This window comes from Solanum lycopersicum, chromosome 5 (genome assembly GCF_036512215.1).
Source record: "Solanum lycopersicum chromosome 5, SLM_r2.1".
NCBI lineage: Eukaryota > Viridiplantae > Streptophyta > Magnoliopsida > Solanales > Solanaceae > Solanum > Solanum lycopersicum.
Genome location: NC_090804.1, coordinates 28,432,150 through 28,504,238, shown reverse-complemented (window position 1 = coordinate 28,504,238; position 72,089 = coordinate 28,432,150).

Genomic DNA, 72,089 nt, shown 5'->3' with positions numbered 1-72,089 from the left:
GATATTGTTGACTTTATTGCCAAGTGTCCGAACTGTCAACAAGTAAAGTGTGAACACCAAAGGCCCGGAGGAACACTTCAGAGAATGCCCATTCCGGAATGGAAGTGGGAAAGAATTGCAATGGATTTTGTGGTTGGTCTTCCGAAGACAATGGGTAAGTATGACTCCATTTGGGTGATTGTTGATAGGTTAACTAAATGTGCTCATTTCATTCCGGTCAAGGTGACTTACAATGCAGAAAAGTTAGCCAAACTTTACATCTCGGAAGTGGTGCGATTGCATGGGGTTCCACTATCCATCATATCAGATAGAGGTACCCAGTTTACTTCTATGTTTTGGAAAACATTGCATGTAGAATTGGGTACTAGGTTGGACCTTAGTACTGCGTTCCATCCCCAGACCGATGGTCAGTCTGAGCGAACGATTCAAGTGTTGGAGGATATGCTTCGTGCATGTGTGATAGAGTTTGGTGGTCATTGGGATAGCTTCTTACCCTTAGCGGAGTTTTCATACAATAATAGCGATCACTCAAGCATTGATATGGCTCCATTTGAAGCATTGTATGGTAGAAGATGTAGGTCTCCCATTGGTTGGTTTGATGCATTTGAGGTTAGACCTTGGGGCACTAATCTCTTGAGGGATTCGATGGAAAAAGTGAAGTCTATTCAAGAAAAGCTTCTAGCGGCGCAAAGTAGACAAAAAGAATATGCAGATCGAAAGGTTAGAGACTTAGAGTTCATGGAGGGTGAACAAGTCTTGTTGAAAGTTTCACCAATGAAAGGGGTGATGCGGTTTGGTAAAAGGGGTAAACTTAGCCCAAGGTATATTGGTCCATTCGAAGTACTTAAGCGAGTAGGGGAGGTGGCTTATGAGTTAGCCTTGCCTCCAGGGCTGTCCGGAGTACACCTGGTATTCCATGTGTCGATGTTGAAAAGATACCATGGGGATGGGAACTACATTATCCGTTGGGATTCAGTTTTGCTTGATGAGAACTTGTCTTATGAGGAGGAGCCTGTTGCTATTTTAGATAGAGAAGTTCGCAAGTTGAGGTCAAGAGAGATTGCATCCATCAAGGTGCAATGGAAGAATCGACCCGTTGAAGAAGCCACTTGGGAGAAGGAGGCGGATATGCGAGAAAAATACCAACATCTGTTTACAGATTCAGGTACTCCTTTTCGCCCTTTTTTTCCTTCTTTTGATCGTTTGGGGACGAACGATGAATAAATTGGTATCTATTGTAACGACCTGTTTAGTCGTTTTAAGCAACAAACTTCAATTCTGGAAAAACAGGCTGAGGCGACTGACCAAACGACGATCCGTCATGGGCACGACGGACCGTCGCAGGGTCTCGTTTCAAAACACTTAGAAAATCTGAAATTGGGTACTGAAAATCGACTCTCTGAACTTCGTGACATAATGGCAGGACGGACCGTCACAGGCGTGACGGACCGCCATAGATTGTTTCAGTGGAAATTGACTCTCTGACTCTTGCGACGACCTGCAGGACGGACCGTCGCAGGCACGACGGCCCGTCACAGGTTGCGCAAATCCCAGGCAGAGTCGGATTTCTGATGATTTTTTAAGGGACGTTTTTGGACTATTCTTTCCTTAATTATAGATTTCGTGGGGTTATATTAATAACTAAAATTCTTGAGGGGTTAAAAGAGGTAACCCTAAGTTAATTAGTGGGGTATTATTGCCATCTTTTATTCTTAATTATATACGAATTAGGGTAAAAGAAAGAGGGTTTGAATAAAGAAAATAGAAAGAACAAGAGAGAGAGAGAGAATCGAACGAGAAGGGGGAAACAAAGCTTTGGGAAAATTCTTGCTTGATTCAACTCTTCGGTGGAGGTAGGTTATGGTTTTCATGCTTCATAAGTAAAACTCTTAATAGTGTATGATATGTATTTGGTAGTATTGTAAACCCTACTATATGCTTAATGGTATGTTTGCATGAATATGATTATGTGATTGTGATAAGATAAGCATGATGAAAATATTGAATCCCAAATCTTGAAAAGAAACTTTAATATACATTATTAATGATGATGCCTTGGTATAGAAGAAGGCTTGATGAATTAAAGTAATGGGATTGATGATGCCTTGGAATAGAGAAGGCTTGATGATTTACAGAATGATATTAGTGGATCGGAGTGTCACGTTCCGACACATAGTATTAGTGGATCGGAGTGTCACGTTCCGACACATAGTATTAGTGGATCGGAGTGTCACGTACCGACACATGTAGGGGACCGGAGTGTCACGTTCCGACACATGTAGGGGATCGGAGTGCCACGTACCGAGACATGTAGGGGATCGGAGTGTCACGTTCCGACACATGTAGGGGATCGGAGTGTCACGTCCCGACACATAGAATTAGGGGATCAGAGTGTCACGTACCGACACATAGTAGTAGGGGATCGGAGTTTCACGTACCGACACAAGAGGAGGAAAGATAATGAATCTTGAAAGATGATAATATACTCAACTTAATATACTTAATTCCCAAATGAGTATGGTGTTGAGGCTTGAGCCCTCATGGATGAACTTGATGGTACCTATTGATGATTATAATACTTGTGGTTGCTACATGTGAGTTTTATAGTTGATTTACGATAATATTGATATATACTGTTCCCTATTTTGAGTTGGCCGATCATATCTACTCAGTACCCGTGTTTTGTACTGACCCCTACTTTTATGTTTTTCTTCTTGTTATTTGTGGAGTGCAGCAAACGTGCCGTCATCTTCGACTCAACAGTAACTCAAGCCAGTCTTCGTCACACCGGATCTTCAGGGTGAGCTAACGCTTCTAGCTTGGACTGGATCTTCTCCTTCATGTCTTGATGCCTTGAACCTCCGGCATGGACTAGCTTCTTATGTATTTTTAGCTTCTTAGAAACTCTTAGAATTAGTAGTTTAAAGTAGATGTTCTTGTGATGATGACTTCCAGGTTTTGGGAATAATAGATGTTGAATATTGATAGTTATTGAATTGGTTTTTATTAATGAGTTTAAGTCTTCCGCATTACTTTCTGTTTATATTATATTGAACTGTTAAGGTTTAGATTGGTTGGTTCGCTCACATAGGAGGGTAAGTGTGGGTGCCAGTCGCGGCCCGGATTTGGGTCGTGACAGTTTTGGACTGGTGAACATTATTTTTTTGAACTGGCTTGGTTAGAACTTATTAGAGTGACACACATTTATACTAGTAATAGATTGTTCTAGATACTAAAACAAATTTATAAAATTCACCATATTCTTTAAACATTCACTTTAACTATTAAGTTTTGATATAATATAAATATTTATTTAATAAAAAAATATTAAAAGATATTTTACTGAACATTCTAGAAGCTCCATGAAGTATCTGAATTTATTATTATTCTGAAAATAAATTTAATAATTAGCAAAAAATATAAATAGAAAGTACATGAATACTTCTTAGTACGCTGAAAAATAAATAAATAATGATAGAAAGTAGTATGTTTTATTATCAAATATAATGTGTGCTGACGATTTAGAGATACAAAAGCATGATATTTTTATTTTTATAAAGAATCATTATTATAATTCACTGAAAAAATGCAAGAAAGGCATGTGTACTTTAATATAAGGAAAAAAGCATAAATATATCAAGAAATATGTTTATTATTAGATATAATGTTTACGAACAAATTCGAGATACAATGCTAACATATTGAATATACAAAAGCATGACATTTTTGTAGTTCCGAGAATCATCTTTATCATTCAATAAAAAATGATGCAAGAAATACACGAATGAATAGTAATTTAGACTACGAAATACAAAATACGATAATAATTAGTATACTTATTATCATATATATTTCGTGCTATCAAATAAAATATATAAAGCATGACATATGTACATATTCGATTATAAATTTTATTTTCAAAAGACGACCAGAAACATAATAACTTGTTTCAAAATTAGAATATAAAGAATTAAGCACATGAAAAATAATATATAAAAAAACTTAATCTATAATATATATATATTATCTAATCTTTAGTATAAATTTTCTATAAAGAGTGTAATTTTTTTTATTGCCTTTAAGGGTTCAACAATTTGAAATACTCAAGCAAGGAAATGTCGGTACTATTCATTTTACCTATGTAACCTAAGGAATCGAAAAATTTCAAGCAATAAGTCATATTGATGTTTCACTAAACTTCGATATGTATTCAAAAGTTTTAAAAATTCTTATAATTTCTTGGACTCATATGTTTGATTCTTTTTCTTATTCCAAAAACATGAAATTATAATATAGGGTGAGAGTACCCAAGCATATTATTTTTGACTGCTCTGGTGTTGAAAATGTAACTACATATGTCATCTAAAAATATTATGATTTAGAGAAGATACACGTTTAATTACATAATTATAAGTTGTGATACTGTGTAGTTCGAGAAAAGAAAAGATATAAATACATTCAACAATTATCTGTTGAATTAATTTCATTTGGAAAAATACTTTAATAAATAACATGAAAACAATCCTGTTAACAATAACCATTTCTAGTAAAATCACAAAGTCCAATAACTTTGAATAATCAATATAATTTTCCTTGCATCATTTAAAATATATTTCCCGTTGTTCATAATAATTAAAATTTCACCTCTTCACGCTCATAACAAAATTTTCATCCATCAAACTTATTCTTGAACATAGACATACTTATGAAATGCAATGTAGCGTAGTTATAACGTATTTTCATAATAAGTTTTGGCATATTAATAGGCGAAATACTCATGTTCTCCATTCCTCCAACCACCGCATCTCTCCACATAAATCTTACAACTTAACCTTATAACCTTTCGTCATACCCCATTATTTTCTTTTTTTTCTTTACTATTCCATTCTATATACATACACTCTCTCATGTTCTTCCACTCTCTAATTCTTTGAGTTTGTTGTTTCTAATTGCAAGTTAGACATACCATCAACGTTTCTTGGTTATTGAAGATTGGATTATTTTGATTTTATGGTTATGATTCATGCATATTAGTGTTTTGGTTAAGGTATGAGGTGAAAAAGAATAACACTCTACAATGTGTTAATGCTAGGGCTTCAAAAATAATTTTTATTTGCTTGAATTCCATTGAGTTTGATAAATTGGGTTTTGAAACTCTAATTTTTTCATCTACTTCATCTTTGTTTTGTCTGAATATAATCATGAATTTGGTGTTGATAGTTAGCTGATTTAAAAAGCATATACATCTGTCACGCCCCGAGCCTACACTCTGGGCGAGACTGGCTCTTGAGAACCATTGCTAGCCCCAAGCGAATCTTTGGCCTGGCAAAAATCTTAGCGGAAACTTAGAGCATTAATAAGAGAATTAAAATTCAATTTAAACTAAAATATATCAAACTAAAATTATATTGTTTTATAAAGATAACATTCTACTTAGCGAAAGTGACAGTTCAAGTCTTAACATAAACAACTAAAAATGGAAAGTCTAAAGAACAAATAACTAAGTGTCTATGAAGCCACTATACTATGAGGGATGTCGGGAAAGGACCACCGACCATACTAACAACTAAAAATTCTAAACACAATGTAAAAGGGGATCCTCCAGAAAGCAAGGAGGCTAATCAACTTACTTTAAGTCTGAGAGCTTGACTCGATCAACGAGGCGGTGGATCGTGATTATGTTACGTGTTTCTGCATCATAAAATGATTCAGGAAAATGACATTAGTACAATGGATGTAAGAGCATGCGAGGAGAAAACTAACCTTAACATAAGATTGAACTTCATTCTAAGGAAACACTTATCTCGACTATACTCAACTCATGGATAATCAACTCAATGCATACATAAACAACAATAAATATCCAGTTTATATAAAGAATTAAAGAATAGGTAGAAAATCAATGTGTTTGTGTGTGTGTGTGTCTATATATATATACACACACACACAACACCATCGCTATGAGCTCTATGATGGTAAAAAGTCTTGCCCACGTATTAGAACTATTCTATAACTTGACAGAATGTAGAACACCTCAACCAAGTGGATTCATTAGTCAATTCTAATAAGCATTGAGGAATCATCTAAAAAGTATGATCGTATCCATCCACAATGTCTACATGGTTATGGAGACTTGAGTAATTATGAACTCGTCCCCATATCAGCGCTCAATAATACTTCCAAATTATATTAAAGTCATCTATATTACCTTAAAAGAATGAAATCCTAACATGAATGTTAAATTACTATAATATCCCTAACTTAGGTTGTGCCTTTTTCTATGAGTTGTGACTTTTCCGATAAATCGTGACTTTTTTCAAAGAATTTTGATTTTTTGATTAATTGTGACTTTTTCATAGAGTTGTGACTTTTTTCAATAAGTTGTGACTTTTCCAAAGGGTTATGACTTCTCTGGAAGGTAATAACTTTCCAGATAAGACACAAAAAATACATGTTCAAACTACTCTTAGTTTACTATAAATAGAGAGGCTTCCTCTATTTTTTCTTTCATCTTCTTCTGTCACATTATTATCTTCCTCTTCAATCTATCATTATTCATATATTTTCCACATTTAAATAGTCACATTGAAGATTCTTCATGTGTTTCTATATATGATTTTTTTCCATTTTGCATGACTTTGAATTTAAAATGTCATGATTTGATAAAAATTTTAAGCTAATTAGCATATCATTTCTCAATTTTAGGTTTTGATATACTTTCATGATGAAACTTTCTTTTAATTTAAGTTTTTAATTTGCATGTGTCTTCAAAAAGAATTGAAAGCATTGTATTTCTCTCTTCAACATGTGTCTTAAAAATCATTCAGAAGCATAGTATTTCTCTCTTCAATTATTTCTCTTTTACTTTTAAAATTTAAAAGTTTATTAATCATGATGTGCAAAAAGAGACAAATTCATCATGACGTCCCAAACACTGTACAACTCATAGACGTAAACTAACGCTATTCCTACGCAAAAGAAGTGATAATTGGTATTTTTTCTTATGTATTTGCACGTTAAGAAGTTTCTTATGTATTTGCACGTTAAGAAGTTTTTGTTGCAGGGGTGTTTTGCATTTAAATAAGATTTTATAAGAATGACAAGTGCATATAATTTCCAGCGTCGGATTAGTGAAGATTATGATACTTCATACTTAAGTCCAATTTGATTTATTTGATTTTTCATTCTTAGTCAATATTTCTTCTCCAAAACTCCAATGTTGTAACGACCCTCTTAGTCGTTTTAAAAATTCCAACTATTATTTTTATATTAACCTTTTTAGTAGATTTTATAAATAATTTATATGACTTGTAACAATGAGTGACATGATTTTAGATTTAATAAAGATTATTTTATTGCTAAAAAAAATAAAAAAATAGAAAAATATAGAAAAGAAATTAATTAAATAAATGAATAAAATAAAAAACGCGGCAAAGTTCCCTAAACAGTTAAAAGTCGCACGACTTATGTGAAAGAATAAAAAGAACGATTTGAAAAAGAAAAAATGCAGAGAAGAAAAGAAAAGAAAGGGAGAAAAGAAAAGGGAAAAGGAGGAGAAAATTCAATATTTTCATCTCAAGGCGTCAAGGTAATTATTTTCATCCTTACTATTAAGTTTTTTATGTAATTAGAAGTAGATTTTTAGATTAAAACGTGTATAATTTACACAATATGTGAAACTAATTTTAATTATCTGTACATGTATGCATATGTTATTGAGCATAAATTTCACCTTAGTCATTAAGTAATTATGACTAATTGTTTATGATCATGAATTAATTATTGGGAAGGGAGGTTAAGACTTGAAAGAAGCCTTCTTTATAAAAGTATTTCATGAAATATCTTTATTTTGGTGTTCAAATATGGGTGATATAAATTGGGATCAATTTGAGATCCTTTTAATAATTTTCATATTATCATTTATGTTTTGATATATTAATATATATAATTAAGTATAAGGTATATGGTATTAAGTGAATGTCCTAAGATTTATGATATTGAAAAGAAATTAAAATTTAATCCTAATCTTGAAACTTAAGAACTTAATTATAAATTTGCGTGAATTTTTTATGGTTTAGTCTAGACACGTGCAATATGTGTGTTGTTAACTTCGAAACCTTATAGTATTTAATTATTTGAATAGACTGTATTTTATTTGGAAGTGCAACAAATGAGGAATGCTAAAGTACCGAAGTGATTGTTCGGTAAATTGAGGCAAGTGGATTTCTAAACTCTTTTTAAGTATATGAAATGCGCGTATGTCCTTGTGGTATATTTTTGGAAGTAACGGGATTGGTGATGGGTTGACTTGCCCACATTGATTAATTCTAATGATGAAAAGAATGGGAATAACAAAAGGCAATGTGATTAATTGTTTATGTGTGTTGTGTTGAGAAAGGGTTGAAGTCTTGTTGAATCATTGTTGATGTAACTTTATGTTTGTGTGGTTGTGAACTGTGCGATGTTATGAAATTGGTCATCTCCTCATTATTTGTGTGAACTTGTCATTTGCATTATTGTGAGGCATTTGTTGTCACAAGTGTTATGTGCATTGAGAAAGAATGGCTACTTAAGAGGATGTACCATTTCGAGGGAGGTATCGCGCGCCGCGATGGATACTATAGTTCGAGGGACGTATCACGCGCCGCGATGGTTATTATTATCGATGGTCGTGTCGTACGTCGCGACAGATGCATGGACAGATATGTCCCACATGGGTCCGGGACTGAGAGACAGCGGGTGTGTATCATTAGGTCAGTCATGCATCATTATACTTGACATTGAATTCCATTGCATTGCACATACTTATTAATAATGAACTTGATATCGTGTTTTACTGATCTTCTGATTGCCTCCTGTGGAACTTGTGATTGATCAATATTGAGCTTGTTATTGCGGATATGTAATTTGTTGAAATATTGTTGTTGAGGATATGTAATTTGTTAATGCGTTAATGTTGAGGATATGTAATTTGTCTAAGTGTTATTGTTGAGCTACGTGCTATGTAAACTTTGAGCTGTTATGTTGGGTAGATTTTAATGCAGGTTGTAGTTGTGGAGGTTCGGTTGGGGTGGTAGGAGTACTCGTATTCATCCCCTTAGCTTGTGTTTAGAGGTTTACTTGCTGAGTACCGTGTGGTTTGGTACTTACCCCTTGCTTCTACAATTTTTTTTGTAGGTTATGAGCCTGGATTTTTGTTGTACTTGTCATTCTCTTCTTTTGTCGGACTTCTTGGAGATTGTGAGGTAGCTTTTTCCATCTCAGCAGACTTTCTTCTCCTTAATTATGATCTTGTTCTATTCTAGAAACAAGTTCATTTGAGACTTGTGTTTTTATTTGAATCAATTGTTATATTTTAGAGGCTTGTAAACGTGACTACCAGGTTTTGTTTTTTTTATTAAGTTACTTATATTTTATTTCCGCACTTATTGTAATGATTGAGTTTTAGGCTGACTTGTCTTTGTGAGATAAGACGAGTGCCGTCACGTCCATTTTTGGGTCATGACAAAATGATATCAGAGCCCCAGGTTCATAGGTCTCACAAGTGTACAAGTTGAGTCTAAATAGAGTCTCGATTATAGGTACAAAGATGTCTGTACCTATCCTCGAGAGGCTGTAGTGACTTTTAGGAAATATCTTCACTTCTTGGATCTCTATTGTGCGTACTTGGTCCCGTTTTGATTCTTATCGCTTCACTCCATTAGCTCTCATTTATGTGATGACTCGTGCGTAGTTCCTTTTGTGAATCATTGGCATGTCGTGTATTGGTTTGATGTTAGATCTGGTATTAAGGTGAAAATGATATACTTATGAAACGAATGCGTGATCATATTTGAAAGAGTTGAGTAAGGTAAGTTATCATTGTAAAATAATAATAATAAATATAGTACTTATCTTGTATAAGCAAAATATGGAGTGGTTCGAGAATTAAAAGTTAAATGTTTGAAGAATTGACTAGATAATAAATAGTGTAATACAATTGATATAGTTGTCATACCATTAATGGGTTGCTTAGCAAATGATATTGAACCAATTCAGGTCAGAATCCCTTCTGTGGTTTCAGAGATTAAGTGTATACCAAAGAAGGTCATGATACGACTACTACAATGGTACTGATGGGTACTTGGTTAGAATTATGGAGTGTGTTACTTTTGATATTCACCTTGCTTATGAAAGAATACATATAGCTTGGGTTAGATACAAAACTAATCTGGTAATATTTTAAAGCTATTTGATGGATAAAGTGTGTGACCTATTTGGAAATGATCTTCTCAATAGATATGATATGTTCTAGTGGTGGATGTAATGAATTTTCACGATGTATTACTAGTGGTACATGAAAATGGACATGTTGATTGTTAAGTGCAAATATTAAATACTTAAGGAGTTATCTATGGTATACATGCTCATATGATAAGATTTGGTGTTGAACTCATATTTGAGAACCCAACTAGCTTGTTTATACGGGTGGATGTTTTAAACATTATTTATAAGGAAGCTTTTAGTAGTGGATCTTTGGTATGAAATTGATATGTTCAGATTGTGAAATGTATTTTATGAATTTTTAAATGAGTGGTGATTTCATCGTAATGTCCAAGAAATTGGATCAATATTGAATGACAAGCATATGGGTAAAGGAAGTCCTAAAGAGTATACTTATGTGAAGACAATTAAGAGTTTTAGTAAGGAAGTGCGGATAAAAGTGGGTTAGTTCTTTGGATAAGATTGGTATAACTGGGTTTAAGGATTCATATTGATGAAATAGTTGACTTCGTGGTGATAACAAGAGCTAACTAAGCATGATGATAATAGGAGTTTGTGATGGATTGCGATTGCGACTAAATCATAAAATAAGAATTGAGGGTTAAACGAGTTTTTATGATAATAACGACTTGCGAGCATCTAAGGTTGTGGTTTTCCAATATTTTATGAACAATGTGGTTGTATGAAAAGTTGTATAATGTGTTGAAAATTTCGCTTGAATAGAATTGAAAGAAGATAGAGTCATAAATTAAACAGAATTAGTGGGAAGTGTTTTAGTCATTGGAAAGAGATAATCGAGAAAATAGATATTTACTATAATTATAAAGGACAAAGATGAGAATTTAGTTCAAAGATACGTGATTTCATATGTTTCATTTTGGTTATGGTAATAGTGTCACACATTCATTAGATTGAAAAAAAATGTATAAATATATATCTTGGGTATGAATTGAAAAAGAAACCTACACAGTTCGACTCGATTGTGGTGATAAGTTCTTTTATAGTTTCGAATTTGGTAACGGGTACCATTGGATTTTAAAGAAAGGGTATGACAAGGTCGATGGATAGGCGATCAATAATAAGCTAAGATTCCAAATTTGTAAATATTTTCTATGTATGAGCTAATTTCAATAGATAAAAGGATTGAGTTACATAATTGAATTCAAAATTCAAGTTTTTCATTGTGAGTTTAGATTTGTGGTAGTGTGTTTTGTCAAGGTATGGATTGGTAAGGGGTAAGAAATGATTGATCACATTGAGTATGAAGCATTTGAAGGAGTTAAAAATAATTTGAGTAGTAAATTTGGTTACTTTTTATTGTTATACCTAAATGGGATTTGATGTAATGTTTTTATTTCAAGGATAAGATAAAAATACCATAGGTTGTTTGTCAAAGGATAAGATTGATAAGCAAGTCAGCGAAGTGAAAAAGAGTTTGGTGTATTGAAGAGTTCAAGGTATTTAAAATTTGTGTCATAGAAAGAATTTAGAAGATGTGAAGGAATAAGAATACTCTTGGTTCTGAGTTAAAGGGTCTATGAATGAATATATATAGTTCTAATACGACTATGATTGTGAATCAATTCGGTATAGACTTACTAGGAATTTATCAGCAATTTTTATGAAGATTGAGTGTTGATTTGGGCAAAACCCGTGAGATGTGTAAGAGTATGTGTTGTTATGTGGAGCTAAACGGTTCAGATTTTGTTAGGTGACTTATGGATGCGTAATAGTATGGACATACAATTATGCATGGTCATTGATGAAATTTTTTTTGAATCACTTGTTGTGATGTGTTACATAGATACGTGATGGTAAATAGTGATTATGTGCCCATAGTATATAGAATAATTGGGGAGATCTAATATTTCTCTAAGTATTGGCATGAGGTATGTGATGATTAGGAATGACAATTGAAGCATGGTATGTGAAAGTTGTGTGGAGTTGATTTCGGGTGTGATTTAATAGTTTGATATCAATGGAAAGGTACTATCATATTTGAAACTAGTGTTATCAAATTTTTTTGTAGGACTCGTACTTGCCATGGAATGCTTAAAAAGAAAGAGAGGTAGCCATAGTTTGAAAATTTTGGAGGAAATAATGTGTTTGTTATGAAGATTTTAATACTAGTGACGATTTGAGAATAAGATAAATGGTTGGTGCGACTATGAAGTTCTTTTAAAAATAAAAGTGTTGACCTTAGTGAAGTATTGTAAAGAGCAGTTGTGGTTTGATAAAACAAGTATGTGGGAAATTATAATCGAGACTAAATTGGTGATTGTGGGTAACTAGAAAATTAAAGAGATAGAGTCAAATAAATGCAAATGTTTGATATGGGCACTATGAAAAGAAGTATCTAGTCTTATTCAAATCTGATTTTATAAATTCTTATATGACCATCTACTTCGTATTGGATATGGTTTAGAGTGTGATTTTTTTTACCTATACACATACATGTTTTCATATTTACGGGTGAATTTCTAGTGGTGGATCGGGTGTACCGATCTTGTGACTGTTCTCATGGTAGAGTGACATCCTTGGGCAGACTTGATCATTTCAGTCATGGCATATTTGGTGTTGTTTGAGAAAGTAGAAGTACACTATTGGTTCTACATGCACGCCATTGCGTATGAAATTTTTTTTGTAGAAGAGCTTACATGAATAGTTACAGTTATCTGACAGTGTTGTTAATGGTTTTGCATCCTAGAGTGTACCACTTGTTGGGTGCTTACTTTATCTTGTTCTTATTTGGATTATGTATGTTTTGATTCTCCCTTGATGGATACCCGAAGTCTAAAGATCAGATTTTTAAAACATAAACTTGTAAAAAGATTGTGTTCTGAAAAGGAAATCGTTATAAGATGTGTGTTGGTTTGTGCACTATGAGTATGTGATGATTGGTTCAGGTTCACTTCTGGTTGTAGCTAGTATCAATAGAACGTTATCTTTGCTATGTGAGAAAGGATTTGTCATGATTATTGTGTTATGGTCCAAGAGGTTTCAGTTTAGATTCGGTTCATGGGTTAGTACGTAGCTTGACAATCACTTCTGATATGTAGATCTGTCAAATTCTCTATAGTTCAGTTCTTGGTAGTTGGTCTTGATAGAATGGTGTTAAAGATAAGCTTTCATGGAGAGATGAACAACGACTCTAGAAGATCATGCATTAGATTTTTGATAACGTCAATAATTCTTCCTTCTCCTATTTTATGTTCGAGGAGGAACATGATTTTTAGTGGTGGATAATGTAACGACCCTCTTAGTCGTTTGAGAAATTAAAACTATTATTTTTATATTAACCTTTTTAGTAGATTTTATAAATAACTTATATGACTTGTAACAATGAGTGACATGATTTTAGATTTAATAAAAGATTATTTTATTGCTAAAAAATAAAAAAAAATTAGAAAAAAATTAATTAAATAAATGAATAAAATAAAAAAAGGGGGCAAAGTGCCCTAAACTGTTAAAGCCGCACGACTTATGAGAACGAAAAAAAAAGAACGATTTGAAAAAGAAAAAAATGCAAAGAAGAAAAGAAAAGAAAGCGAGAAAAGAAAAGGGAAAAGGAGGAGAAAAATCAATATTTTCATCTCAAGGCGTCAAGGTAATTATTTTCATCCTTTCTATTATGTTTTGATGTAATTAAAAGTAGATTTTTAGTTTAAAACGTGTATAGTTTACACTAATATGTGAAACTAATTTTTAACTTTGTGTACATGTATGCATATGTTATTTAGCATAAACTTTACCTTAGACAGTAAGTAATTATGACTAATTGTTGATGATCATGAAACAATTATTGGGAAGGGAGGTAAATAGACATGCAAGAAGCCGTCCGTATAAAAGTATTTCATGAAATATCTTTATTTTGGTGTTCAAATATGGGTGATATAAATTGGGATCAATTTGAGATCCTTTTAATAAATTTACATATTATCATTAAAGTTTTGATATATTAATATATATAATTAAGTATTAGGTATATGATATTAAGTGAATTTCCTAAGATTTATGATGTTGAAAACAAATTAAAACTTAATCCTTATCTTGAAACTTAAGAACTTAATTATAAATTTGCGTGAGTTTTTTTATGTTTAGTCTAGACATGTGCAATATGTGTGTTGTTAACTTCGAAACCTTATAGTGTTTAATTATTTGAATAGACTGGATTTTATTTGGAAGTGCATCAAAGGAGGAAGGCTAAAGTCCCGAAGTGACTGTTCGATAAATTGAGGCAAGTGGATTTCTAAACTCTTTTTCAGTGTATGAAATGTGTGTATATCCTTGTGGTATATGTTTAGAAGTAACGGAATTGGTGATGGGTTGACTTGCCCACAATTATTAATTCTAATGATGAAAAGAATGGGAATAACAAAAGGCAATGTGATTAATTATTTATGTGTGTTGTGTTGAGAAATGGTTGAAGTCTTGTTGAATCATTGTTGATGTAACTTCATGTTTGTGTGGTTGTGAACTGTGCGACGTTATGAAAATGGTCATCTCCTCATTTTTTGTGTGAACTTGTCATCTGCATTATCCTGAGGCATTGGTTATGACAAGTTTTATGTGCATTGAGAAAGAATGGGTTCTTAAGAGGATGTACTATTTCGAGGGACGTATCGCGCGCCGCGATGGATACTATATTTCGAGGGACAAATCCCGCGCCGCGATGGTTACTATTATCGAGGGTCGTGTCATGCGCCGTGATAGATGCATGGACAGATATGTCCCTCATGGGTCCTGGACTGAGAGACACCTGGTGTGTATCATTAGGTCATAACTGCATCATTATACTTGACATTTCATTCCATTGCATTGCACATACTTATTATAAGTGAACTTGATATCGTGTTTTGCTGATTTTCTGATTGCCTCTTGTGGAACTTGTGATAGATCAATATTGAGCTTGTTATTGCGGATATGTAATTTGTTGAAGTATTGTTGTTGAGGATATGTAATTTGTTAAAGTGTTGTTGTTGAGGATATGTAATCTGTCTAAGTGTTGTTGTTGAGCTACGTGCTATGTAAACTCTGAGCTGTTATGTTGGGTAGATTTATTGTAGGTTGTATATGTGGAGGTTCGGTTGGGGGTGGTAGGTGTACTCGTATTTCATCCCCTAAGCTTGTGTTTAGAGGTTTACTTGCTGAGTACCGTGTGGTTTGGTACTCACCCCTTGCTTCTACAAATTTTTTTGTAGGTTACGAGCCTAGATTTTTGTTGTACTTGTCATTCTCTTCTTTTTCCAGGCTTCTTGGAGATTTGTGAGGTAGCTGTTTCCATCTCAGCAAACTTTCTTCTCCTTAATTATGATCTTGTTCTATTCTATAAACAAGTTCATTTGAGACTTGAGTTTTCATTTGAATCAATTGTAATATTTTAGAGGCTTGTACACGTGACTACCAGGTTTTGTTTTTTTATTAAGTTACTTATATTTTATTTCTGCATTTATTGTAATGGTTGAGTTTTAGGCTGACTTGTCTTTGTGGGATAAGACGAGTGCCGTCACGTCCATTTTTGGGTCGTGACAATTGCCCCTTTCTTCTCCTTCAGTTTTTTATGTTTTTTCCTTTGTTCTATTAAAATTTATACTTTTGAATACCTGCAGATAAGCATTTTTAATTTTTTAAAATCATTTCTTGTCGAACTTTTTATATGTGCATATACATGATAGGTTGAATATCGCGTATGAAATTTAGGATATTTGAGGAACGCAATTTTTTTTTGAGTAATAAACTTGAATACAAATTCCTCTTCAATTATTAAATTGCATCAAATGAATTTCGGACATGGACTATCTTTTTACTTATTTTGGTTTCTTAAATACTCTTAGACTTGGTAATTTGAGGATAGATATTCTTGATGTGATGACTTCCAGATTTTGGGGATAATAAGTGTTAAACTTTAGAAGCTTATTTACTTGGTTACATTAATAAGTTTTGGGTCTTCCGCATTATTTTTGTTAATTATAGTTGAACTTATGGTAAATGTTGGTGTTTAAATTTGTTGGTTCGCTGACCTAGTAAGAAAAGTGTGGGTTCCACTCACGAATCGTTTGGGTCGTGACAAACTTTGTATCAGAGCCTTAGATTCGTTGGTCTCATCACACAAGAACAAGTCTAGTAGAGTTTTGAGGAACGGTATGGGGACGCCTTTACTTTTCTTCTAGAGGCTATAGGACTTTAGGAAAACTCCATTCTTTCTTTCTCTCGTGCTATTACTTGGATCCAATTAGTATCTGGGTGATACAAATTTGTATTTGACATCCTCACTCTATTTCGCAGATGGTTAGAACTAGAGCAATAACTATGCCAACACCAACACCGGCAAGACATGGTGCGTCTGAGCCAACCATTGGGGCTGTAACTCGAAGAGGAGCAGTGGCAAGAGGCCGTGGTAGAGGTCACAGGAGGACGCCCACTAGAGGTAGAGGACAAAAACCTGGTCCAGCGAGGAATAGAGTAGTGACTCCCCCACCGACTGATAAGGTAGTAAGAGAGGTTGAGGTAGAGGAAAATGAGCAGGTTCAAGATGAGGAATTACCACCCCAGCCTACCCCAGAGATGATTATTCAGGTTCTTACTTATCTTAGCGGGTTGTCTGATCAGGACCAGAAACCTCCAGTGTTTTCTGCACCAGCACCTCAGGTTCCAGGAGTACAACATGCAGCTGTTGTGGCTACCCGCATGGATGAATCATTGGAAGTAGGCACATTTCCTCGATTGACTACAGGGTCTATAATGACTGGTGATCAACATGAACTTTTCATTATGTTCTTAAAATTGAAACCTTCAGTCTTCAAGGGTGCTGAATCTGATGATGCCTATTATTTTTTGGTTGATTGTCATGAGCTGCTACATAAGATGGACATAGTAGAACGATTCGTGTTGAGTTTGTGACCTATCAGTTTCAGGGGGATGCCAAAATGTGGTGGCTGTCGTATGTTGAGTGTCAACCACCACAGGCACCACCCATGACTTCGGCATCATTTTCTAGCTTATTTATGGAGAAGTATATACCCCGGACTTTGAGGAATAGAAGAAGAGATGAGTTCCTGAGCCTAGAGCAAGGAAGGATGTCCGTTGCTGCTTATGAGGCCAAATTTCGTGCACTATCCAGGTATGCCACTCAGCTTTGTTTCAGTCCACAAGAGCGGATTCGCCGCTTTGTGAAAGGATTGAGGTCAGATTTGCAGATCCCAGCCTTACAGGTAGCTGCTGCAGCAAAATCTTTTCAGAAAGTGGTTGATTTTGTGATAGAGGTAGAGGCGGTTAAGCCAGACGACTTCACCATGGCATCGACATTTAAGAAGTTTCGTAAGGGAGTTGAGTTTAGTGGTTCTTACTCCAGAGGGCAGAGTTCAGGAGGTTACCCATCTCGTCCTATTCAGTCTTCCTTGCAGGCTTTAGCTGGGGGTCCATCGCAGACCAATCAGCCTTCTTCTGAGTTTGGAGGTTATCTCCAGACTTCGTCATTCTCACAGAGACCTATGCTTGACTCCAGAAATTGTTATGGATGTGGAGAGTCTGGACATATTAGGAAATATTGTCCAAAAAGGAGTTACAGACCCCCAATAGTTAGAGGTAGAGGTGGTCATGGTAGAGGCCGCCATTCTTGAGGACGTGGTGGCCAAGGTAATGGTGGTCACCAAATCAGTTAGGGTGGCGGGCAAGTTGGAAGTACTGCAGTGCAACTTGGTAGGGGCAATGGACAGACAGGTGATAAGGCCCATTTTTATGCTTTCCCCGGGAGGTCTGAAGCAGAGACATCTGATGTTGTTATCACAGGTAGTCTTTTGGTCTGTGATTGCATGGCTTTAGTATTATTTGATCCTGGATCCACATTTTCATATGTATCTTCCTCATTTGCTACTGGTCTTGATTTATATTGTGGTTTGCTTTACATGCCTATTCGTGTCTCTACTCTTGTGGGTGAGTCTGTGATAGTTGAGAAGGTGTAAAGGTCTTGCCTTGTGACTTTTGTGGGGAAAAATACTTATGTAGATTTGATTATTCTAGAGATGGTTGATTTTGATGTAATTCTGGGTATGACTTGGCTTTCTCCAAATTTTGCAATCTTAGATTGTAATGCTAAAACTGTGACATTGGCCAAGCCTGGGACAGATCCGCTAGTGTGGGCGGGTGACTATATTTCCACTCCAGTTCGTACTATCTCTTTTCTTCGTGCTAGGAGGATGGTGAGTAAGGGTTGTTTAGCTTTCTTGGCACATCTCAGGAATGATACTTCCAAAGTACCTTCGATCAAGTCTGTTTCGATAGTCCATGAGTTTCTGGATGTGTTTCTTGCAGACCTTCCTAGTATGCCACCGGATAGGGATATTGATTTTTGTATTGATCTGGAGCCGGGTACTCGCCCCATTTCCATTCCCCTTTATAGAATGGCTCTTGCTTAGTTAAGGCAGTTGAAGGCCCAACTTCAAGAATTGTTAGGTAAGGGTTTTTTTAGACCGAGTGCATCCCCTTGGGGTGCTCCTGTTGTATTTTTGAAGAAGAAGGATGGAAGTTTTCGAATGTGCATAGACTACAGGCAGCTGAATAATGTAACTATTAAGAACAAGTATCCTATTCCTCGCATTGATGATTTGTTCGATCAGTTACAAGGTGCTTGTGTCTTCTCTAAAATTGATTTGAGGTCCAGTTATCACCAATTGAAAATACGGGTAGCAGATGTGCCAAAGACTGCTTTTTGAACCAGGTATGGGCATTATGAATTCTTAGTAATGTCTTTTGGGCTTACGAATGCCCCTGCTGCTTTCATGAGCCTGATGAACAGGATTTTTAAGCCATATCTAGATCTCTTTGTTATTGTATTTATTGATGATATACTGATATACTCAAAGAGCAGAAAAGAACATGAAAAGCATTTGAGAGTAGTATTGGAGTTGTTGAGGGAGAAAAGGCTTTATGCCAAATTCTCCAAGTATGAGTTTTGGATAGATTCAGTGTCCTTCTTGGGGCACGTAGTTTCTAAGGATGGAGTGATGGTGGATCCTTCTAAGATTGAAGCAGTGAAGAGGTTGGTAAGACCTACTAATGTTACAGAGGTAAGGAGCTTTGTCGGTTTAGCTAGCTACTACCGTCGATTTGTCAAGGGATTTTCTTCTATTGCTTCCCAATTGACAAATTTGACTAAGCAGAATGTTCCATTTGTATGGTCGGACGAATGTGAAGAGAGCTTCCAGAACCTCAAGACCTTGTTGACTACTGCACCAATTCTTACCTTGCCAATGTAAGCAGTTCATTATTTATTGTTATGCATCTTATTCGGGTTTGGGTGCAGTGCTAATGCAGGAGAGGAATGTAATTGCTTATGCTTCGAGGCAACTAAAGGTGCATGAACGTAACTATCCGACCCATGATTTGGAGTTGGCTTCAGTTGTGTTTGCATTAAAACAATGGAGACATTATCTATAGGGGGTCAAGAGTGAAGTTTATACAGATCATCGTAGTTTACAGTATGTCTTTACTCAGAAAGATTTGAATTTGAGGCAGAGGAGGTGGATGGAACTATTGAAGGACTATGATATTACTATTTTGTATCACCCAAGAAGAGCTAATGTTGTGGCAGATACTTTAAGTTGAAAAGTAGGGAGCATGGGTTTAGCCCATTTACAGGTTTCTAGATGCCCATTGGCTAGAGAGGTTCATACTTTGACTAATGACTTTATGAGGCTGGAAGTACTAGAGAAAGGAGAATTTTTGGCCTGTGTGGAGGCAAGATCTTCTTTTCTTGACAAGATTAAGGGAAAGCAGTTTGCTGATGAGAAGCTGAGCCGAATTTGAGATATGGTATTGAGAGGAGAGGCTAAAGAGGCTATAATTGATGAGGAAGGCGTTTTGAGAATTAAGGGAAGGGTATGTGTGCCCCTTGTTGATGATTTTATTCACCCTATTCTTACAGAGGCTCATAGTTCAAGGTATTCTTTACATCCTGGTGCAACCAAGATGTATCGTGACCTAAAGACACATTTTTGGTGGAGTAGAATGAAGCGCGACATTGTTGTTTTTGTTGCCTAATGCCCGAATTGTCAGCAGGTAAAATATGAACAGCAGAGGCCCGGAAGGGACACTTCAGAGAATGCCCATTCCTGAATGGAAGTGGGAAAGAATTGCAATGGATTTCGTGGTTGGTCTTCCAAAGACATTGGGTAAGTTTGATTCTATTTGGGTAATTGCTGACAGGTTAACTAAGTCTGCTCACTTCATTCCGGTCAAGATGACTTCCAATGCAGAGAAGTTAGACAAACTCTATATCTCAAAAATTGTTCGATTGCATGGAGTTCTTCTCTCCATCATATCAGATAGAGGTACACAATTTACTTCTAAGTTTTGAAGAACATTACATGCTGAACTAGTTACTAGGTTGGATCTTAGTACTGCATTTCACCCTCAGACCGATGGTCAGTTTGGGAGAACGATTCAGGTGTTGGAGGATATGCTTCGTGCATGTGTGATAGAATTTGGTGGTCATTGGGATAAATTCTTACCCTTAGCAGAGTTTTCATACAATAATAGCTATCAATCAACTATTGATATGTTCCCATTTAAGGCACTGTATGGGAGGAGATGTAGGTCTCCCATTGGTTGGTTTGATGCATTTGAGGTGAGACTTTGGGGTACCGATCTTTTGAGGGAATCGTTGGATAAAGTAAAATTCATTCAGGAAAAGCTTCTAGCAGCTCAGAGTAGGCAGAAAGGATATGCAGATCAAAAGTTTGGGGACTTGGATTTTATGGAGGGTGAACAAGTCTTGCTGAAGGTTTTGTTAGGTAGTGGAGCCTGATTAATTTTTGGTTTTCCTATTTATTCTCTATTTTAGGCTTTCGTATTTGTTCTCTATTTTAGGTTTTTCTATTTATTCTCTGTAACCAAAAATAATCAGATTTATTAATATAAATATACCTCACCGCCGTGGAAGTTTACTCACGGGGTTTTACCACAAAAAATAGGGTTTTCTCTCTCTCTCTCTAGATTTCTCATCTCTTTCTCTTGAAAGTCCTTGTGTTCTTCGTTCATCTAGTGTGTGTGCGTGAATTCGATCCTAACAAGTGGTATCAGAGCTAGGGAGATTCAACACGACCACTGAAGATGGATAGTTCAAAGCTTGGAATTGAGAAGTTTGATGGATCCGATTTCAGTTTCTGGAAGATGCAGATCGAAGATTATCTGTACCAGAAAGATCTTCACGAACCGTTGACCGGGGTGAAGCCGGAATCCATGATGGCGGAGATGTGGAAACTCAAGGATCGTCAGGCTCTAGGGTTGATCCGATTGACTTTGTCAAGAAACGTGGAATTCAATATCGTGAAGGAAAAGACTACATCCAGTATGGAAGGCAATGTCAAACATGTATGAAAAACCATCGGCTATGAACAAGGTATATTTGATGCGTAGATTGTTCAATTTATAGATGTCTGAAAGTGGATCCGTTTCTGATCATATAAATGAGTTCAATATGATTGTGAGTCAACTCAATTCTGTGGATATTAATTTCGAAGATGAAATTAAGGCATTGATTTTGATGTCATCTCTGCTCAAATCTTGGGATATTGGTTTTACTGCGTTTAGCAGTTCCCGTGGATCTGAGAAACTGAAGTTTGATGAAATCCGTGATTTTGTTCTTAGCGAAAGTATTCGCAACCGAGAAGTGGGAGATTCATCGGGTAGTGCTCTCAGCGTTGATCGAAGGGGGAGAAGTAAGACAAAAGGCCAAAATCAACATGGTCGATGAAAATCAAAAAATCGAGGAAAATCACTGAACAGATCAAACGTGACTTGTTGGAACTTTGGAGAAAAAGGGAACTTTCGAACGAACTGTACAAATCCAAAGAAGAAATAGAATCAGAAATTTGGAGATTACAATGATTTTGTAAATTCAGCAGAGGACATTGGGGATGATCTAATCCTTAGTGCGAACAGCCCGGTTGAATCATGGATTTTGGATTCTGGTGCATCTTTCCATTCGTCTCCAAGCAAGGAGTTGTTCCAAAACATCAAATCTGGAAATTTTGGAAAAGTATATCTTGCTGACAATAAAGCCTTAGAGATTGAAGGAAAGGGGGATGTTTGTATAAAGACCACTTCCGGAAACCAATGGACATTGGAGGATGTAACATATTTTTCTGGGATCAAGAAAAATCTGATCTTTGTTGGTCAGTTGGATAGCACGGGATATGCAGCAGTGTTTGGGAAAGGTTCATGGAAGATCGTTAAAGGTGCTATGGTAGTAGCTCGTGGCACCAAATCTGGAACCTTGTACACCACTGCAGGGTGTATAAACATGGCCGTTGTTGCTAAAGGTGCTTCCGGTTCATGTCTATGGCACAACAGACTTGGACACATGAGTACTAAAGGAATGAAGATGATGGTTGCAAAAGAAGCATTAGAGGGTCTGAAGTCTGTTGATATGGGTCTTTGCGATTGCTGTGTTATGGGAAAACAGAAAAGAGTAAGCTTCACAAAGACTCCTAGAGAGCCAAAGAAAGTGCGGTTGAAAATGGTCTATACAGATGTTTGGGGACCATCTACAGTATCATCACTTGGAGGATCCAGATTCTATGTCACCTTCATATATGATTCCAGCAGGAAGGTATGGGTTTACTTCTTGAAACATAAATCAGATGTGTTTGCAACTTTTCTGAAGTGGAAAGCTGAAGTTGAGAATCAGACTGGTTTGAAAGTCAAATGCTTAAGGTCATACAATGGAGAAGTGTATGACAAATCAGAATTCAAGGCATTCTGTGCAGCTGAGGGAATCAGATTGATGAGAACAGTTCCTTGTAAGGCAAGGCAGAATGGAATTGCTAAGAGGATGAACAGAACATTGAATGAGCGTGCAAGGAGTATGAGGATACACTATTGGCTGCCCAAAACACATTGGGTGGATGCTATGAGCACAGCTGCATACTTGATCAACAGGGGACCATCAGTTCCTTTAGGGTTCAAGATTCCAGAGGAGGTGTGGAAAGGAAAAGAAGTCAAGTACTCACACTTGAGGACTTTTGGTTGCACTGCTTATGTTCATGTTGATCCAGAAAAGAGAGACAAGCTTGATGCCAAGGCTGTGAAGTGTTATTTCATAGGATATGGTACTAATTTGTTTGGTTACAGGTTTTGGGATGACAAGAACAGAAAGATCCTGAGACATTGTGACGTGACATTTGATGAGTCTGTCCTGTACAAGGACAGCGAGCAGAAGGTTCTAGAGATTACAAATTAAGTTGGAGTTGAGGTTGAGTTGGAGAAGAGTAACCCCAAAGATGTCGAAGCAGATACTCAACCAACTCCTACAGAAGAATCTGAAGTGGAGCAAGTTACACCTAAGCAGGACTTAAGGAGATCATCCAGATCCATCAGGGCACAAGATAGGTATTCACCTTCATGACACTATCTATTGCTGACTGATGAGGGGGAGCCGGAGTCTTTTGATGAGGCCCTATAGATGGAGGATCCGATCAAGTGGGATCAAGCCATAAATGATGAGATGAGGTCACTTGAGAAAAATGACACATGGGTGTTGACTGAGTTACCTGCAGGGAAGAGAGCTTTGCTGAACAAGTAGGTGTTCAGAATCAAGACTGAACCAGATGGCAAAAGAAGGTTCAAGGATCGTTTAGTGGTTAAAGGATATTCACAAAGGAAAGGTATTAATTATGCTGAAATATTCTCTCATGTTGTGAAGTTAACCTCTAATTCGAATTTTGTTGAGTATTGTTGCATCAGAAAATTTGCATCTAGAGCAAATGGATGTAAAAACAGCATTTTTTCATGGAAATCTAGAAAAAGAGATCTATATGCAGCAACCGGAAGGATTTGTGGTTCCAGGCAAGGAACACAGGCTGTGCAAGCTCACCAAGAGCTTGTATATACTAAAGAACGCACAAAGGCAGGGGTACAAGAAGTTTGACTCCTTCATGACCAAGAGTGGATTCTGCAAAGCTGAAAAGGATCCTTGTAGTTACTTGAAGAAATACACTGATTCATATGTCTTTCTACTCTTGTATGTAACTGATATGTTGATTGCAAAATCTAGTATGAGGGAGATTAACAATCTGAAGACAAGGTTGTCTGCAGTGTTTGAGATGAAAGATTTGGGTCCAGCAAAGCAGATTTTGGGGATGAAGATTTCTCGGGATAGATTTGCTGGCACTTTAAATCTATCTCACGAGTTGTACATTGAGAAGGTGCTGAACAGATTCAGGGTTAATGATGCTAAACCCAGGACTACTCCATTGGCAAATCACTTTAAATTGTCAAATGAGTAGTCACCCAAGACTGCCGAGGAGCATGATCACATGACACTTGTTCCATATGCTTCAGCAGTTGGTAGTTTGATGTATGCTATGGTCTACACTAGACCTGATATAGCACATGCGGTGGGAGTTGTTAGCAGGTACATGGCGAACCATGGGAAAGAGCATTGTGAAGCTGTGAAGTGGCTTCTGAGATATCTGAGAGGTACATCCAGTACTCTACTTTGTTTTAGCAAAGGCAATGTGACTCTACAGGGTTTTGTGGATGCTGATCATGGTGGGGATGTTGACTCGAGAAAGAGTACATCCAGGTACATTTACACCATAGGTGGAACAGCAGTGAGTTGGATGTCCCGACTTCAGAAGTGTGTTTCTCTTTCATCTACTGAAGCTGAGTATGTGGCAATAGCTGAAGCTGGAAAAGAGATGATATGGCTGGCAGATTATCTTGAGGAATTGGGCTAGAAGAAGAGCGAGAAGATTCTTTACTCAGATAGCCAGAGTGCCATACAGTTGGTGAAAAATCAAGTCTATCATTCGAAGACAAAGCACATCAGAAGGCGATAACATTTCACTAGCAGGGCAGTGGAGGATGGTGATATGTGCGTGGAGAAGATAGAGGGTGCAAAGAACCCGGCAGACATGTTGACAAAATGTGTTGATGTTGGGAAACTAAGGTTATGTAAAACTTCGGTTGGCCTTCTGTAGTTGTTGCTACAGATGTTGCGGTGCGGTAAAGATGTTGATGATGAAGAGATTTTTTTTTGAGAATGTATTTTTTGGATAACTGAGTCAGTCTCCAAGGGGGAGAATTGTTAGGTAGTGCAGCCTGATTAATTTTAGGTTTTCCTATTTTTTCTCTATTTTAGGCTTTCCTATTTTTTCTGTATTTTAGGTTTTGCTATTTATTCTCTGTAACCAAAAATACTCTGATTTATTAATATAAACATACCTCACTGCCATGGAAGTTTACTCACGGGGTTTTACCACGAAAAAAGGGTTTTTTCTCTCTCTCTCTCTCTAGATTTCTCATCTCTTTCTCTTAAAATTCCGTGTGTTCTTAGTTCATCTAGTGTAAGTGCATGAACTCGATCCTAACAGGTTTCACCCATGAAAGGTGTGATGCGGTTTGGTAAGCGAGGTAAGCTTAGTCTGAGGTATATTGGTCCATTTGAAGTTCTGAAGCGCGTGGGGGATGTGGCCTATGAATTGGCATTGCCTCCAGGGTTGTCAGGAGTGCAACCGGTGTTTCATGTGTCTATGCTGAAAAAATACCATGGTGATGGATATTACATTATTCTATGGTATTCAATTCTTCTTGATGAGAATTTGTCTTATGAGGAAGAGCCTATTGCTATTCTAGATAGGGAGGTCCGCAAGTTGAGATCAAAGGAGATTGCATCTATCAAGGTTCAGTGGAAGGATCTGCCAGTTGAAGAGTCCACATGGAAGAGTGAGATCGATATGAAAGAAAGATATCCACGTCTTTTTACAAATTCAGGTACTCTTTCACGCCCTCCCCTTTTCTTCTTGTGATCGTTCGAGGACGAACGATTGGTAAATTGATATTTATTGTAACAACCCATTTAGTCGGTTTGAGTAGAAGAATTATTTTTGATGAATACTTACTGGGTCGATGGACCACGCGACGGATCGTCATGGTCATGACGGACCGTCATGGACTCCGTCGTCCCATACTTGTGCAATTTCTTCTACTTCTCTCTTCACTACCCTCGACGGCAAGTATGACGAACCGTCATAGGCACAACGGTCCGTCAAGCGTCTTCATTCTAAAACACTTCAACTCTTGGAATCTGGGTACTGGGATTACTTATCTGAACTTCGTGACGAACTTGCAGGACGGACCGTCGTAGATACGACGGACCATCACGAGCTGCGTAACCCCACACGTGGTCAGACATCCGCAAAATTTTTAAATGGGTGTTTTGGACTATTTGTAAGTATAATTATGAAATTAGTGGGGTAGTGTTAATAATTGAGTTAATTAGGGGGATAATTATTTCATCTTGATGGTCAAGAATTATGTTAGTGGATCGGAAATTGTGATTTGAGACGAAAGAATTTTACCGTAATTAGATAACATTAGTTAGTTTAATTTGGTTAATGTTAAGGTATAGTATATTATATAAGTTACATTAAAGTGATGTAAATGGAAGGAATTAAGATCTATCCTTAGGTTTGAATTTTGAAAAATTGATTATATAATTAGGTGAGTTTTTTGTTCTAGGCTTAACATAGACTAATCGGAGTGTTTATAGTCTCGTTAACTTACAAATTGTGCACATATATATACTTGATAGATTGGAAAGGTTCGGAGGCATTAAGGAAAGGAAAGGCATTGGAGAAGTAGTTACTCGACTTCAATTCCTCGGTGAAGGTAGGTTATGTTTCATTTCTATGTGATAGATAAACTCTAAATAGCGATCGATATGTATTGAGTGATATTGTAAAGTCTCCTATGCACTTGATTGTGTGGTTTGTGATTGGCCTGAGATTATGAGACTGTTGAATTTCTAATCTTGAACTCTCTCTATTAAAATGACGCCTTGAATAAAGAAGGCTTGATGAAATAAATAATGAGATAATTGGATCGGAGTGTCACGTTCTGACACGGTATTATGGGATCAGAGTGTCACGTTCCGATACGGTATTATGGGATCGGAGTGTCACGTTCCGACACGGTATATGGGATCGGAGTGTCACGTTCCAACACAACAACATTGAAGGAAAGGAATCTTGAATTATCTTAATATACTCAAATTCAAAGAACCTATTTCCCAAATGAGTATGGTGTGGAGGCATGAGTCCTCATAGGTGTGCTTGATGTTGTGATTGATGGTGTACCTATTATGGTATCGTTGTCAATGGTTCATGTGTTTGTTGCGTGCCACCTGTTAAGTATTGTAGTTGATTTTATATTATTATTCAATACATATTGTTTTCTATTTTGAGTTGGCCGATGATACCTACTCATACGTGTTCCTTGTACTGACCCTACTCGTATTTTCTTCTTTGTTATTTTGTGGAGTGCAGCAAGTGTGCCATCGACTTCGGCTCGCCCTCAGCTCTAGCCAGTCTTCAACACATCATAGTTCGGGGTGAGCTATTATTCCTAGCTCGTGCTGGATTCTCTCCTTCACGTCTTGATGTCTTTGAATTTCGGACATGGACTGTCTTTTTACCTATTTTGGTTTCTTAAATACTCATAGACTTGGTAATTTGAGGATATATGTTCTTGATGTGATGACTTCAAGATTTTGGGGATAATAAGTGTTAAACTTTAGAAGCTTATTTACTTGGTTACATTAATAAGTTTTGGGTCTTCCGCATTATTTTTGTTAATTATAGTTGAACTAACGGAAAATGTTGGGGTTAAGATTTGTTGGTTCGCTCACCTAGTAGGCAAAGTGTGGGTGCCACTCACGACTCATTTTGGGTCGTGACATAAAACTTCTTTATGCACAATGTTCTTTGTGTATATTCCATTATGGCATTTTGGTTGCTTTGTTAGGACAAGAACTTTTGTTATGAACAAGATACCCCTCTTGGGAGTGCAATACACAACTGACCATGTGATAAAATATGTTGGGGAAAATAGAAAATAATGTTCAGTATTATTTGACCGTGCGCTTTATTTATAGTCATTGCAAAGCAAAGAGGTACTGGAAAATGCATTTGAATAATTTTAAATGGACAACCTTAATTTTTTTGTTGTAAAAGTTAAGTATATAGATAAACACATGCTTCGTTGCACAATGACCACTAGATATTTTTTCATGCAATACATTCTAGGAAAATCCTTTTCATATCATTCGGGTGCCATTGAATAAGACATTTGTAGCATCTAAATTCCTTAGTAGCATGATATGTGCATTTTACTTTATTATCACCTTCATTTATCAAGATATGTCAATATATATATATATATATATATATATATTTATTTATTTATTTTTGTTACCTACTCTTCCTGATTGTAATTCCTGATGTATTTTCTGCAATACCTATGTGGCGGCAGTCCATTTGTTGTGAAAGTATTTTGATATACTTCTTTTTAATAGTTGATGGTGTCATCTTCTGTAGAGTCAAAGCAATTGAATGTCTTTCCATCACCTAGGAACATAGGTATCAACCTGTCATTAAGATTTTCCGCCTGGTTATTTCTTTTTGCAAAGATTTCTCGTTCGGTAATATATTTTGCCCTAGTAGCATTTTCTTGTATGTTTGGAAATAGCTCTTTTATAAGGCATTCTTCTAGAATTACATCCCTGCAATGCTTGACAGCTAATTTTTTTGGAAGAAGGATTAATTTTTTCTTGTTATTGTTTCATCTCCATTAGCCACGTGAAGTAGGAACCCGTTGAATGTTGGATCCATTCTTACGCTAATATTTCTTGTAAATTGAATTTTCTCCATTAAAGGTTAGAGATATGATTTTATCAAGCTTGCATTTATAATCGCTATCTTGTTTTTTGTGGAACTATTGGTAAAAGTTGACGAAATTCTCCATCAAAAATCATAACTTTTCCACAAGATGATTTATCGATTTCCATTAGGCCTCTAAATCTTATGTCGTATTTTTTTTATTTTTGTCAATTGCACATTGGGGATTCATACCATATAATCACCTTTGCTTTTCTAATAAATTTGGCAGCACCAGTTTTCTTTGACATTTTTATCATAGTTGAATCATTTGTTTTCGGGGAGATCTCAAACCCCCAGTGTTTTGTATGTCCTCTCGGTAATATTGAAGCTTCTATGCCAATAATTGTTTTTGTCAAATCTATAATACCTCTTGATATAACATTGAAAAGCAATGCATGCTATAGTTATAAGTATGTTTTCCAAATTCCTAGGTCCATCCACGATGAATATTCTAGTTGTTATAGTATAGATTATTTGCACTTCTTTTGTAAAAGCCTACTCTTGTTTTGGATTTCATTTTGATTGTGCATCGGACTCTTCTAAAGGTTAAGGCATGGAATGTTGTTAATTTATTTCTCTACATTCCATCCTGATGGACAACCTTCGATTAATTCATGATCTAGTTAAGGAATTTCATCTATGTCTATTCTTTTGCCCATACATTCCAAATAATGACTTATACTATTCAGGGTACACTGTAGTATAGTATTGTATGAGTTGCCATATATCTTGCTAAAGTCCTTAGACAGATCCTCATAAGAAGTATCCATATTTTTCAAATAAGAGTTGGGTTATAATAAACAAAATTGCAGCAAAAAAAGTTCGAAGAGCTAATGGAATTTTAAGGATAACAACCTTTTCTAAACATTTTATTATACTGTTATTCTACTCTAGTAACCCGGTTTCTTTGGTTGACTCTTTGAAGGTATCACATTGTCCGTCGTTGACAGTGACAAAGTCATTGAATGACAATTGTCCTCTTATATGGTATAGCAATAATCTCTTATAATAGCTTTCCCCTTCTCAAGTATTATTTGTAAAATTAAATGAATGTTTTCTAATAAGTTTAACAATTATCGATGTGTATGAAGATATAGTTTACTACATTTTCCTTACAAATTGCAATGCGACTAATTATGGATCTTATTTTCCTTTTTGTTCAACTCTTTACCTTGGGATTTCAAAAATAATACTTATTACGAAATTCTCTATGAAGGTATGCTCATGGTTCAATTTCAATTGTGCAAATCATGAAATACTCGGTCAACATTGTTTGCTTGACACCATTCCAGGTGATGATATTTTTAAATTTTTTTTCTAGTAAAAATACCAGTAGAATAGTGTGATCTCCTTTAGAGTTAGTATTTGTTGTGTGACTATTATATTTATTATATTAAAGAAATTGTGTTTTTATGCATTAATATGTGTACCTAAATGTTTCTTGGAAGATGCAGCTGAAAATTGATCACTGGAGGTTGCATTTCACTCAAGTTGCTTTCATATAAGTACTCCGGGTGGTAAAAAAGAACGTGCATCTTGTTAAATTTGAATCTCGTCAATAAGTTTTACACCATCATTAGACTAAATATAAACAGCACAATGATCATGACTGTTATATATATATATATATATATATATATATACTTCATTGCTCGACTCCTTAGCAGATCTCAAGAGTCATGTGAATATTGTATCTTGTGAGCAGGTAAGAGATATGGTACCACCCATGGATTAGTCATGTTTATTCTACGAACACTATCCTTTAATCTCTTCTTCTCTTATAAATTGGATATTCACCCATTGCTTGAATTAATTTCTTTTGTATGGCGTAGGATAATGATATTTACATTTTCCATTTTGCGTGCACGTGTTTGTCTTCTGTTTGTTTCCACATTGACTATGTATCATATATCTAAGTACTATTTCAAGAAATATGGGATACTATCATTTGTCAAGAATCTCGACTGAGTAAACTTGTCATACTGATCTCCCGATTTTATGTTGTGCCATTCCTTAACGATGACAAAGAGATGTATATGTGGTAGTCCTCGTTTATTGGAATTCTACCACGAATACATGAAAATATACAATTCTAAATATTTATTTCTTAAAACTTTTATCTTTTAGATCCTTATATTTTTCTCGGAATTGTCACGCTCCGAGACCCTGGACATGGTCGACACTCAATGACCATTGTTGTCCTGGAGAAGACCCTTGGCCTAACTTACTTAAATTAGTGGAAGACTAAAAATAATGCAAGAAACATTCTCATAAAATAACTTAATAAATAAGTTGTCTAAAATGACACTAAAGTCTTTATAACAAAATGTCAACAATAAAAAGATGAGACTCAATCTATATTATTTGACTATGAAACTGTCTATGAAGCCTCTACCTTACTAAGATGGATGTTGGGATAGACCTCACAACATTCTATAAGAAAAGATTGGAAAGAAATAAAAGAGTCCTCCTGAATGCAATGAGTCTCCCAATTGACTCTGAGTGCTCAAACTGCATCAACGAGGTGCAGGATGATGTTGATCTTTATTACCTGCGTCGGCATCATGATACGATGCAATCCAACTAGAAGCACAACATTGAATGTGCGACTATGAGTGCTTTAGTGTTTGAATGCGTTAAAAAAGTAAGGAGAAACACTTACCTTGGATCTACTCAACTCATGAATAACTCGATTAAATATAATGTAATAAGACATGTGCAATATATAAAAGCTTGAAAAATAATGTAAACTATTAGTTTTTAAAGAAAATGTAAAAAAAATTTTTTTACTTATATATGAAGTAATATAATATATGTGGGAGATTCTATAACCAACACCCACCAGTATGAGTATAAGTTAGATACAATGTCTTGCCCATGATGCCAGAATGGTCCTATAGTTTCCCATCGCATAGAATCCTTAACTTGGTTGATCCAGTAGATTAACTTAGTTGATCATCTAAAAAATATGAACCCTTAATACCGATTATGGATATATTGTTTTCAATGAGACTTGTGTTAATATGAACTCTAATCCCAACATCGATACTCAATACTACTCTAAAGAAAGGTACTTCAGGTCATGTTTTTAAAAATAATTTCCTTTGTTTGGGTTGATAGAATTGCTCAACACTTAGCTTTAAAAAGCTCTGTTGGAATCAATGCTCCGTTTTATTGTTCAAAAATCTTTTGGAAAATCTTAGTTTTCTCTTAACTTAAATGTGAAAACTTTTATAAACTCTCTTTTTGGTATCACCTATAATCCAATCATCCAAAACTATGTGGCCCAACAAAATCTTTATATAAGTTGGAGACATGGGTCTAGGAAAACTATGAACCGCTTCTATCATTTTGGTATCACCTCTAATCCCATCATCGAATACTATGTGGCCCAAGAATACCATAGACTTAAGTCAAAACTCACACTTGGAGAACTTGTCATACAACTCCTTATCTTTCAATGACTGAAAGACTATCATGACATAACTAGCATGATATTCTTCATTCCTTGAATATATTAGTATTTCATCAATGATGAAAATAACAAACATATATAAATAAAGCTTGAAGACTCTATTCATAAGATTCAGGAATGTTGCTGGCGTATTGGTCAACCCAAACGACATGATCAAAAACTCATAATTCTAATTCCTGGTTCGAAAATTGTGTTTGGAATGTCACATTCCTAACCATTTATTAATGGTAGCCAGATTTGAGATCAATTTTCAAGAAACGTGTGGAACCCTTAAGTTGATAAAAAATATCATCTATCATTTGAAAAGGATACTTATTCTTGATGGTAACCTTATTCAGTTGGCGGTAGTCTATACACATTCAAAGGGAACAATCTTTCTTTCTAACAAACAAAACTGATGTTCCCCAAGGTGAGAAACTTGGTCGAATGAAACCTGTATTTAACAGTTCTTTGAATTGGTCTTTCAGCTCTTTACCTCTGTTGGTTCCATTATATATGGCGGAATAGAAATAGGACGAGTATATGGAATAATGAATATGTCGAAGTCTATTTCTCTCTAATGAGAGAATCCAGGTAGATAATTACGAAAAACATCTTAAAACCTCTTTAGTACATAAGCTAACTAAAGGGAATATATCTCAGCACTTGAGTCATTAACTCTTACAAAGTTATAGATACATCCCTTTGAGACTACATTTCGCGCCTTAAGGTACGAAACGAAATGACCCTTAATCACTGCTAAACAACTACTCCTCTCCATAACTATCTCATTATGAATATTAAACTTGACAACTCGAGTTCTACATTCTATTGATACATAGCAGGCATGAAGCCAATCCACACCTAGAATGATATCAAAATCTACTATTTTAATTCTACAAAATCAGCCATGATTTTTTTTTGGATTAACGGAAACAGGAAAATCACAATAGTCTCTTTCCACTAGAATAGACTCCCCAACAGGTGTAGAAACACAAAAGGCTTCTCAAAGTTTCTCACAAAGAATTTCAAAATTATTTGCAACGTTAGGAATGACAAAATACAAACTTGCTCATGGGTCTACCAAACTATAAACATAAAGAGTAATGAATTTGATCATTCTAGTGACAACAGCTTGAGAGTTATCTTGCTCTTGGCGTCTAGCGATTGCATAGAGGCGTTTTGCCACTCCTTCTGTACTTGAAGTGGATCCTCTAGGTGCAATCCTTTCATGTGGAGCAGCCGGCAGCGCGCCAGCCAGCGCACCATAACTTGGGCTTTGATGTTTTGGACATGGTGCCCCATGCCTATCAAAGCACAAAGGACGCCAGTTCACTCCATTCATCCCCATCTTGTCATAATAGTTCCTTAGTGATGTACCCATGTTTTGTAGTCGATTCCAACACTCTAAGGTATATCTGAACATCATAAAATTAACTATAAACATGAGATCATGAAACTTGAATCCATAATCAAATTCAACAAAAGTTAAAATCATGCTCAAAGAAGTTATGAGTCAAGTCTAGAAGTTAAGAAGCAAGTTAAAGTAATGTTCTTAATAGCTCTCTGAGGTCTTTAAAAACGTCTTAACTTTGTTTCAAGGCTCAAGTTTCAAGATAGGTAAAGATTAAAGAGTAAAGTTGAAGTTTTTTCTTCACAAGTATATGCGGACTATGTATCCCAAAAAAGATTTAAATTTTTTTCACATTTAAACAAGTAAGGAAGCTTAGAAGTCCAAAGAGCCTTCAGGTTAGTTTTTTCAGAAAGAAGTAATAGCTTTATAAAATGAAGCAAGTAGTGAAACTATGATTTCTAAGATAGTCTTTGAGCTATTTTTTTAGCACTAGTCTCAAACCATAGAAGACTTATGTTTTTAAAAAACAAGGGTCAACTTATTTTTGGAGTAGTATTGAGCACATAATAATGGAGGAGTATGAGTTCAGATAACTAACATCTCCATAAAACCATGTAGAAACCATGGATAGATAAGGATCATACTTTTTGGATGAACCCTTTTCAAAGTAGACTATAGGATCAATTAGGGAGTTCAGGTCTTATAACATTTGCCGGGTATAGGATGCACTGGCAGCGTGAGTTAATCGTTGTGTCATCACTAGCTCTTAAGTGATGGTTTTTGGATTGAGAAACTTTCATAGAAGTTATTGTATTTTTATCTACATTAGTTTATTTGTATTTTAACAAACATCTCAGAGTTAATTGTATCCATGTATACTTTAAGAGTTTACAACGTGTTTTCATATAGCTTTTTATAGGTTTTCAACAAGAGAATAACAACAAATGTTTACTAAGGAAGAAAATATAAGAAACAAGGTTAAGTTTCATTATTTATTGAAATAATACTTGCAATATAAATACATGAACTCATAACTTAAAAATCTAAAGAGAAGGAGTAAAATGAGATAACATTATCTCCAATAATTAAAGCCAAATATATAGCAACTAATTAATTAAATTATGCAATTTACTGCAACCTAATTTATCTGAACTTAACTTTACTTTAAGTTGTATATTGATACAACAAAAAGTGGAACTAATCTCCTGGTTTTGAGGCACCACTTTCAATACTCCTCCTTGACTCAAGAGTAGAAATCCCAAGTCTTTTTATGAGAAATTCAAATTTTGCTCTAGGGAGGACCTTAATTGAAATATCAGCATTCTCAAAACAGTTTTGCACTGCACCAAGATTATGTCCCCATACTTTTGCACCTCTCTCATGAAATAAATCTTAACATTGAATTTTTTTTCTTTCTGGGTTAAACAGGATTATTTGCAATTGAAATTACGGTTTGATTATCCATAAATATTTTAGTGCTCTTCTTTTGATACATATACAAGTCTGTCAGTAGCTTTCGAATCCGAAGGGCTTGATTCACAGTTGATAAAGCTTCAATGTACTCTGCTCCAGCTGTAGATTAAGCCACACTATCTTGCATCTTTTAATAACAGTAGAGCACTCCAGAAACAAAAGTAAAACAGTAAGCTGAGGTGCTTCTCATATCATTTGAGCTACCAACCCAATCACTATAAGAAAATCCAAGAAACTGAAAGTATGATGCACATTTAAACATTATAACAAAACTCACAGACCTTTAACATATCTAATCACACAGTTAGCTGCTTGAAGTTGAATTTCGCTAGCAAAATGCATATATCTTGAAAGTAAACTTACTACATAAAGAATATCTGTATTTTAGTCAAGTACATTAGGAAACTTATCAGACTCCTATAAAGTCCTTCATCAAACTATTCAGCTCCATCATCATTGCAAAACTTCTCCTTTTGATTCATAGAAGTTGTTGTAGACTTGCATTCTTCCATTTTAAAATAAATGAGAATTTCTTCATCATATTTCTTCTGGCACATGAAGACCTCGTGTACTCTTCTAAAATTCAATGCCAATAATGTAGAACATTTCACCAAGTCTATCATCTTTAAGACATCCATCATTTCACTTTTGAACAAATTAATCAAGTTCAAATTGCTACCTCTAACTAGCAAGTCATCTTCATATATAGAGTGTAGACTAGCTGAGAATCTTTGTAAAACCTAAGCTTAGAAGATGAGCATCAATTCAACTATACAAAGTTCTATGAGCTTGTTTTAAGCTATGCAATGCCTTCTATAGAAGGTACACTTTGTCTTATTTGCCTTTTATATAAAAACCTTCTGGTTGTTCTACAAATATTTCTTCTTAAAGGTAGCCATTTTGGAAAGCTGATTTCACATAAAACTTGTGTATCTTCCACCAAGTTGAGAATCTAGAGCTAATAACATTCTTATCACATCCAAACGGGCGACAGGAGCAAATGTTTTTGAAAAATCTACTCCTAACATTTGTGCGTACCCTTATCCAAGTACTCTGGCCTTGTAACTTTTTATGGAACCATGAATATTGAGCTTGGTCCTATGAACCTACTTTACTCTAATAGCCTTCTTGTGCGATAGTATATCAACAAACTCCCATGTGTTGTTGTTTTTTTATCATTTTTAGCTCCTCCTGCATTGCATATCTCCAATTTTTATCTTTCGTAGCCTCCATAAATCCTCCTAGTTCTAAAATTGAAATATTTCACCTTTGATATATATTAGAAAGTACTATTGTGCCTCTAACAAGTACATAACCAACAACTTCATCTAGAGATTCTAGATTTTTTTCCTTTTCACCATCTTTCCAACTCCAGGTGTCATTTTCCATGAACTTTACATCCATATAAACAATGATTTTGTCATTTTGAGGTTGATAGATCCTATATGCTTTTGAGAGACTGCTACATCCTACAAAAATTCCACGTTCAGCCTTATTATCCAACTTGTCTTTTTTCACCTGAGGTATGTATGTATAACAAAGAAAACAGAATATTTGTAGATTTGTTAGGAAAGGCTTGTAACCAAACCAAGCCTCAAATGATGTCTTCTTTTGCAAGGCCTTAGTTGGAAATTTATTTAGCAAAAATACGGATATATTTGCAGCTCCAGCCCATGATTTCTCTGGCAGTCCTTTATCATGGAGCAAACACCTTGTCATGTCCATAAGCATCCAATTTTTTCTCTCCACTGCTTCGTTTTGTTAGAGAGTGTAGGGTGTTGTTAGTTGATGCTCAATTTCCGCTTCATTACAAAACTTATTATATTTTTCAAAAGTGTACTCGGTTCCATTACAGGTTCTTATCATATAAAATTTGCAACCACTCTGATATTCCACAAAAGCCTTGTATTTCCAGAATACATCAGCAACCTTAGATTTATAATTCAAAAAAATAAATCCAACAATTTCTGGTACAATCACCTTAAATATGCTGTTTTCTGAGTTCTGCCCACATCCGTGTGAATAAGTTGCAGCTTCTGCTTTGCCATCCATGATGAATTCTGAAAAGGCAACCATGTTTGCTTCCCAAACAAACAAGCTTCACAAGCATTTAGGTTCTTCTCAAGGCTTGGAATACCTCCACCTAGTTGATTTTCTTTCATTAAGAGTATAGCATCATGATTAAAATGTCCAAGTCTTTTGTGGCATAGTTCTGAGTTATTTTCTAACTTGATTATTGTTGATTGCTCCTGGTCAAACATGTTCAAGGCAAAAAAATTTCCTCTGATTTGACCTTGAACATCTCTTTATTAGCAGTATCGTTAATGACACATGCTTTTTATTCAAACAACAATTCCAAAACTTTTTCAAGTAGTTGTCCAACAATTTAGATTGTTTGATCAAGATCATGAACAAAAAGAATATCAACTATAAGTTTCAAACACATAAGGCTTTCAATTGCAACCGCTCCTTTGCCTCTCACATCTAGATATTCTCTGTTTCTAACTTCCACTTTGGAAATTAAAGATATATCTATATGTTTAAGGAGTTCTTGGTCGCTGGTCATATGATTTGTGTATCCACCATCAATTAACGAATTTTCAGAAGCGCTTTTGCTAGCAAAACAAGTTTCTACAAATAATTGCTCTTCTTGATATTGATTCCTATAGCCTTAGCTTCTTCTTGTTGCGGTTGTGACATGCATACCCTCTCCACATGGCCAAATTTTCAAGATTTGTTGCACATGATGTCTGTTCTCATCCAACACTTGTATTTAGAGTGATTTGTCATTATACAATGGGGAAAGGAGGCTGACTTCCTCCCCAATTGTTGTAATTATTTATTGAGCTTTGCTTCTTGTTCTTTTTCCTTCCTTTGTTTGACTCCCTATTCAGTGAATTAGCTTGAAAAGCACCTTAAACATAACCTTCTTTCCTTATTAATCTCCATTGCTCCAAAGATTTAACAAGTTCAGCTAAGGTAACACTTGACAAATCTTTAGAATTCTCTAAAGAAGAGATTATGGCTTCATATTTCTTAGGAAGTGTAACAAGAATCTTTTGAAGAGTTCTTTCATCAATGAAATCCTTACCGAACAATCTCACCTTGTTGGCCAAGTGAAGTAGTTGGTATGCATAGTCTTCTATGGTGTCAATTTCTTTCATTCTCTTCATTTCAATTCTCAAATCAAATTCATCACCTGTATATTTTGCACTATTTCATTTTTGTGGTATTCTTTTTTGAGATGCTCCCAAATTTCATCAACAGACTTCATTTGCAAAATTCTAGTATGAATACTGCTGAGAAAAGGGCAAGCTTTATATTTGGATTTCCTTGTCTTGTTCTCCTTGTGAGGTTTCATCTGATTTGGATTATCACCGATAGGAGTTAATTCATAATCCTCTCCTACTACTTCCCAAAGTTCCACCACTTCAAGATGAACCGTCATTCTAATTGCCTAAGCTGGATAATTCTCAAAATTGAAGAGTTGTGGAGTTAAGAAGCTTGTTTCCAAATTCATTTTTCTACAAATTGTTTAGGATAGAAATTCAAAGAAGGGTTTATATGGTTCAATCTCTTCTCACAGGTTCCTCAAGATGGCAATGCTCTGATACCAATATGTAGGTTTTTAACAGGAAAATAACAACAAATGTTTGCTAACAAAGAAAAGATAAGAAATAAGGTTAAGTTTCATTATTAATTGAAATAATGCATGCAGCATAAATACCTGAATTCATAAATCCATTGAGGTGGCTGGAGTTGGATTCTCGTCGCTATAGCTGGGGATTGTTAAACCAGACGCGACTTAAAGTTGCATATAAACTCCTAAACGACCATGCTTGATATTTTTTTACATTAAGAGATTAAGAGGTGGCCTAGACAAGTTCTTGACAGTTTTCACTATTGTTGAGGCTATATGTAATGTTTTAACACCCCAAATCTATTTTTTGATTCATAAAACCTATTTTCTTGGGATTTTATATATGGGCAAGGGTTTTGATTGAAGACCTATGGAGGAAAAATCCCGAATTTGGGTATTAGGATTTTGGGTTGGTCTAGGGTTATTAGGTTCGTTATAATCCGAATATTTCAACCTATGATTGTTGTTCCTTGTGCATATTAATTATTTTTTAGAGCTACAACCGCTAGAAGGAATTTAGAAGGTAAAATTCAAGTGCCTTAGGGATTCAAGCTCGAGTTCGAGGTAGGCGATGTTTGTGATTTTTTGTTTGTGTGATATACTTTGTTATTGCTCTAATATTATGCATGTATGCATCCAAATGTTGCATTATTGATCAGGATAATCATTAGTGAGAATTGAATAATTCTATTGCAGAATCACCTCTTACTATTTGATCTTGATGATGTACTTGTGTATCTGATTGTGATGTGTTGATGGGATTCGATTGCCATGTTTTGACAAGCTAAGTTGGATCAGAAACGTTCCAATATAAATATTGGATAGGGTTGCAATGTTCCTACACAACTATGGGATCGGATTGCCATGTTCCAGCAAGCTAATTGGGATCGGGTACCACGCCAATGCATCAATAGTTTCAGTTTAGGTTCTTCGCACGACTAGGAAGGACCCCCTAGAGGTAACTAGCGTCTTCCACCTCGGAGATAACCTAGACTAGCCCTAACATTCATCATTTCATGTCATAGGTCAAAATGCAAAAAAAAATTAAAACTTTTACACAGTAAAGTATACTTAGACTCTCACATATCATATGGGAAATTTAGTATAAACAAATCATATAAGAGTCTAATATCTTGTTTCACATATAAACCATCTAAAATTAATACAACATTTGGACAACCATTACGAGTAAAATATGTCATTTTAGGCTTACATCAATAGACTCAAATGATAAAGGAATGAAACAATGTCTTTAGACATAACAAAACCATCTAAGGTAAAAAGTGGAACCATCCTCAAATCATTGATGACTCATTAATCACTTGGGGAAAATTCCAAGTGTTCATTCAAATGGTCTCTTAGCACCTCAACGGCCCAAACCTACATATTAGTAGAAATATAAAGAATATGAATCATACGACTATGTCTACGAATTATGGAAACATATGGACATAAAACCATTTGAAGGCATTCATGAAAAAGCATGCTTTGTTATTTTGAAAGAATCTATGCACACACAAGAGAGAATATACAAGTCAAAGATCACAAAAACATAAGAGATGTTCACAATTAAGGACCACATCATCAGAATGTCAACTTAACATTTCATATTCATTAATTCATATCATCAACATACAAGAACCCTACAAACAATCCCATCCCAATCCTAAAATGACAATGCTCATGTAAAGCCCCATAATCCCACACAATCAAGTAAACAGGAAATGAGATCATAAGTAATGTCTTGATTCATATATGATAACATCATGGTAGACACCAACATTTATAGAAATTTAAACCAATATCAGGCTCATCAATGTAACCAACATCATATAGAACCAACATGTTTACATTTCATGATAACATAATTGCATAATAACATAAGAGCAACCTTTTAAGACTCCCTTCAAGGCCAACTTGTGCAATGCATTGATAGAGTCCCATACCCCTACCTATCCTAAGTAGAACCCCTTAAGTCACTCTTGTTAGTGTTCATCTAAATTACTTCATTTATTCATTTTCCTTTTGGTAACAATCACCTTAACCAACAATAGACGATGTGAGATAAACATGGAATCCGGTGTCATGAAACACTAAACCAAAAGAAGGTGATGTACTTGCCAAGGTAGAAAAGAAATATGAACATAGCATACTAGGTGGATCCACTAGATAGTATTCCTATGGGGAAACATAGTTCAAGAACTAGGTGGCATACTAGAGAACCCTGTTTATGAACAATTGCACTATAATCTCTATATAATGAGAACTATTGTGAACCTTCATTTCTACATTTGGAAGGTACACCTCTCCTATATAGTTCGCTCGGTGCTTAACTAAAGTCTCTTTTTGAAATGCATTTAAATCAATCTTATTATAGGCCCTATGAGGCTAACCCCTTGTTTAATCACATTATTATCTCATTACGTATAAGATAAGAACTTCCTTTCATCACAACACTCATTAGTAAGATCATTACATCATATTAAGGCACAAAAGTGATTCATATTAAACCTTGTAGCATCATAGATTTAACATGACCTCACAATCCAACATATTCATGGCATTTATTCACATTCATCATATCATCATTTTCTTAATGTAGTCTCATGTAATACTTCAACTAAACATCATCATCATTTATAATCCATCTTCATTGAAGTAAAGAACTTAAGATCATAAAGTCTTACCACGTAGCCTTCGACAATCTTCTTCAAGATATTAACATCAATCCAATAATATTCACCCATAAATTAACTTAATATTATAACAACCCTAAAAATGAATATACTAAGTGATGATTAATGTGTCTACAGCCAAGCCAACTAACTTGTGGAGTTAGTGGAGCTAGAAAAGGTTGGGTCCAACCATGTAGGGCTTTTAAATACGAAGATTTACTTGAAAGAGCCTTTACCCGACTTAAGAAGGAAAAATATTAGATTTGGACGGTCTAGGGGTAATGTGGTCTTTTCTAGGCTAAGGGTCCCTAAATATATATTTAATTATTTAATTAATAAGGTGGAGGGACATTTTGGGGAAAGAGGGCCGAAAATTTGCTCTTGAAATGAAGTCTTGCTCCACCGAGGTTCGAACCTAGGGGGAAGCAATGAAATAAATTGTTTTTAATTTAAATTGGTCAATAAATGTAATTAAATCATCTTGATTATTTATTTGCTGAGTTAAAATAAAAGGAAATCAGATATTTAATAATTCAATAAAAACCTTAATTGACTAAGTCCTAAGCTAGACTCCTAACCTTAAGAAAACTCTTCTTTCCCACGCTCATCTCTCTCTCTCTCTTAGAACAATATCAATCTCACTCACGATTCTCTCTACTAAACAACTTTAAAAAACAGTAGGTAAACCAAAGCTCTTCACACTTGAAGAACTCACAATGAAAATATAAGAAAACAAACCAAATCAATCACCTAGGCAAAGAGAACATTGTCCGTCGAGTTGGTGTTGACTTGGAGGGGATTTGGAAGTGATCTTTTTTGAAGTTTTTGGGAAGAAAGTCGAGGGTTTAACGTCAAAAAGGTATGATTTCCCTTCTATATTTGTACTTTTCCCAAGAGATCGCTAAGGTTTAGATGAATCTATTCCGAAAAATAGGGTTTTTCCCTGTTGCATGTCCCTGTCACTAGCTCCCATTGAATCATAAGTTGTTTATGTTTGCTGGTACATAAATAGGGATGAAACGTATTTTCGTGATGATTATGTGTTTATATGTATATTCGGAACTATGTGACTTATGTTGATGCTTTTTCCAAAATTTTGTGTACGTGTGTGTACAATGTGAACCGTATCTATGTGCCTCGGTTTAAGGCTTAACAAATGTGATGTTGTGGATGTATTTCATGTAAAAATAATTATTTAATTCCTAATGGTCATATTAGTTGAAATGTGTCTGATTTAAGTGATACTCTCTTGGCTAAACGAATTCATGAAAAATGTGCTTAAGAACTTATTAAATGATCTACGAGTTACCCTATGAAATTACTTATAAATGTTGAAGAAAGTAGGCTGCAAATGTGATTAAAATTTGCTGCGTGGTGATGGTTTAATTTCGGCTAATGTTGAAGTTTAGGGGAGTTCGAAAATAATGTTTAAAATATGTGAGGTATGTTGGGATTGAACCGAAGACCTCACTATGAGAAAGTTATGAATGAAAGAAAAAGAAATGTGAGGCGTGGAAATTGAACCCATGACCTCTAGGCAGTGAAGGAGATTAAAGAAAATGAAAGGAAAGAGCTCTGAGTCGTGGGATTTGAACCCACGACCTCTAGGTAGTGAAGGAGAGTAAAGAAAATGAAAGAAAATAAATGTGACGCGTGCGAATCGAACCCACGACCTCTAGGCAGAGAAGGACGGTTAAGAAAATGAAAGAAAATAGAAGTGAGGCGTGGAAATCAAACCCACGAACTCCTAGGCATATTCAAGTAGAAAATTGAACGAAATTAAAGAGGGGTTGTGGCGGTTCGATCCTAAAACCCTCGGCCAAAAGAGAAAAATTAAGTGTAATGAAATTAAAAAGTAAATGAGGTTGTGGGGGTTCGATCCCACATCCTCTGATTTCTATTAAGAAAAAAATGAAGGGAGAAATTAAGGGAATTATAAAATGAAGGCATTGGGGCTCAAACTTGGGTCCCCAAGCCGTATGGATTAAATAAAGTAAATTAAAAAAAATGTAAGTAATATCCAAATTATTTGAAACTTGGTTCCCTTGCCCAAATTCCGTATTCATACGTAAGTGCTTCCTACTTACATCGAAATCGAGATCTTGGCATACATACAAGATGCATAAGTCTTGTACTAAAAAATCTTAGGATGATATGAATCACTTAGACAAACTATGAACGAAGCCTAACGACTTGTATGTTTAGACCCATAAGTCTAGCATACGTCTAAAAATAGGTGAACCTCAGATGTACGTAATGAAATGATGAAACCCTAGAAGAGTTAAGTAAGAGTGTCAAACACACTGAATGGCCAAGTGCATTGGCATATGATGAAATGAACAATGAAATGATCAAATGAACAATGAAGTGATGAAATTAACAATGAAATGATTAAATGGACAAAGAAATGATGAAATGAACAATGAAATTATGAAACCCTAGTAGGGTTAAGTAAGAGTGTGAAACACACTAAATGGGAAAGTTAATTAGCATATGATGAAATGAACATTCACGTGAAATGGTGTGAGTAATTATGAAGAGCAAATTTTCTTATATTAATCAATGTGGTGACAACATGATATGAGGCTAATGTAAAGACGAGAGCTATCTCAAATTATGCTAAGTAGATGATACAAAAATGTACTCACCTATGAGAGTGTAAAGTTAATGAAGAGACCAGTCTCTATGAGCACTCTAATGAAAGTACTGAGATTAACACACTTAATTCTATTGATGAGATGAGAAATGATATATTGAGCTATGATGTCCTCATACTACAAGCCAACTTCCATGACGTATGAGTTGAGTGTTATGGAACTTTATACTGAGCACCGATAGACAAGCTATAAGCGGTGATGCCTTCTTTAGAGAAGGGTGGAGGTTCATATAACTCTCATGAGATGAGATTGTCCAGCATGCCAGGTATGGGTCTCCTTATATTTCCTAGTCTTTGAACCATTACTGCCAATATAGGGATCTGGCGGGGTTAAATTCCCACGTACGCTACCATGTTTTGGGTCACTTTGGCCGTTGATTCCACCTATTTACGTTGTGGAGGAGACAATGGATTTAATAATGCTCACATGATCTATGTCGGTTAAAGTTAAAATCCCAATGAATGAATGAGTCAAACCTCAAATGATGCACATAATGAAATGAATGATACCAAAGGTATTAAGTTAGGATGATCAGGATATGAGCTAGACTTAAGTAATGAAACTAGGTCATTCTTGATCATTGCACAGCGAACCCGATGAAAGCCTTAAGCTACATCCGAGTATAGATTGTGTTTACACTATCCTATGAAAGAAATGAAATGAATTACGTATGAATGAATGAAGCAGACTCGGTGTTTGATAAAGAAGGCTCCCTAGTTGAGGTTCCATATGTTGAGCCCTCACTTTGGGAAGTCTTGATGTCAAGTCCATGATTCCAAGGTCTCATGGCATATGAATGAATGATATGAAAAATATTTTGTGCTATATGCAATATGTTATGTGTTATTGTTATGTGTAAGATGTTTTGTTTTGTGTGCAATATGATAAGTATGATGATGCATGTTACTCTAATGGCATGACTTTCCTAATCAAAATTTGGAAAGCTCACTCATTTTCCTAATTCAAATCAGGAAAGCTCACTAACTTTCCTAATCCTAGTTTGGCAAGTCCATTGACTTGACTTTCCATATACGGTGTGTGCTTGAATATACCCATACTTATTAAAAGTGTGTACTAACCATATACAACTCTACAATTTTAGGTGAATACACTTGTGGACGGTAGAGCTATAGGTTGTAGCTTAAACTATTCGGACGTGGAGCATTCATCCAAAATTGGTAGGCCCTCATGCATTCAAGGATGCTTGCCCATTATATTGTAGCTTAGTTATAGGATTGAGATAGTGGAGTATATTCCACTAGAGTTTCTTTAGCTTTTGTTCAGACTTTATATTGGTGCCATTTTTGCAAGTATACATTTAATGCTTTATTAAACTATTTATTTCATTTGATGATATTAATATTAGATGGTTAATGGTGAACAATTATGAATCTAATATAATTATTAGTATTTATGTTAAGATACAAAAAGTTTCAAAATTTCCTCAAAAATTAACCTAGACGAAGAAAGAATTACTTATGTAGGCTTGTCTGCGACCTTTGAGAGGTCAATGAAACCGGTCTCGTCTGGGGTATAGACTACGGTGGTGACAAATATCACCATATAATATTTATCTACTAACCAATTGAACATCAATTAATAACCTAAGATTAGGGAAAATGGTTCAATCATGTATTCTTTCATAGCACTAGGTCAAAGACTAAGAACTACAACAATTAACCCATAATAAATCATAATCTATAAATAATAATCAAACTAAATAATAATCAAATCAATTTGGAAGGTTATCCATGAAATTGGAAGAAAACCTATGATTTTTCATCTTTAGAAAAAAATTTAACGAGCCTTAGGAATTCCTTGAGAATTGATGAATAAAATATAGAGCTTTAGGACCAAGTCAACCTTCAAGATTGGTCTTCAATGCGGTCTTGGAATAGAGAGAGAAAGTAGAGAGAAGTTTTAGAGAATTGTGTTTAGAAATTATAGGGTTTTGGGTTAGTTTAATGATTTTTAACCCTTATATAGTCCCCCAACAAACATAAGTAACCACAACATAACCCTTTATTAATCACCTAACTAATTAATCAATTATCTCACTAACTTCAAATGAGGTAGTCCACTTTCGATCTTCAATCGACGAATCCTTGTTGACGGGGCGTCGATCAAGAGATGATGACGTACTGACAAGCCGTCATTTTGTTCAGAGAGTGCGATTTGGAACCTTTTTAAAAATATTTCACAAGTTAACCAATGACACCATCGACGGAGCATCGATCAAATGAGGGCTTGTGGTTTGATCTCGTGGTTGCACACTGTCCAAAAGGTAGTTTAGGGGTCTTAGTGTAGGGTCCTCCTCAAGAACCCTTAGGGTTGTCCTTGAGGAGTCATACCCGGATGTTTAGAACCTTAACACACTATTCTATATGTTTAATAATTTTTTTACCAAATTTAACAAATTTTCGACTCTTAAAACCCCTCAAAACATGCCAGTGCACACTAGCCTGAATATAAGTAGTCTCAGAACGTCACAGTCGTTTCTTGACGTTTTGACTCTAAGACTTCCTAATTAGTTTCAACACATTTTTTTGTCTTAGAAACAGTGTTTTAAGTCTTTGTTCATCATGTGAGGCTTTAGACTAAGTTATGGATTTTCAGAGTGTTACGTTATCCCCCCTAGGAGCATTCACCCCGAAATACACTTAAATAATTTTATAAGAAAAGGATAGATTCAATCCTAGAAGCCCAACCAACAAAAACATGAAATCATAATGAATGAACACTCATGGGAGTACCTCACAACTCCATTCAAACATGGCATTGAACATAGAGACTCAAATCTCTATATACCACATAAAAGATCTCAACACTTCATAATATCTAATGAGGAACTACCTTTTCAATATCAATATGAGCTCAAAATGACACCAAAGAGTTACAATGGTATTCATCAAACACAACAAACTCAAGGAGGCAACTATGCCCAATTTATATAAGTGCAAGTCAAACAACAAAGCACATTTATATGGAAAACTCATTTTAGCATGAAACCTTTACCAAGTTATACACTTAGAAAAACAAGTCAAATTCATATTATTCATTATTTTTCTTTTAAGAGGAGCTACTAACTTCAATAAGGAATAAAATGAGCATAGATGGATTTCATGTCGGCCTTGGCCTCCCATGTTGCACCATTATCTAGATTGTTTGTTGATAGAACATTTACGAAGGCAACTTCTTTATTCTTCAAATTTTTGATTTTACGATCTAGTATATCAACAAGAACTTCTACATACGATAGGTCCTCATTCATTTCTAGCCCTTCAGTAAGGAGAATACACACCAGATCACCTAAACACATCTTGCACATAGAAACAGAAATTACCGAATGAACCAAATCTAGTTCACTATGTAATATCAACTAATAAGCAACCTTTCCGACCCATTGCAACACAACATAAGGACTCACATATGGGGGACATAGCTTACCCTTTTTACAGAATCTCATCACCCCTTTCATAGGTGAAATCTTCAAGTACACCCAATCACCAATTTCAAACTCAAAGTCTCTTCGTCTATTGTTGGCATTAGATTTTTGACTATAGGTTGTTTTCAACCTATATCTTATCAACCAAACTTTACAATATTCCCAAATACTATCTCGATATCAAAGAGTGAAGACATTTCAACCTCTAAAAACCTAACCGGTGACCTACATCTCCTAACATAGTGTTCTTGAAATGGTGCTATGAAAATACTTGAATTGTAGCTATTTTTAACAAACAACTCAATCAATGATATTCCAATTTCCTTTGAAATTAATAACACAAGCTCTTAACATATATTTAAGAGTTTAAATTATACGTTTTGCTTTATCATCTGTTTGAGGATAAAAGCAATACTTAGTTTCACTTGAGTAGCCAACCCTTTTTTAAAAGACCTCCGAAAAAAAGAATTGAATTGTCCACCTCAATCCGAGATGATGGGAAAAGGGACCCAATTTAGGCTCAAAATCTCATTTATATAAATTCTAGCATATTCCTCCACCGAATATGTAGATTTGACGGGGATAAAGTGGCATATTTCATCAACCTATCCACAGTAACCCATATTGAGTAATTTTTCCACTGGGCTCGAGGCAATCCAACAATAAAGTCCATATTAATATCCTCCCATTTCCATGTAGGCACCTCCATTACTTGAGTCAAACCTCCCAACTTTTGATGCTCGACTTTAATTTATTGGCAATTTGGCCACCTAGCAACAAATTCCACTATGTCCCTCTTCAAACAATCCAACCAATAGACCCCTCCAAGATCACGATTCTTTTTTGTGGCACCCGTATGAATATAATATCGGGAACCATGATATTCTTCCAAAATTATCCTTTTCAAATCATCAACATCCAGCACACATAATCTATATTGGTATCTAAGTACCCCATCCTCTCCTTGGGAGAATGTTTCTGCCACATTCGGTGAGCACCCCATAGAAGAAACATGGCGTACTTGACCTCTCAGAGGTCTTATACAATCCCATTGTTATCATTCATCGCATCGTCATAGTAAATTTAGAGGAAAAGTTAAAAAATTTCGTAGCACGTCATATGCTAGAAACATCACTTCATATATATATATATATATATATATATATATATATATATATATATATATATAATATGTCATAATACATACTTAAACCGTAAGTCTCTTTTCCATCTTAGACTCAACAAAATTATAATACATTAGGGACATGACCCTTAAAACATAAGACATAACTACAAATCTATAAATTTTACAGTAAGGTCTTTACATAGGAAATCCTTGGACTTAAGGATGCCTTTCCTTGAGCTTGGGAATCACATATCAAGCTCCTCAATCATATATAAATCCTTTAAGCATCCATAACCTAAAGTTTGTTCAAAGAGTAGAGAAGAATGAAATAAGTTAAAGAATGCACTAAGTATAGCAACCATACAAAAACATGCATTTAAAAGGGACATTTTCTTTAAATCATACTTCATTCTTTTTTAAGTAAATCATTATAAAACCTTTATACATTTGCATTTATATCATTCACATACTTCATATAGACATACTAAAAGGCCAAACATTAAATAAAATCGTTAATAGAATTTAAGTCATAACTGAAGTCACTTTACAATGAGCTCATTTAACTTAATAGTGATCATTATTTTCATTTACTCATTAACCTCCCAAGTAACCCTCTAGTGATTCTTAGTGCAATGCATCACCTTAAGGCCACAAGGAAACATACACATAACCTACATAAGCCAACACATATCATCATATAAGCATAATATATCAAAGACACATTTAAGTGAAAACATTAGGACATTACAATAAGCTACACCAATTTACACATACATTTACTTATCTTCATAAACATAATTTTGAGACCTTGTTCGTTGCACCAATCTTAGTCTACTAGTGAAATGAACATATGAAGACCCATAATCCCATAAATTCTTTGTAAACCTCTCATGAGATCAAAAACCTTATCATTCAATTCATACATCAACAACTAAGTGGAGGCAACTTCATTCATGTCAATACAAGACCTTCATCATATTGTCATTTAGACCAACATAGTGCTATAGGGATAAGAGGACATCTTATAGATTCATACCATGCATATCTTCGTAATACTAGACAAATACTACAAAGTAATGTATGTGGACCTAATCATAAACATACACATTAAGCAGCCTTCCTAGGACTTCCTAAGGAGCTACTTGTGCAATGTCTAGATGGGTTCATTAATTTGACCTATCCTAAGTAAGCTCTCTTAAGTCCTCCTAATTAGGATCATATTCCATTGTTCATTTTACTTTAGGGAAATTATAGCCTTAAGTGACACTAAGACCATGGATGATAAACATGGAATTTCTTGTTGTCTACTCACACCAAAAGGAGAGCATCTTACTTGCCAAGGTAAGTCATGAGTATCATACTAGCATATTAGGTGATATCACTTGCTACATCCTATGTGGCAAGCATTTGTTTATAGAACTTTGGGGTAGATGTGAAAACCCTCTTTATGCCAAGATGGGGCATTATGGTTATTCACTTATGGAAATATCACTCTAACACCCTTTTGGTTCATGAGTCGATCCACACAATGAGATATATGGTAATACACGTTCTCACATTGGGAAGGGACGCACACTCATATTCAAGTCTAATTAGTGCTAAGCTAAGTTCCCTTTATTGAAAAGCCATTATTACATTACTTTATAAAATATAGGCTTAGGAGATTCATCCCTTCATATGCCTAGCTCATAAGTCATAGGTGAAAGTTCATCAACATAAATCATGTGAGAAGATCCTTTCACATGGACATAGCATAAGTATTAACACTATCTAGTTAGGATACACTTGAGCACACCTTTCAAGGCTCCTCTATTGACTAGATCATCATTGATGTGTGTGTGTATACCTATATGTGAGAAAACCTTTCACATAACATATAATGTCACACATGTTCATATATCAACGCATAAGTCTATAGGTGTACATATATGAGCTCTCCTTTCATATCAACACTCCAAGACACAATGCACATTCATACTTCATATAATCATATACTTAACATCATAGCATATAAGTCATATTCATAACATATTCATACAATCCTATGCATTTCCATACAAGAACAACCTAGGATCTATCCCATGAAAGTTCCCAGGTGCAATCCATAGTAAAAGTCCCATACCCTTGCCTATGCTAGTACATATATCAAGTCATCCTAATGAATGATACATCACACAACATTATAGAATTATTAACAGAACATAAGACTCATTTATTTAAGAGTTACAACATTCATAAACTAAGATTTAGTCTTTATATACTTATCTTAGCTTTACATTACATATGACATTATAAAACCTCATCATAGGCAGAAATTACATATAGCATTAACATATCCCTTTACATGCTCATACCAATAGTAACATCACCTAGATTCACAACTAAAGAAGAAGACTAAGCGCAAGTCACACATAAGGTGATCATCTTAATCACTCCTTCATGTAATCATCAATTTTCCTTTAAGATTATGGACATTATATATATATAATGACAATAAAGTAAACACCGCCACCATAAGTGGACCATACAACACAATTCCATTCAAGGCTTCATCAACTATATTAATATAGAAAAGTAGAGGAGATACACATTCTTACCAATTTATAACCCTTTGATCATCATTGATCAATACACCTTGTTTAACAATAATACATGTATAGGACAGTAGCTAAATGTACTTCAAACATAAAAAAAACCATGTACAAGTCACTAAAAGATCATGATACAACTAGTGCAAAACGTTACCACTATTCTAGGAAAAAGATAGGCACAAATCATCTATCAATTTCCCTAATCATGTTTGTCAATCAAGATTCATCAATAATGTACATGTAGGGCAGTAGCCAAAGAAATCATAACCTAAAAAAGTGTAACGACCTGTTTAGTCATTTTGAACAACAGATTTTATTTCTGGAAAAACAGGCTGAGGCGACGGACCCCACGACGGACCGCCATGGGCACGACGGACCGTCGCAAGGTCTCGTTTCAAAACACTTAGAAAAACTGAAAACTGGGTACTGAAATCGACTCTCTGCACTTTGTAACGGAATGGCAGGACGGACCATCACAGGTGTGACGGACCGTCACAGATTCTTCAGAGAAATTAAGTCTCTGAACTCTGTGACGGGCAGCAGGAAGGACCGTCGCAGGCGCGACGGGCCGTCACAGCTTGCGTAATCCCAGTTGGAGTCGGATTTCTGGTTAAGTTTTAAAGGGGCGTTTTGGACTATTCTTGCTATAATTATATATTTCGTGGGTTTATATTAATAACTCAAATTCTTCGGGGTTAAAAGAGGTAACCTTAAGTTAATTAGTGGGGTATTATTGCCATCTTTTATTCTTAATTATATACTAATTAGGGTAAAAGAAAGAGGGTTTGAATAAGAAAACAGAAAGAACAAGAAGGGACAGAGAGAAACGATCGAGAGAAGAGGAAAGCACCAAGCTTTGAGGATTAACTTGCTTGATTTCAATTCGTCGGTGGAGGTAGGTTATGGTTTTCATGCTTTCATAGTAAACTCTTAATAGAGAATGATATGTATTGGTAGTATTGTAAAACCCTGCTATGTGCTTAATTGTATGCATGAATGAACGTGATTATATAATTGTGATTATATTAAGCATGATGAAGCTATTGAATCCCAAATCTTGATAAAAACCTAATCTCTTGTTAATGATGATGCCTTGATATAAAAGAAGGCTTGATGAACTAAAGTAATGAGATTGATGATGCCTTGGTGAGAAAGAAGGCTTGATGAATTGATAGAAAGAGATTAGGGGATCGGGTGTCACGAACCGACACGTAGAATTAGGGGATCGGGTGTCACGAACCGACACGTAGAATTAGGGGATCGGGTGTCACGAACCGACACGTAGATTAGGGGATCGGGTGTCACGAACCAACACGTAGATTTAGGGGATCGGGTGTCACGAACCGGCACGTAGATTTAGGGGATCGGGTGTCACGAACCGACACGTAGATTTAGGGGATCGGGTGTCATGAAGTGACACGTAGAATTAGGGGACCGGGTGTCACGAACCGACACGTAGATTTAGGGGATCGGAGTGTCACGTACCGACACAAGAGGATTAATGAATATGAGGGAGTGGAGTGTCACGTGCCGACACAAGAGAAATAAAGATAATGAATCTTGAAAGATGTTAATATACTCAATCTAAAGAACATAATTCCCAAATGAGTATGGTATTGAGGCTTGAGTCCTCATGTGTGAATTTGATGGTAATTGTTAATGATATAGTACTTGCTGTTGCTACATGTTGAGTATCATAGTTGAGTTTATGATATTACTTGGTATATACTGTTTTCTATTTTTAGTTGGCCGATGATATCTACTCAGTACCCGTGTTTTGTACTGACCCCTACTTTTATGTTTTTCTTCTTGTTATTTGTGGAGTGCAGCAAACGTGCCGTCGTCTTCAATTCAACAGTAATTCTAGCCAGTCTTCGTCACACCGGATCTTCAGGGTGAACTAATGCTTCTAGCTTGGACTGGATCTTCTCCTTCATGTTTTGATGCCTTGAACTTCCGGCATGGACTAGCTTCTTATGTATTTTTAGCTTCTTAGAAACTCTTAGAATTAGTAGTTTAAAGTAGATGTTCTTGTGGTGATGACTTCCAGATTTTGGGAAATAATAGTTATTGAATTGGTTTTTATTAATGAGTTTAAGTCTTCCGCATTACTTTCTGTTGATATTATATTGAAATGTTAAGGTTATATTGGTTGGTTCGCTCACATAGGAGGGTAAGTGTGGGTGCCAGTCGCGGCCCGGATTTGGGTCGTGACAAACTTGGTATCAGAGCATTAGGTTCGTTGGTCTCATCACACAAGAACAGGTCTAGTAGAGTCTTAAGGAACGGTAGGGGGACGCCTTTACTTTTCCTTGAGAGGCTATAAGACTTTAGGAAAATTCCATTCTTTCTTTCTTCTTTCGTGCTATTACTTGTGTCCAATTGGTATCTAGGTGATACAAATTGGTATCTGACCATCTTCACTCTATTTCGCAGATGGTTAGAATTAGAGCAACGACTACGCCAGCATCAACACCAGCACCGGCGGGACAGGATGCGACTGAGCCAGCCACTGGGGCTGTAGCTCGAGGAAGAGCAGCGGCAAGAGGCCGTGGTAGAGGTCGTGGGAGGACGTCCTCTAGGGGAAGAGGACGAGCACCTAGCCCATCTGATACTAGGGCAGTGACTCCTCCACCGACTGAGGAAGTAATAAGAGAAGGGGAGGATGGGGAAAATGAACAAGTGCAGAATGAGGGATTGCCACCCCAGCCTACCCCAGAGATGATAAATCAGGTGCTCGCTTATCTTAGTGGGTTGTCCGATCAGGGTCAGGCACCTCCAGTGTTTTCTGCACCAACACCTCCGGTTTCAGAGGTACAACATGCAGCCACTATGGCTCCTCGTATGGATGCCTCATTTGACATAGGCACGTTTCCACGTCAGACTACTGGGCCTATAATGACAAATGATCAGCATGAACTTTTCAGTAAGTTCTTAAAATTGAAACCTCCAGTCTTCAAGGGTGCGGAATCTGAGGATGCTTACGATTTTCTGGTTGACTGTCATGAGCTACTACACAAGATGGGTATAGTAGAACGGTTTGGTGTTGAGTTCGTGAGTTATCAGTTTCAAGGGAACGCCAAAATGTGGTGGTGGTCACATATTGAGTGTCAACCAACAGAGGCACCACCTATGACTTGGGCCTCATTCTCTAGCTTGTTTATGGAGAAGTATATCCCTCGTACATTGAGGGATAGGAAAAGGGATTAGTTCTTGAGCCTAGAGCAAGGAAGGATGTCGGTCAATGCATATGAGGCTAAGTTTCGTGCACTATCCAGATATGCCACCCAACTTTGTTTCAGTCCACAAGAGCGGATTCGTCGATTTGTGAAGGGGTTGAGGTCAGAGTTGCGGATTTCAGCCTTACAGGTAGCGGCTACGGCAAAATCCATCCAAGAAGTGGTAGATTTCGTGGTAGAGGTGGAAGGAGAGAAGCCAGATGAATTCACCATGGCATCGACATCAAAGAGGTTTCGAAAGGGAGGTGAGTTTAATGGTTCTTACTCTAGAGGACAGGGTTCCAGAGGTTACTCAGTTCGACCAATTCAGTCTTCGCTACAGACTGTAGTTGGGGGTCAACCTCAGACCGGTCAACACTTCTCTGAGAGACCTATGCTTGACTCTAGAGAGTGTTGTGGATGTGGGGAGACTGGACATATTAGGAGGAATTGTCCCAAATAGAGTTATAGACCCCCAATGGCTAGAGGTAGAGGTGGTCATGGTAGAGGCCGTTATTCTGGAGGACGTGGTGGTCGAGGTAATGGTGGTCACCAAAATGGCCGAGGTGATGGGCAAACTGGAGCCACTACATCACAACATGGTAGGGGCAACGGACAGACGAACGATAGGGCCCATTGTTACGCTTTCCCTGGGCGGTCTGAAGCGGAGGCATCTGATGCTGTCATCACAGGTAATCTTTTGGTTTGTGATTGCATGGCTTCTGTATTATTTGATCCCGGATCCACATTTTCTTATGTATCTTCCGCATTTGCTAATGGTCTTAATTTATATTGTGAATTGCTTGACATACCTATTCGTGTTTCTACTCCGGTGGGTGAGTCTGTAATAGTTGAAAGGGTGTATAGGTCTTGTCTTGTAACTTTTGTGGGGAGCAATACTTATGTAGACTTGGTTATCTTAGAAATGGTCGATTTTGATGTAATTCTGGGTATGACTTGGCTTTCTCCGCAATTTGCGATCTTGGATTGTAATGCTAAAACGGTGACGTTAGCCAAGCCTGGGACAGATCTGTTAGTGTGGGAGGGTGACTACACTTCCAATCCGGTGCGTATCATCTCCTTTCTTCGTGCTAAGAAAATGGTTAGTAAAGGGTGTTTAGCTTTCTTGGCACATCTCAAGGATGACACTACCCAAGTACCTTTGATTGAGTCGGTTTCGGTAGTCCGCGAGTTTTTGGATGTGTTCCCTGCAGATCTTCCTGGTATGCCACCAGATAGGGATATTGATTTCTGTATTGACCTTGAACCGGGTACTCGCCCCATTTCGATACCCCCTTATAGAATGGCTCCCGCGGAGTTAAGAGAGTTAAAAGCCCAACTTCAAGAGTTGTTAAACAAAGGCTTTATTAGACCAAGTGCATCTCCTTGGGGTGCTCCGGTTTTGTTTGTAAAGAAGAAGGATGGGAGTTTTCGAATGTGTATAGACTACAGACAACTAAACAAGGTAACCATAAAGAACAAGTATCCTCTTCCCCGCATTGATGATTTGTTCGATCAGTTACAAGGTGCTTGTGTCTTCTCTAAGATTGACTTGAGATCCGGTTATCATCAATTGAAAATACGGGCAACGGATGTGCCAAAGACTGCTTTTCGAACGAGGTATGGGCATTACGAATTTGTAGTGATGTCTTTTGGTCTTACTAATGCCCCTGCTGCGTTCATGAGCTTGATGAACAGGATTTTTAAGCCATATTTAGACCTCTTCGTGATCGTATTTATTGATGATATATTGGTATACTCAAAGAGCAAGAAGGAACATGAAGAGCATTTGAGAATCGTATTGGAAATGTTGAGGGAGAAAAAGCTTTATGCCAAGTTCTCTAAGTGTGAGTTTTGGCTAGATGCAGTGTCCTTCTTGGGGTACGTGGTTTCTAAAGAAGGATTGATGGTGGATCCTTCTAAGATTGAGACAGTAAAGAATTGGGTAAGACCTACTAATGTGTCAGAAATAAGGAGCTTTGTTGGGTTAGCTAGCTACTACCGCCGATTTGTCAAGGGATTCTCTTCTATTGCTTCCCAATTGACGAACTTGACTAAGCAGAATGTTCCATTTGTATGGTCGGACGAATGTGAGGAAAGCTTTCAGAAGCTCAAGACTTTGTTGACTACCGCACCTATCCTTACCTTGCCAGTAGAGGGTAAGAACTTCATTGTTTATTGTGATGCATCCTATTCGGGTTTCGGTGCAGTGCTAATGCAAGAGAAGAATGTGATTGCTTATGCTTCAAGACAATTAAAAGTGCATGAACGTAACTATCCAACTCATGATTTGGAATTGGCTGCGGTAGTGTTTGCATTAAAGAAATGGAGACACTATTTATATGGGGTTAAGTGTGAGGTCTACACGGATCATCGTAGCCTTCAGTATGTCTTTACTCAGAAAGATTTGAACTTGAGGCAGAGGAGATGGATGGAACTACTGAAGGAATACGACATCACTTTTTTGTATCATCCGGGGAAGGCGAATGTTGTAGCGGATGCTTTAAGTAGAAAGGCGGGAAGCATGGGAAGTCTAGCTCACTTGCAATCTTCTAGACGCCCACTGGCTAGAGAGGTTCAGACTCTAGCTAATGACTTGATGAGATTAGAAGCAAACGAGAAGGGAGGATTGTTGGCTTCTGTGGAGGCAAGATCTTCCTTTCTTGACAAGATTAAGGGAAAACAGTCTGATGATGAGAAACTGCGCCGAATTCAAGATAACGTATTGCAAGGAGAGGCTAAGGAAGCACAAATCGATGAGGAAGGTGTTTTGAGGATCAAGGAAAGTGTATGTGTACCCCGTGTCGATGATTTGATCAACACTATTCTGACAGAGGCTCATAGTTCAAGGTATTCTATCCATCCGGGTGCAACCAAGATGTATCGTGACCTAAAGCAACACTTTTGGTGGAGTAGAATGAAGCGTGATATTGTTGACTTTATTGCCAAGTGTCCAAACTGTCAACAAGTAAAGTATGAACACCAGAGGCCCGGAGGAACACTTTAGAGAATGCCCATTCCTGAATGGAAGTGGGAGAGAATTGCAATGGACTTTGTGGTTGGTCTTCCCAAGACATTGGGAAAGTTTGATTCTATTTGGGTAATTGTTGATAGGTTAACTAAGTCTGCTCACTTTATTCCGGTCAAGGTGACTTACAATGCAGAGAAGTTAGCCAAACTTTACATCTCGGAAGTGGTGCGATTGCATGGGGTTCCACTATCAATCATATCAGATAGAGGTACGCATTTTACTTCTATGTTTTGGAAAACATTGCATGCGGAATTGGGTACTAGGTTGGACCTTAGTACTGCGTTCCATCCTCAGACCGATGGTCAGTCTGAGAGAACGATTCAAGTGTTGGAAGATATGCTTCGTGCATGTGTGATAGAGTTTGGTGGACATTTGGATAGCTTCTTACCCTTAGCGGAGTTTTCATACAATAATAGCTATTACTCAAGCATTGATATGGCTCCATTTGAAGCATTGTATGGTAGGAGATGTAGGTCTCCCATTGGTTGGTTTGATGCATTTGAGGTTAGGCCTTGGGGTACTGACCTTTTGAGGGATTCGATAGAGAAAGTGAAGTCTATTCAAGAAAAGCTTCTAGCGGCGCAAAGTAGACAAAAAGAATATGCAGATCGAAAGGTTAGAGACTTAGAGTTCATGGAGGGTGAACAAGTCTTGTTGAAAGTTTCACCAATGAAAGGGGTGATGCGGTTTGGTAAAAGGGGTAAACTAAGTCCAAGGTACATTGGACCATTTGAAGTACTTAAGCGAGTAGGAGAGGTGGCTTATAAGTTAGCCTTGCCTCCAGGGCTGTCCGGAGTACATCCGGTATTCCATGTGTCGATGTTGAAAAGATACCATGGGGATGGAAACTACATTATCCGTTGGGATTCAGTTTTGCTTGATGAGAACTTGTCTTATGAGGAGGAGCCTGTTGCTATTTTAGATAGAGAAGTTCGCAAGTTGAGGTCAAGAGAGATTGCATCCATCAAGGTGCAATGGAAGAATCGACCCGTTGAAGAAGCCACTTGGGAAAAGGAGGCAGATATGCGATAAAGATACCCACATCTGTTTACAGATTCAGGTACTCCTTTTCGCCCTTGTTTTCCTTCTTGTGATCGTTCGGGGACGAACGATGGGTAAATTGGTATCTATTGTAACAACCTGTTTAGACGTTTTGAGCAGCAGATTTTATTTCTGGAAAAACAGGCTGAGGCGAAAGACCCCACGACGGACCGTCATGGGCACGACGGACCGTCGCAAGGTCTCGTTTCAAAACACTTAGAAAAACTGAAAATTGGGTACTGAAATCGACTCTCTGAACTTCGTAACGGAATGGCAGGACGGACCTTCACAGGTATGACGGACCGTCACAGATTCTTCAGAGAAATTGAGTCTCTGAACTCTGTGACGGGCAGCAGGACGGACCGTCGCAGGCGCGACGGGCCGTCACAGCTTGCGTAATCCCAGTTGGAGTCGGATTTCTGGTTAAGTTTTAAAGGGGCGTTTTGGACTATTCCTGCTATAATTATATATTTCGTGGGTTTATATTAATAACTCAAATTTTTGGGGGTTAAAAGAGGTAACCTTAAGTTAATTAGTGGGGTATTATTGCCATCTTTTATTCTTAATTATATACTAATTAGGGTAAAAGAAAGAAGGTTTGAATAAGAAAACAGAAAGAACAAGAAGGGAGAGAGAGAAACGATCGAGAGAAGAGGAAAGCACCAAGCTTTGAGGATTAACTTGCTTGATTTCAATTCTTCAGTGGAGGTAGGTTATGGTTTTCATGCTTTCATAGTAAACTCTTAATAGAGAATGATATGTATTGGTAGTATTGTAAAACCCTGCTGTGTGCTTAATTGTATGCATGCATGAACGTGATTATATAATTGTGATTATATTAAGCATGATGAAGCTATTGAATCCCAAATCTTGATAAAAACCTAATCTCTTGTTAATGATGATGCCTTGATATAAAAGAAGGCTTGATGAACTAAAGTAATGAGATTGATGATGCCTTGGTGAGAAAGAAGGCTTGATGAATTGATAGAAAGAGATTAGGGGATCGGGTGTCACGAACCGACACGTAGAATTAGGGGATCGGGTGTCACGAACCGACACGTAGAATTAGGGGATCGCGTGTCACAAACTGACACGTAGATTTAGGGAATCGGGTGTCACGAACCGACACGTAGATTAGGGGATCGGGTGTCACGAACCGACACGTAGATTTAGGGGATCGGGTGTCACGAACCGGCACGTAGATTTAGGGGATCGGGTGTCACGAACCGACACGTAGATTTAGGGGATCGGGTGTCACGAAGTGACACGTAGAATTAGGGGATCGGGTGTCACGAACCGACACGTAGATTTAGGGGATCGGAGTGTCACGTACCGACACAAGAGGATTAATGAATATGAGGGAGCGGAGTGTCACGTGCCGACACAAGAGAAATAAAGATAATGAATCTTGAAAGATGTTAATATACTCAATCTAAAGAACATAATTCCCAAATGAGTATGGTATTGAGGCTTGAGTCCTCATGTGTGAACTTGATGGTAATTGTTAATGATATAGTACTTGTTGTTGCTACATGTTGAGTATCATAGTTGAGTTTATGATATTACTTGGTATATACTGTTTTCTATTTTGAGTTGGCCGATGATATCTACTCAGTACCCGTGTTTTGTACTGACCCCTACTTTTATGTTTTTCTTCTTGTTATTTGTGGAGTGCAGCAAACGTGCCGTCGTCTTCAATTCAACAGTAATTCTAGCCAGTCTTTGTCACTCCGGATCTTCGTGGTGAGCTAATGCTTCTAGCTTGGACTGGATCTTCTCCTTCATGTCTTGATGCCATGAACTTCCGGCATGGACTAGCTTTTTATGTATTTTTAGCTTCTTAGAAACTCTTAGAATTAGTAGTTTAAAGTAGAAGTTCTTGTGGTGATGACTTCCAGATTTTGGGAAATAATTTGAATTGGTTTTTATTAATGAGTTTAAGTCTTCCGCATTACTTTCTGTTGATATTATATTGAAATGTTAAGGTTAGATTGGTTGGTTCGCTCACATAGGAGGGTAAGTGTGGGTGCCAGTCGCGGCCCGGATTTGGGTCGTGACAAAAAGATCCTACTACAATTGCCAATAAACTTGAATTTACTGTAAGTATGCTTTATACTAGGAAATCATAGAAGATAAATCCACATAGGTTAATCCTATTCAACTATCACACATTGATCTACATTAGATCCTTTACATATAATTCATGATCACATTACATCATAGGCAGTAGCTATGAACAATTAATCATGATCGATTCATATATTAACTAACCTAATGTCAAGATCACAAGCTACAATTCCATAGACTAGAAGAACCTAGTTAAATTCATATAAGCCTTCCTTACTTTGATCATACAAGATTCATATCCTTAGTTAAAAAATTATATTAGTCTAAAACAGTAGACACAAACAATTTAACATTATCAAACTTCACTTTTATACAATTAAGAAACAACATTACAGTGATCCCTTTGATAAGAAGGCTAGGCATATTCAAACCTTCATACACTGATCCACATGGATTCTTCATCATCAATCCACGTAAGTAACAACAGATATAAAGGAACATGGGTTCATCATTCAATTGGATAAAAATCACGTTCAAAGAAATAAATTAACATCAATTCATCATGATTTAACCCTTTAAAACGTTTTTAGCAAGAACCCATGGATAGATTGAAGAAGAGGAACTTTGATCATATTTTCTTTTTGAAAAATTTGAGATTAATTCTATAGATTGAAGGATAACTAGAGATGAAGGATCACCATACCTTTATCTCCATTAAAATCTCTAAAAATTGGTTAATAAACCATAGGAATCCACGCTCCAAGCTGTTCTTGAGCTTCACCAACAATGGAGGTCTCTAGAGAGAATATTTTTAGAGGGAAAGGTTTATTTCGTGTAGAGGGGATTGGGAATGGGTTGTTTACGTAGTTGATCCCTTATATACACACAAATATAGTATATTAATCAATTATAGTCAGTTTATGACGTGGAATAAATTTACCATTCACCCCTTAAATAAAACAGTCGCAAGGCACCAGTTGGAGGCCACTATTTACGGATCACCATCGACTAGTCGTTGATAAATCGACTGGCTGGCTATTTCTTCCGTCAATTGGACCCTTGCCTGTTTTTGGTTTGAGTCTATACAATGCTAAGTGTACATCAATGATACCTCACCAATGTACTTTTGTCAACCAATTGGCCATCGTTTTGCTCCTTTATTGACACTACCAAGGTAGTGTCTCAAGAGTCTTGAATCCTTCTTATGTGCCCTTTTCTGGGCCCTTTAAAAGTTTCACCCAATTGTTTCAAACTTATATACAATCCTTAATAAGTCGTAGAACTCTATGATGAGTTTCACCCAAAAAAAAGTACATGTAAAACGTCCAAAGACGCTAGGCCCCATAAAGACACACTTGGACGTCTTAAGGGCTAACTTTCAAACGTCTAGGACGTTCTTGGAAGTTTGGCCTCCAAACTTCACGAAATTCCATATACTATATTCAAACATTATCATAGATCATTTTAAGACATCATAAACTCATGACATATAATATATAAGCACGCATAGACACATGAGACACAGGTGACTAGTCGTCGAACGTCTTGGTCTTCCCTTGACGTTTGACTTCCAAATCACCTCAAACATTAAACATTGCCTCTAAACCATATTATAATTAATTTAAGGACCTTATAAGCTTAATATGAACATTTTAGGATCTATACACCATAAATTACTTTGGGGGTCTGACAGATTCATTGAGCTTAATAAGCATTGACTCCTTCAATTCCATTAATAAAGGATTAAGGTGTTGCTTATACTTCATCTCAACTACTATGGATAATTTAGAGTTATGATGAAAGTAGAACCTCTATATGGGGAATCCTCCAACCAAACACCCAATCGAGACAATCTATGAACCTCTTTCACTAACTCTTTCTTATCATCTAGAAAATATGCTACACTACCCGTAGTCAATCTACTCAAGGCATCCACAATAACATTTCTTTTGAAGGGGTGGTAAAGGAAACTCATTCGTAATCCTTCAAGAGTTCAAACTACCTCATTTGTAGCAGATTCAAATCATTTTGAGTAAAGACATATTAAAGACTCTTGTGGTCGGTAAGTACCCCTAGAGATAATGAATCCACATTTTCAAGGCAAACACCACGACCTCTAATTCAAGATCATGAGTCGGATAATTCTTCTCATGCACCTTGAGTTATCTAGAGGCATAACATATCACCTTACCATGTCACATGAGGACACAAGCCAAACCTACTCTCGAAGCATCACGATACACTAAAAAAAACTTGGTACTCGCCGGTAAACTTAACAGTGGAGCGGAGGTAAGCTTATCTTTCAACTTTTGGAAGCTTCTTTCACAATCCTCTGACCACTCAAAATTCGCCTTATTTTGAGTTTGTGTTGTCTAAGTAGATAAAATAAATGAAAACCCATCAACAAACCTTCTATAATACGTGGCTAGGCCCAAGAAACTTCAAATATTGGTTAGAGCCAAAGGTCTCACCAGTTCTTAACCACTTCCATTTTCTTTGGATCTACCTCTATACCCTAATTAGAGATAATATGACCAAGAAACGCAACCGATATCAACAAAAATTCACACTTCCTATATTTACCAAAAAGTTGATGTTCCTTCAGCATTTGCAATCAAACCCTTAATGTACCATATGTTCAACCGCATTTATAGAATATACCAAGATATCATCAATGAAGAGAATTACAAAACCATCAAGGTAATTCAAGAATGCTCTATTCATTAGGTCCATAAAATCAACCGAAGTATTACTTAACCCAAAAGAGATTACTCCAAACTAATAATGACCATATCTAGTACGGAAAGATGTTTTGGGAATATCGTTGCCTTCACCCTAAGTTGGTGATATCCCGGCCTCAAATAAATTTTTGAAAAGTAACTCGCATCTTGGAGTTTATAAAACAAATAATAAATTTTAAAGAGAGGATACTTGTTCTTTAAAATGACCTTATTGAGTTGCTGGTAAACAATGCACATCCTAAGAGACCCATCTTTATTTTTCACAAACAACACTGGGGCACCCCATGAAGAATTACTAGGTTGAATAAAGCCTTTATATAGTAAATATTTGAGTTGAGACTTCAACTCTTTCAATTAGATAAGAGCCATCCGATAAGGAGAAATTGAAAGTGGTTTTGTATTTGGAAAATTTTCAATACAAAAGTCAATTTTTGATTAGCGAGGAATTTGGGGCAAGTAATAGGGAAAGACTTCTGGAAAGTCCTTCACTACGGGACCGACTCTATAGGAGGAATCTCGGGTTCAAGATCTTTGACCTTAACCACATGGTATAGAAATCCCTTGCAGATCATTTTAGCCTAATGTCATCTGCGGCCCCTTAAAGTTATCTGCTTAATTCATGTAGACAGTTCAACTAGGAGTGGTACCTATTGAACACTTCTATTGTTCAGAATAAGAACCTATTTGACACTTTTCGCTGGCATGACAAAGAAGGTGTAATTCACATCCATTCAGTGCATCAGAACGTATTTTTGATTTTTTTTTATATCTCTTTCTTCTTCCTTCTTCCTTCTTCCTTAGCTATAACTTTTTCCAAAACCAATACCATATCCACCGTTGATGTTTTCACCAACAGCTTCCACCATTTTCTTCCCTCCTTTATCCTCTTCCTCTCTCTCCCCCTCACCTCTATCATATTCAACTATGGAAACACCATTAAGATTTGCTTTTCTATTTTCTTTAAAGTTTTTCAATATTGTGATGTTATTAAGGGAAAAAATATAGAATCATACAATGACTACCCTATTTCTTCTTCCATTTTTTTCGTATTGAAAATATATCTAACAAATGAGATTTAAAATAAAAAATGAATCAGCATAGGTTATTATGTAGTCAATGATTTTATTGATATCTAATATTATTAATGGTTCAAATTTTGTAGCTTCATGTATTGATTAATATTTATGCATATGCAATTTGCTATTTTCAACTTAAAAAAACAGTTCTGAAAACAGAATAGTGGGTTAAGAGGATTTAAAGGTGATGACAACACTTCAAATTTTTATTTTTTAAATTTTTTTCCATCAAAATGCCACATGTATGTAATTGATTTGTCAATTTTCCATGTCATCGCGAGTGTATTACACACATTTCGTAATTTTAGCTGATTTTCGTAATAGTGTCCAGAAGGGTCAAATCCGAATTAGTAGAGGTGTCCAATAGATACAAGTCCTTGTTTAGGTGTCTTAGTGAATTATGTGGACAACTTTAAGGGGCCGTCCATGACTTAATCCATCACCTTACAAGATTTTAAACAAGAAATGATTTGACATCTAGGGATTTAAGTTCACCCCTTCCACTCAAAGATGGGTTCATTTGGAAAATTGAACTTAACTACCTTTGTTCTAGAATCCATGGAAGCAAAACAAGCATTAAACCAATCCATTCCCAAAAATGAAATAAAAATCAACCATATCAAGTTCTACCAATTCATCATGAGTAAATCTATTAGGAAACATTAAAAGTCAATTCCTGTAGACTCTTTTAGCAATAACTGAGTCACCGACCAGGAGTAAGAGAAAATGGTTCAATTAAGACATCAGGAAATATATGAAAATTTCTAGCTACCGAAGTAGTAACAAATGAAAAGGTAGGACCAAGATCAAGTAAAGCATAAATATTAATATAAAAGGATTGTAACATACCGTTCACGCTATCGGGAGAACTCTTTTGTTCACCCCTAGAGTAGAGACTATAAAAAATTGGTTCCTCCTTTGCGAATCAGAACTAGGATCGTTTGTTTGACATTGGATACTCACCTTCTCTTGACCCCTTGCATTAGGGAAATCTCTCACCTTATGGCCACTCTTTCCACACCCAAAAAATTTATCCGTCCTAACTAGACATTCACCCGCATGCGTCTTGCCAGACATTCAACAAGTAGGCTTCATTCTTGTTGAATTAGCACCTCTCCCCTTTTGGGAAATTGGGTTGGACACCCTACCACACGAACCTTTGGAAATTTGGAAGGAACATGGTTGGAGAACCTCTTTTTGAACCTTGGCTTGTCTTGAATTTCCAACCTTCCCATAGAGGAACCACCTTCATATGACCATGCCCTTTTTGCGTATCTATTCCTCCTCCTTAGCCTACTATCTTACACTTATTGAGCATGCACCATCAAATGATATATATCTATATCTTCATGAAGCATAAAAGCACGAAATTCTTTTGCTAAGTCTTTGGAAACTTACGTCACAAAGCGACTCATCTCATTCCTTAGGTTAGAAACCAAGGAAAGGGAATACATAGACAATTTAGTGAATTGTAAAGATTAGTCTAGCACGCTCATACTACCTAGGTGAAGGTTGATAACCTTTTCCACCTTATCTTTCCTTTTATATTTTGGAAAGAACCTATCAAAAAGGCCATCATAAAGGTTTCCCTAAGTCACGGGATCCGCTCTCGTATCTCTATTATCTCTCCATTTATCATATCAAGTTTGGGCCACCTCCTTTAGTTGATAAGCAGCTAACTCTGATATCTCAATTTATGTCACCCATATAGCAATTAAGATCTTATAGATATCATCAAGAATGTCTTGGTGGTCTTCCCTAACCTTGGAAGCAAAAAACATAGGGGGATTCATTTTAGTGAAGTCCCACAAATGAGAAGCCATGGTGGTAGAATTTTGGTGCACACAGGGTCAAATTTCCCTATTTGCATGAGCCGTCATAGCCTGGACTAGAGTAGCTACGGCTTGTGATTGAGTAGTCATAGATTGAGTCAAATATAGAAAAGTCAATTTTACCTCTCCATCCGTCATAGACTGAGGATTAACGAAAGCATGGCCACCCAAAGAAACTTGTTCTTGTGGAGGAGCTACCACATTAGAAATTTTATCATCAATCTTCTTAAGGCTGCCCTTCTAGTAGTCATATTCTATAACCACAATAAAAGGGTTAGATCAAAGGGGACATATAGAGTTAAGACTCTTGAGGCACGACATAGCATTAAAAAATGGGAATTTACTAAGCATCACATTGCCTCTGATTCATAAGTGTGGCGTGTTTCATAATTATAAACAAGAATCTACAGGGACGTGGTTATGTGAGAAATCCATCCTTACATTACCCAAGTTCATGCTCTGATACCATGTTTGTTACAACCCGAGAGCACCCCTTGATGTAACCGTCATCTTCGTCCTTGAAGAGGACATAGGCTATCTCTTAGAATTCATCATTATATGCCATAGGTTAAAATGCAGAAAAAATTAAAACTTTTACATAGTAAAGTATATATACTTGGACTTCTCATATATCATATAGGGCTTTAATATAGACTCTTCTATTATGAAGTTTACATAAGTTTGTCATTTTTCATACACAAATCAAATAAGAGTTTAATATCTTGTATCATATATGAACCATCTAAAAGAAGTAAGGAAAAAAATCCCTTTAAACATAACAAGTCCATCTAAGGTAGAAAGTGGAAAAACCCTCAAATCATTGAGGAGTCAGCACTAACTTCGGGAAAAGTTAAAATCTTCTTGAAAATGGACTCTAAGATCCTCAACGGCCCGAATCTACACATTAGTAAAAATATAAAGAATATGGGTTAGTATAACCATTGTACAAAGTATGGAAACATATATACATAAAACCATTTAAAGACATCCATGAATATGAAGAATTTCTTTAGAAACATGGTAAATCAGATTGATATACTTTATGCAGAATCAAGAGAGCATATACGAGTCAAGGATCACAACAACATAAGACATGTTCACAATTAAGAACAATATCATCATAAAATCATCTTAACATTTAATATTCATTAAATTATATAATCAACATACAAGAACCCTATAAAAATCTCATTCCAAGATTACAAGTGCAATGCTCATGCGAAGCCCCATAACCCCGCCCAATCAAGTAAACAAGAAACAAGATTACAAGTAATGCCTTGATTCATACTCCCTCTGTCTAGAAATGTTTGTCATGTTGCGCTTATCAAAATTCAATTCAACTAATTTTCAAAGGTTAATTAGATCACATTAATTCGATGTTTTTAAAAAAAAATTAGATATTCCAAAACAATATGAACAGTACTATAAATTACAACATTTTCATATTAATATGATGAAAAATGCATCTTAAAATGTTATTCAAAGTTTTTAAAGTTTGACTCTAATAATAGAAACTATGATAAACAATTTCGGACAAAGCGAGTATAAGATAACATAATGAGTATCCACCAATATTTATAGAAATTTAGACCAATATCATAATCATTAATGCAACCAACATCATGTAAGAGCTATAAAATATAGAACCAACATGTATACATCTTACGATATCATAATTGTATAATAACATAAGAATAACCTCCTAGGACTCCCTTCAAGGACAACTTGTTCAATGCATAGATAGAGTCCCATATCCCTACCTACACTAAGTAGAACCCCAAGTCAACCTAGTTAATGTTCATATTCATCACTTCATTCATTCATCTTACTTTTGGGAACAATCACCTTAACCGACAATAGACCATGTGAGCTAAATATGGAATTTGGTGTCATTAAACTCTACACCAGAAGAAGGTGCTCCACTTTCCAAGGTAGAACCAAGACATGAAGATAGTGTTCTAGGCGTTTCCAATAGCTAGTATTCCAATGGGGGCAACATAGTTCAAGAACTTGGAGATATACTGGAGACCCTTTTTATGCACAATAGAATAGTGATGTCTATCTCATGAGAACCGTTATGAAGCGACCTTCCTACATTTGAAAAGTAATCGTTCATATTTAGTTCACTAGCTGCTAAGCTAAAGTCCCTGTTTGAAATGAATTTAAGTCAATCTTAATAATCAATCTTAGTATAGGTCATAGGAGACTAACCCATTTTATTATAATGTCATTATCTTATTAGGCAGAGGATGAGAACTTCCTCACTACCATCATTAGTGAGATCATTACATCATAATAGTAACAACACATAAAATTACATGTCTAGTGAAGAGCTCAATAGGTATTTAAGAATGCGTATTGGGGATACATAGGCCTTCCAATGCCCATTATTGATCAATTTTGGGCATCATATAGAAAATTGGCTAAGGGGTATTAACCAATTTCTATATAATGCCCAAATAATTAAAATATTAGATATTAGAAAATATTTGCATAAAGGGTGTTAGCCAATTTTTCTATGTATTAATGATCTTGTTTAAGAAATGTACCTGTAAATAAGACCCTAAGCTAATAAAAATGATGAGTTGTCAACCCAATGAACTATGTACTAGGCATCCAAGTGTCAAGCCTAGTACTATAGCACATAATCATTTAAAACGATCATGTAAATTAAGAAGTGCAAAAGGACATAGTCAGGGTCCTTGGGATAGTAAGTAAATATACCCAATAGGAAATCAAGAATAGTTATTTAGGAATGTACAACCAACCCATGTGCAAGCATACGGGAAAGAGTAGAGAGAAACGGCCAACAGGGGACCACCCTACCCGAATTTGGTTAGGGTAGTTAAGGGCACGCATTCACATGGGTTCACCCTCCTGCGTACTAGATCTCTATCTAATTCTGGACCCTAAAACACTGCCCTAAATAAATAATTAACCTAGGAAAAACAAAAATAAATTATATAGTACACTCGACAACCTAAGACATAATTGGGTGACACAAACCTAGTAACTAGTTAAAGAGATAACCTAGTATCTAACCTAGGATTGTCCAAAGGGTTTTTTATGTTCCTAAAGACTTAGGGATACTTTATTAGTTACGCTAGGTTACTTAATTAATTAATATATCAGATTAATTAATTAATTTAAAAGGGCAAACCGAAATTACAAAGCAATTTCTAGATTTCGGTTAAGACAAGAAAAAGACAACCTATGGTTATAACAACATAAGGGTACTTTATTAATTACCGTAGGTAACTTAATTAATTAAATTATACATTTAATTAATTAAATTAAAGGGTTCAAAAGGAAATTCTTGCACTAACCTAGTACAAGTCAAGAAACATCTTAGTACTTCACTAGCATGGTCCAAAAGGGTTAATTACGATTCCAATGATTTTGGGGTACTTTAGTAATTAAACTAGGTCCTTAATTAATCAAATTAGACATTTCATTAATTAATTAATTTAAAGGGGCAAAACAAAATTCTTAGGAAAATTTTCAGATTTGACAAAGTCTTGTGTTTTCCTAATTATAGTCAATAATGGAGGGTTTTTTTAGTAATTAGTTAATTAATTTATTTAATAAAATTATTAAAATATAGTTTAATGATTCAAACTCACGTTCAAACAGTAAAAGTTTCCCAACTCAAATCAGAAAACAATGAACGAAAGAAAAAGGCAAAAAGTTTATCAATTTCTCTTGGGCGATTTCAAGGTTCCTTCAAGGTTTCGTTCAAGGTGTTCTTAGTAGGTTAAGTTATACATAAGGTATGTGTTTTCTCTCATGTAATTATTTATCCAAGATACTTTCCAAAGGTTTCAAACTCATGAATTTCGAAACTAGGGTTGTTTCTGAATGAAATTGTTTAACGTCCATCTCCCTAGTTATCCTTGTTTTCGATTCTTTAAGTATATAGATGTAATATTTAATTTGTTATTGGTTTGTGGTGCTAACTAATTTTATAATTTCTTTATTTTTTTATGATCAATGAGGTCTATATATTTGATTCGAAATGATTGAGTGATTAGTTACACGGATTAAGCAATGACATAATGCTTAGTTTTGTGTTAGAGAAAGGTGAAGTTGTTATGAGTTGTGTATGAAGTTAAGTATACTGTTATAGGCTTTTGATTGAACGACAATTATATGTTAATTGAATGTAAAAAGTTTAGCTTACAACAAATAAAGTTTAAATGACCAGCATATGTGAAAGTTTGTTTATGCCAACAAATTGGCTAGCAAAACTATGTCCAAAATATTATCACCCAAAATGTGTGAATTTATACAAATCTTAATTCATAAGATGCAAAGTGATACCAATGTCTACATCAATGAACTTATAACATAGGGTATTCTAATCAATGGGACAAGTCCTAACATATCCTATCCACATGAACTTGTGATCGTAATAGCAGTGAATAAGTAGTTAACTTTAATAAAGAATCAAAGCTAGTTCATGAATCTATAATGCCAAAATAACTTCATAGCTTTACCTAATCAAGCATTGAATTGTTCTTGTTAGTTAATCAAAGATTAAAAGTTCAGATTTAGTGAAAAATTGGGTTATGCCAATAAAATTGCCTACAACATTATTTCCAAAATAAGTAATAGATTGGCTAATGATTCCATAAAATTATACACGAGTGAATTGCCTATCTTATGCCAATAAAATGTCTAACAATGCATTGTCTAAGAGTGATAAATTTAATTGGGTATAATGTTCTCTTTAAATAATTAAATGATTGACTAATGGCTAAGGTATACCAAACTAAACATGAACGAATGTAACTTTGGCTTGTACCAATACATTGGATATGAAGTCAGTTTCAAATTTTCTAGCCCAATACAAATTTTTGTGCCAATCGTATATAGCCAAAGTATTGAAATGACAATATAAGAACATCTAAGGTAATTCAACGAATCTATATCAAAAGGCATGTCAATCATTTGGACAAGTCCCAACATGCACTAATCAAATGATTTATGAACATATGTAATTCATTGAGTGAAATTCTCCTCATCCATAAACGATGATATGAAGCTATCAAATGAAAGTAAGCAAGTAACGTGAGTAATAACATAATTAAAGATGTCTAAGTTAAGAAAGTGATCAGAATGAGGTGTTAAAAGAAGTTAGACAAGCCTCACTTACATTTAAGATACTTTTCAAGAAATACTCACGAATGAAGATGTTAGAACGTGTAAGACAAGTCTCATTCACACAAAGATGTTATGGAAGGACAATTTATATTTCTTCAATGTACATAAAAGGATGACAAGTTATGAATAGAGTTAGTAAATACAAATCTAGAAGCAAGCTTCCATAATGTTTGAGTCAACTCTAAAAGATAAGAAGCTAATGAAAGTGAGGAAAGCACCGATATACTAATTATGAGCATGTACTTGCACATGTAAGTCTCATGAGGCAAGGCTACAACCGAGGTGGATATGTAGTCTCCTTACTTCCCTAGTCTTTTAACTATGTCTTGAAAACATAAGAACTAGCATGTGGTTCCCACCTAAGGGACCTAGGTATGTTTTGATCTCACCGTGGCCAGTGAGATCACCTCTTTTTGGTGTGGGGTAGACACCGAATTTCATATTTATCTCACATGATCTATGTCGATTAATGCTCAAAAAGTTGTTCTTGGTTCACTATATACATGAGTAAATAATTTTCAAT